Source organism: Xiphias gladius, chromosome 10 (assembly GCF_016859285.1).
Source record: "Xiphias gladius isolate SHS-SW01 ecotype Sanya breed wild chromosome 10, ASM1685928v1, whole genome shotgun sequence".
In the NCBI taxonomy this organism is placed as follows: Eukaryota; Metazoa; Chordata; class Actinopteri; order Istiophoriformes; family Xiphiidae; genus Xiphias; species Xiphias gladius.
In genome coordinates, this window is record NC_053409.1 from 8475936 (window position 1) to 8548024 (window position 72089).

Here is a 72089-nt window from a genome sequence, read left to right on the forward strand (position 1 = left end):
TAACTACGTGCTCTTAATGTTGTAATTTTATAACTGTTCACTATGTACAGTTGTATAGTACATTTTTGTGCAGTAAATAATTATGATATTATGTACTGTTGTGTACATAAGTACAGTGATTCCCAAGTACTGGCACTTCAGAGGGTACGTTTGCAGTTGCCATGGGTTATGTGCAAAGATTGTAGAATTACTCAATTAATTTGAGGAAATTACGACTCAGTTAGGAAAAAAAATCCACATATGAAGGCTGTTTTACACCTGAACACTTGGTGTTGCAGTTGAGAGTGTGTGTAAAACTAGCAAGTCAGCAAGGAACTCCTAAAACATCCATTGTCAAAACTATTACATTAACCTTGTAAATGTGATTGATAAACAGTTAGTTAGCTAAGAAATAATGGATAAATGGTGAAATAGCTAAAAATGAATGGTTAAAAATAGATGACTAAAAGTAATGAAGAAAAAATTCAATAGTTAGGTTCATGTATTGGCCAAATGTTTGAAATACTTGGCTAAAACGATCGAAATACCTAGCTAAAATATAGGATAAATTGTTGAAGTAGTTAGCTAAGAATATTGGATAACCCATGAAAAAACTAAAGTAGTAGATAAATGGGTGAAACGTCCAGCATCTGACGTGGTAGTAGTACAACTGTGAAATTGAAAAAACTGACCTGAAAATTACTAGTCCAACTGTTTGAAAAATTACTGTAACAATATATATATAACTACTATATAACATAACCAAGTGTTAAATAACATCCAATTTAACATCCATTCTCAAGAACACATTTGGAACATGACAGGTGGTCTGACAGGGCTGTGGTGGTCAGTCCAGTAATAGCAAAAGTAACGAAATGAGAGACTGAAACTGAGGCGTCTGAAGTAGAGAGAAAGATGGGGGCAGGCTGAGCGGCAGGATACACACACCCCTGCGGCAGACGTGAAAAGATGATCTTCCATCCTCACCTTGCAACAGAGCTGGCAAGATGTTCAGACCCATGATTTAACCTCCCCACTTCACACTGTTACATCCTACCAACACACACACACATGCCCGCAACACACACACACTCTCTACAGTATGTGCTACAATGGCTTAGCTGCTTTCAAGCGATCCAGAGCAATGTCACACACAACCTTTCCAGCGTTAGAAATAATCCAGTAATTAGGGAACACATAGTGAGCACTATTACTGGATCAAAAGCACATTTAACCTAAAGCCCTGTAATATTAGATGATGACAGTACTGTGTAAGCACTGACTACATTATGCTAGAAGATAGAGTCCGGATAGAGTATATTTTTAAATGGTCCCTGGCTTATCCCTAAATTGTATGGGCTACATGTAGAAGGGTCTGTTTTACATTACAACAAAAGTGAGTATTGCAGGGACAATAGATATGACAAGGAGTGCAGGGAGGAGTGTGGAGGTGACTGCTCTGAGCGTAATGTCAAGAAGATTAACAAGAATCGAGCAGCAAAGTGACACCTGAGAGACATTTGGTGAGTGCAATATGCTGCAGTGCCACACTCCACTGAACAGCAGACAGGATGGGAGGCAAGACAATAAATAGGAATTCACACACCCACGTTAACACACACACACACACACATCTCATTGTATTGTATTTGAAAGCTGCAAGAATGAGCGTGGTTGTAATGTGAAAGAATAAAAGTAGGAAGCAAAATTTTTTTAACATTTCTTTTACTGAGCTTTACACTTGTCACAGAACATCACATAAAATTATCAGAGCAGACTTGCTCTTTTGTTGTTTTTAATAACAGACAATGCAGTTTTACATGTTCTCGTCTCAGAAACAAATATTGCTTTGTCAAATTCTGTCATTTTAAAAATACCACCGATAATCACAGGGTTTAGAGAATTAAAATGAAATAGCCTGGTACTCGACTTGTCTTGTCGTAGATCCGTCACTTATGCCATAAGGGATGCAAACTGTCAGTTTTGTACATCAAAAAAAAGACAGGACGAGGCAGGAATAATTCCACCTTGCAAACCAACTGAAACCATCCAAATGACCTGTGCCTTATAGGGTAAGTCACAAAAAAAAGGACAGAAGAGAAAAAAATCACTACTGACGGATATATCTTTCCATTTTTTTTTAACAACTTTGGTTTGGGTTTGTCATCAGTGTGAGGACCCTAATCTTCAAAAGTGCCAAACAAGAGACACACCAACAAACAAGAAACCACTGATCATGCCGTCATGACAGAGAAGCTCATATACACGTAGATTAGAACTGGTGTGGAATTCTATCTGTCCTTGATTGGTTATACTTTTAATCAAGTATGTGTCTGTCAGCTCCTCCAAGGTGTGCTATATCTCACGGGTCTATTTTATTTATTTTATTTTAAAATCCCATACAGTATATCACCACTATATACCCAAACAGGCTGACAATGTTCTACAATCAATGTGATTTCACTCTGCCAAGCTCAATTCTAGACGCTTGCAATGCCCTGAACTTCAGGCAACACACACGGGTATGAATCTACAAAGGCGGGGAATACTGTGATAGTTAAGAGAATAGACCAAGATTTTTGGGAAATATGCTCATTTGCTTTCTTGCCGAGAGTTAGTTGAGAAGATCGATGTCTGTCTTTAATGTCTGTGAAGTAAGTATGAAGCTGTTAATTATTGAGCTTTAGAGGTGCTGGTAGGCAGATTTTGTTACCTCAGGTCAGAGCCAGGCTAGCTGTTTCCCTGTTTGCAGTCTTTATGCTAAGCTAAGCTAATCGTCTCCTGGCTCCAGCTTCATATTTACTGCACAGACATGAAAGGGATATTGATCTTCTCTACTAACTCTAGGCAAGATAGCAAATAAGCATATTTCCCAAAATCTTGAAATATTCCTTTTAGCATTTTGATGATCATTTTAAAAAAGGTGCTGAATTAAGCTAATTTTGGCTATTTCTGAGACAAGCCTCTCCCTATGCAACCAGGCTTTGGGTGTGATATGATGCTGATTGGGTCTCCACAAATTATTTGAGAACGGACAAACTTCAAACAATTTGTTGATTGCCAGATCGTTAGCTTCTAGTTTAATTAAAGTTCAACATTGATTCATTGAGTGTTTCTTGCTTGGTGATGAAACATTTGTTTGTTTGAATCGCTAAAACAACTGACTGGGAAGATAACAGCAAAACCGACATTGGTGTATATGTATTTACAATATTTAATTATAATGCTGACATTTAAATCTTTAAAATCAGAGTATGACGTTTGACGCTTTTAAATTCAAGTAATTTTTGGTAAATACTCATTAATGGACAGACCAACCAAATGATTACAAGCCTTTTCTGCTTGAATCGAACAAATGTAAATGAGGTTTTGAACAGACTTAGCTTTTCAAGGCTTTTGCAACTGTCCTTGAAGGTTGGCTTTACATTTGTGCATTATCAAGACAGGTAGTGCTAGAAAACATGCATTTTGAACTAAAAACAAAGAGAACACATTTTGGGTGTGGAAATTTTGTTTGAATTGAAATTTTAACCTTTTAACAACATTTGAAAGAATCCCTGCATTGAACTACATGTTGTGTTGTAGTTAAATGCAGTCATTTGGAATGCAGGATAGCTACTTAGTAACAAGAACAATTACATTAACACACAATACACATTTATCTATAAAAAACACTAAGGCACTTGAAATTGTGATTTTACATTTCCAATGTTTTTGATTGTTGTTTTTGAAGTAATTGAAGAACACACATTGTGCCGCCGTTGCAGCACAGTCACTCGCCATTGCCTGAGACAGCATGAGAATCAACAGGCACACAGAATTACGTGTAACCCATGTTTCATAATAAAAAGAACAGCTTAAAATCAAGTTTTAAAATGCTACATCATATCTTGCAAACACACACACACATACACGCACAGAAGCACACACTCGCAAATCCACATCCCTTCATTTCATAGACTTGTTTAGGGTCCTGAAACGAGACCGTTGCACCAATATAAAGCCCCATTCGAGACCTTTAGTTTTGTGCTGTGGGGCTTGAAAATGATCTTGGAGACAGTGCAATAGCAAGCTTCACTTCACCTTTGGGATTTCAGATCCCAACCCATGTGACCTTAGCCTTCATAATTGCTTGAGAAATGTATCCAGTGCCAAGAGTGGCCAAGAATTTTCTATTTTTTATCTGACCATAACACTAGCAATAGAGCCGAACTGAGTTTGTCTGTGTGTAGAGTATCTTAAAACCGTTAAAATAAAGCTGACTTGGTATTACAATAGTGTAGGTAGCTAACACCTTCATCTGAATAATCTTCAACTGATGACAGCTGTCATCATCATTATGTTTTCATTCTAACACACGCAGAATGCAAGTAATTTCTCAGAACGCACAATTATTGTCTATGAGCCCTGCGGTGCCAGAAGCTAACCTTGTGGAGCTCTCTCTCTGAGGCCCACTGACAAGGTCTCACAACCTGCTCCTCTTCCTCCTCCTCCTCTTCCTCCTCCTCTTCCTCCTCCTGCTCTCCGTCCTCCTCCTCTTCTACCCTATCTGTCATGCAGCTGTCCTCCTCTGTCCTTGTGTGTGCATGACCCAGCACGGTCCTAGTCCTACTTTTCGGGCTTGACTTGTCTTTAACAACATCAATAGAAGGCCCTGCTTGTCTTCTTTCATCATCTTCTTCCTCCTCCTCCTCTTCTCTCTCTTCTTCTTCTTCATTTTCCTCCTCCTCTTCAACATCTTCATCCTCATCATCACGCTCTTCTACAGCCACTGTCAGCCCTAACTTACTATGGCTAGCTAACTGAAAAAACGAGGAGGACTGTGGTGTGGACGGGCAGGCAGAGAGTGCTGCATCATACATGGAAAACGGGAGGTGGAGGTAGTGTCCTGCAGCAGCTGCCGCTGCGTAGATGCAGCAGCATGTCTGGGCACAGTCAGGGCGAAGATCCCCCTGTCCTCCACGGACCATTCGGAGGCGCTTGCGGAAGGGCGGTCCGGCTTGGGGTGCTAAGCAAATCCGGGTGGGTACTGCTCCGTGGAGTGCCTGGTGCGCAAGGTTAGTGCTGGGTGGGAGGACGCAAGTGCCAGTGGGGAATGCCGGGTTTGGTGGGAAGCACCAGTCAGTGCTCTGGAGCAGAATCTCAGCTCGCAGACGGCGCAGGAGGTTGTTAACAAGGACGGAGCGTCGGAGGAAGGCTTCAGGATCGTCAATGAATCTCATCTTCTCCAGGGAAAGACGCAGCACGTGAGCACGCTCCTCCAAAACTGGTGCAACCTGAAGTACAGTATCCCATTAGATCTATGCAGCCTGCTCAGTTAGTTTAAAAGAGGCAGAGGTGCTGATTCAGATTGAAGTGCGCAACCAACTTTAAGCGACCTCAGTTAGGTAAGGTAAGTTTTCATCTTTTTAACTTAGCTAATGATGCAAATCAAAATGCAAACAAGCCCTCAAAAAGACAACTGTGCAGGCGAGAAAGCGTAATGCTTAAGCTTTAAAATTCTACTACAACTAGTTACCGGTTTTAATATTGTGGGGCTGAATGGTGTTTACGTACACATATATATATGGTTAATACGGTGTATTTTACCATGTAGCATTTATATACAAGGTTCACTGTAAAGATCTGTTTGGAAATCTGATCTGATTTGAGATATTGGATAGATGTTCCTTACAATACTTGCAGGCAGCAATGATTAGACCTGTTTTAAATAGTCAAATCAACAGGCTGTTTCCAAAATCAATACCTATTTAATATATTGTACTATATTTACTGTATGAATTGATACGCTATATCAAAAAAATTCCCCAATGGAACAAAAATGTAATGTGTCATGACATGTACACTACTTACTGCTAACAGTACCACAATGCACTTTAATAGATGCCAAAATTAAAGTCCTGCGAAACTACGTGTCAGTGATGACACAGAATTACAATGAGTCATAAGTGTCTGAAATCTCAATGGCATGATGGAGCAAATTGTGGATTGTCTATTATATAGGAAATATTAGCTGAATAGTGATTTGGGACACAGTATCAGTCTTTGCAGAATTAGTTAATTGAATGCACTCTGGATTTGCATGTCTTCACTTAAAAATAACTGTTCGATGTGAAAACAGATTTTTCACATACAATTTGACCAAATTTTTTGTTTTTTTCACAACCCTCTAAATTCACAGTAGTACAGTCTAGTACAACATTCTAATAAGGTCATTTAGGATACAGCGTGTGCTATGAATTGGGAATATCAGCGAATGAATACTTACAGTCTGGCAGTATGTCCTGAAACTGAAGGAAGGCTCATCATCATCATCAACAAACTTCCTCTTGAAGTAAGCAATCCTGGACACTGAAACATGATCAGGAACACGCCTGCAGGGGGGTTCTGGAGAGAGAGAAAACACTACCATATATCAGTTTTCATAATTTACACATACGAAGATGCTTCCATTTTTGAGGCCAGTGGGCCATAGTCCAATAAATTATAGGTAGGATCCATCCCACATGTTAAGTTACTACCAGGACTGTTTGGTACAAACCTGTACAGCTAACTACTGGTCCTTGAACATCTATGCAACTACCACAGCCTGAGCTTGTTTTGTGGAACAGCATCTAATCAAATCATGCTTAAATAAATGACTGAATGAACATTTGTGTTGGTGTGTGTACCTTGTGTAAATTGCTCTTCAGAGTTGCATGGCGGGGCAGGGTTTGACAGGCAAGTCTTAGTGCAGCGCTCCGATTCCCATATGGGCTGATATGGGGAGAGTGGTGGGTCTCCTTCTGGGTCCAGGAAAGGATTCATTGACAAAACGAGGGTCATCTCTCTCTCTGATTTCGGTCTGCAAATGGAAATCAGTACGATCAAGTGAGAAAGAAAGCAGTCAAATCATTAATGAGATACTTTCGTTTACTCAGTGCATCCATCAATGTTCTGTCAATCAATATGAGTATTATTAGTAAATTCAGCACCAGTTTGTATTTATGCACATTAACAGTGAACACGTTATCCCCGTTAATCTGACAAGCATTTTTCATATGCTCTCCTAATGATGTGGTAAATGTTAACAAGATGTTTATCTATGATACTGGCAAATACGCTGGTGTCGCGTGGAGGAGTAACCAGCTTCTGTGCAAGCTGTGTGACAAATCTGAGCAACAACAATGGTGAGCACTAAAAATTGGCAGATGGCTGGCAGCTCTGTGATATGTAACAAGTGGGACACAGATGGAGAGATGACACCCACTCACACCACGAATTCCCTATTGATTAGGTGGTAGGAGAGTAAGCGAGATGTTTGACACCAATTTGTTCGGTGAAATGGATCCCGCGCATGGAAATGCACTGGGAGGCTGTGTCAACAGCGTGGTAATCTGGGATGCAGAGCTGTGCACTGTGCCGGTGTGGGTCCAGTGCATAAGACAAACAACTTGACAAAAGGTATCCAACAGGCAAAATGCCTGTTTTATTTGAATTAATGGTAATGTTCGTCAATTTCTAAATAATACAAAGATTTGAAGCCATCTCACTTGACGCAGATAAGAAGAAACATGAGGCTGAAACTTTACTTGGCAGCCAGCAATACTAACCCGCCAACTGAGCTTTTTTCAGTCTGAAAACAGAGCCCTTCTGTGAAGACACTGAGGGCCCTGAGAGCCAGAGTCTGTCTGTGATTTTCTAAATCCACGGTGAGAAGCTGTAGCGTCCTTTTGATCACAGTGAATGTCTGTCATTTGGTTCGTTGTTGTTTCCTCCTCTTCATGCAGAATGCAAAGCCAGCTGTTTGAGGCATAAACAGCTGGACTTCCTTGTCACCACCTTTCCTCCTCAAAGCTTCTCCTGCCCCTCCTCTACCTGCCCGCTTGAGTAGATGTCATCGCCCACAACCCATCTTGACAGATCAAACTGAGGCGACACCATCTCAGCCTTACCCCTGGTGGGTAGCTGATTAAAATGTCCGCTTCAATAAGCTCCCTGCTTTGCTTGGATGAACAGTTTTATTTCTGTGTGCTGCTTTTCTAGTGTTTGCTTTTAACAGACTAATCAGACACACCTAAAACCACTGAAACATCACCTCAGACTGTGATGCTCTTATCAAACCGATTTACTAGCCCCAGGGAGTAATGGATTACATAGAACATCTTTACATTTTGTATCTTTTAAGGACTTTTCACACAGGCTTTGAGATCAACAGTCAACTACAACAGCCCAGTTCTGCAGTTGAAGCACCAATCTGTCTGTTTTGTCAATTTTACGCCCCATCTTATCCTAACTCATGAACAAGAGCCCCCCTGTGAATTGCCACTTTATCGTAGTGAAGGGGTTGCATGTCCCTGTGACAATCGGCCCAGGGGAGAGACTAGCGAGATGTCTACACAAAAAGTGTTTCAGCCATGTTTTTCAGTTGCCCATCTCTCGCGCATGTGATGAAACAGTTAAGTTCCTATTTTAGTTGATCAAGCTCTCAACACAAGCCTGCGTTTTACTTGTGCCATATGCACATAAACGCAACCGGAGGCGTATTATTACGCTCTAAGTCCTTTTTCATGGTTTATGTGCATAACTACAATCATTGTGTATTGGGCTCTGAACTCTTCTGAAGCGGCCTCGCTCACTGATCTGCAACTTTGTCCATAATGGCCTGCACAAACCCATAGATGGTAAAAATGGTTTGTCATAATCTTGACCTGGAGCTCAAAATTAGAGGCTGAGTGACACTTCTACACAACAATTTGGATTTAAAACTTCTTGGTAGGAGCACAAATCTTTATTTTACTAGTGTCGCTCAGGGTAAAGGCCAGGGTGTGTTTGAATTAAACAATTCTATACAACAAGTCGCCAAAACACGTCAAGGCAAAAGTGTTATAACTGTTCCAAAAGGGATCAGCCATCATAGTGAAGCGAAAGACACAAGGTATTGTATAAATTTGGGAAAACGGCTCACACTTTTGGAAAGTCTCCCCTCAAGGGCATTCATAGTGTTGCAATACATGCAAAAAGTGATGGAAGTAGCAGTGTGAGAAAAGCCCAATTATAACACCAGAAGAGTGTGAGGGGAGGGGTTTTCAGACGCTGTTTAACGATCCAACAGGCACCTTTTCTGAAGGATACTGATACCTTTAGAGGCACTTAATGGGCATGGATATGCTCACTACTCTCCAGCTGACAACCACTGTGTTTGAATAGTAGTTTACAACGGGTCATGTACTTAGCCAGCTAAATCAGCTTATCGAAAGGAGATATATTTTTTTGGAGATGCGTACATGTCACTGGATAAGAAAGGCCTTCAAATTAAAAATTAATCTGCTCACTTTGTTTCATCTTTCATAATGTCAGTTTGCTGTAACAGTTTGACATTACCTGTTAAGAAAATCTGTATTCCTTAATTCGTTATAGAACATATTTCAAAAAATTATTTTATTATTTAGTTTGTCTCATTTTTCTCAACTTTTTTGGCCTAATTTTTATAGATGAATTAACGCTGCCAACTGACAGTGTTTGCATGTAGGGAGCCAGTTCTCTTCCCTGCAGTAATGATTGCTACTGGTTGATGGGGACCAGTGCAAAGGGAATGGGATCTATGAATGATATGCGTCGACCCATGACAGGTGAAAAGAAACAGCTGGTGACTCCATGTCTGTCAAGGGACACACAATTGTCTACGCTTGTCTCAGACCAACAGAGCGAGTTAACAGTGACAAGGACTGTAGCCCATGGATAGGGCAGATTCAAAATTTGGGGAAAAGAATGCAAAATACAGTTTACTTCCACAATTCACCATCAAATTCTGTATATGGCAGAACTAAAGGAGGAATCCAACTGGAAGAAACCTTCCCCAACTGAGAAGGTTTTCTTCCCACTGTCCGATGGAGCGTGCAACTCGACACTGTGTTACATTATGGATTATTCAGATTTTATAGCTTGTCGTCTGAGGCAAACCGTACTTGTGTGAGCTAGATCCCATTGCTGAGGGCTCCCCCACCAAGGACCACCAACTAGGGCCAATTATGTCACCGTTATTGAGTGCTAGTGCCATGGTTAATTAGCAGCCTTGGCCCTTCTCATTTCCCCCCTGAGCTGCTTTTTTACCCTCAGCTATTTTCCTCTCCATCACCTCCCCTCACTGCTGCTGTTGCTACGTTTGCTTGGGCACAAAGAAACAAGCATACCATCACTCCCTCTGCCCTCCACAGGGACTTACATCTCGACATCTCCCCCTCCCTCTTTTACCGTCTCTTTCATCCCCTAGTCTCAACCCCCCCTCCGTCTCTCTCACTGACATCCTTTCAACAGCGGTCACAGTTGACAGCTCTCTGAACCGGAGGGGGGGGTGAAAAAAAAAAACAATGAGTGAGAATACCGACAGAGCAGCTTCCCTACATGTACAGCAATACTTCTTGTTCTTCAAAGAAAAGGAGGAGGAGGAGGAGGAGGAGGAGGGGAGACTGTGAACAAGTGTGTGTGCGTCTGTGAAAGAGGAAGGGAGAAACTGGTTGAGAAATAAAAACATGGAACGAGGAGAGAAAAATCTCCTGGGGGGATATCATCCCTCTCTTTCTCTATTTCTGTCTGCAACTCGCAGGAATGTGAGTGATTGAGAGCGAGTGCGAGCTATGTGCGTGTGATCGTGTTTAACACAGAGTATATTTTGAGGAAAAAAAAGAACCTGAGTGTGTATGTAAGACACAGCTTCACCTCTGTTCAGTCACAGCTCCTCTGGCTTCATCCCTCTTATCTTCCCTCTCTCACAGCTTCCCTACCTCTGTCTGACTCTCTATCTCGCCTTCTTTTTCATTACACCCTTTGATGATGAGAAGTTAATTGCAGAGCCAGGGCACGAGACAAACCGTGGGAGGGAGACAGAGAGTGATAGAGAATAGGAGAGAATGGGGAGAGGTGGAGGGGCTGAGGGAGGGATGGATAGATGGAATGAGTCAGGGAAGGAAAGATAAGTGCTTTAGGAGCCTTGTCATGAGTGGAGACAGATCGCCCGCAGGGATGATTTCTGCTGCTGTGATTGACTCACTCCCTCCAGTGCTGAGATAGACAGGCACACACACACACACACAGACATGCACAGCTTGTAGTGTCCTTAAATATTTTGGAATGAAAGTCAACTAAGGCCATGACAGTCAACCAAGGTGCTCCAGGACCACACTACTAATGTTAGATTCTGGCTTTTCACACATATACTGTAGGTGTTATTTTAGCTGCCTAAAAACAAGGTGTTTTTGATATCCACACCCTAATAATATCCAGTGTCCTTGACAGCTTTAAAGATGTTAATTGGGGATTTGGACTCAATTTGGGTATTGTTAGTTAACAACATTCGCATTAAGATCCATTTTACTTTACAGTCTCCAAAAGAGCAGCACTCACAACCACACAACTGTATCCTTCTTCAAGAGAAAATCTGAAAAAACAGGTGTGCAGGAGTGACCTCTCTGGATGAAGACTGGTCTCTGCGAGATGTGATGCAAAACAGGGTACTATGTTTTCATCTAATTTGAATAGTTATTAGTTTTAAGAGGTAATCCTATCCTGTATTTCTCAATAAAAGTAGCAAATATGTGTGTAGCAGAAATCTCTATGCTATCTCTTCTAATCATTTTGTGACCCCTTAATATGCTAGGACTAACTAGTTTCATACTGCACTACAAGAACACAACTTCCTGTTGGACAAACTATGTAATGGCAACACTGTTTCTTAATTACCTTAAACTGAGTTTGGCATTTCTGTACTGCAATTTCCGGTTACTTGGCTGATATACACTGATACCAATATGTCTGCAATAAGCTAATATCGGCCAATATATTGGCCTCGCAGATTTACTGGTAGAAAGTGTGACTGCAACACATAAATAAAATAAATCCGGTTTCGACTTTCTCCTGTGCTTTACCATTCAACTTTATACAGTCTTCAGGTTGTCTAGGTTTGACTACGCGAATCCATTTTTATTTTTCTGTGAACACATTCCTCTGCTGCATGCCTTAGATATAAGGACTGTAGGCCAGCAGCTCTTATTTTCACATTTCAATTGCTGCACAGTATCCACAGCAGGTTTTTATGATCAAAGTGCTGTCTCTGGTCACAGGCATTTATGTTATTAAAATGGGTAAACTATGACCCCTCCGCTATGTAAGCCTCCACCTGTGTCAAATAGCAACTTGAAAAAGAAACAGGCTGACTGTAAACGGTGAAACAATATATGGAAGAGCCTTTAGCTTATCTGCCTCTTATCTTCATTCTTTCAGCTGTGGCTTTTTAAGAGCGTTTGGAACTTCGACTTACTTGTCCTCCACCTGCATTGAATAAAAAACAGTCAAAGAAAAACTGATATTTAAGCCAAACGTGGGGGAAGATTTCATTTGTACAGTGATTCTGGGGGAGTATGAAACATGCCTCTAATAAACTTTGTGCTCTCTCAAAGTAATTTTCTCTGCGGCCTCAAAAATGCTAATCGATCCAGCATGTGTTTGACAGAGTGTATGCTGTATCACTCTGTGTGTGTGTGTGTGTGTGTGTGTGTGTGTGTGTGTGTGTGTGTGTTAAGTGTTTACTCCCTGTTCTTTTGGCCAGGTTTTTAGTAAGTGTTTCCGAACCTTAGGGGAACAGATAGCAGTGAATCGAGTTCATGTCTGTGGTTTTCGCATCAAAATAGATCCCAGACGGCCCAAGAGGGTCTTCACAGCACACACAAGCATGCACTGTGTCACAATTTAACAACTGCACAGAATCAGGAAGATAAATAGTAGAACAGGGAATTCTGCGGGCGTGAGCATGTTGGTAAGATTTTGTTCTGCAATCTTCCATTACCATAAAAGACATACAGACACACCTAGTGCACCAGAACCATAAATCAAATAAAGGCGAACAAAGAACATACACACACTGACTATGAATTTATGATTAAAGAATTAGAATTTCAGAAAAATATGCAACTGATGAAACACAGGGCTGTGTTATTATTACACAGATTTATACAGCTGAAGACCATGATCACAATCATTAATCACAATTATGTGTTTATGGGCAAAATTATTTTATGAAATACTCCCTCTTTATTGCAGTAGAATTCGCAGCAGCTTCTACAAATATGCATTTGGCATCTGGTTTAAACCAGAATACTATCAAATGACTGAACTACAATTTCCTAACTCATGTTGGGCCAATTCATGTTTTCGACTTTGCTAATGAACAGTGTAACAATTCGCTACCTGATTCTCCATCTTACCATTTGTTTTGGTTAAACTGTAGCCCACTGGATATCCCAAGATTGCTACAGAGTGTGCGTAAAGGAAGTGCTGGAACACTTGAAAGCTATTAAATATGACAAAGTACATGATTAATCTTCGGCATACAGTAAAATAATATCTAATATCTATCTACATGTATTATCTGGATTAACTGTGATTATCTGTGATTACCTGTCACGTCCTAATAATACAAATACTATATTATCTATATAACAGACCAATTTAAAATGAAAATATAACTGTGACTTGATGACAATGTGCAGACGCTTAGATGGTTTTAATGCTTAACCGTAGTGTATGTTGAAGCATGTGCCATGCCTTACAGTTAATTTCACGGATGAGACTGTTAAAATGAAACGGACAATTCGAGGGAGCAAACTGGCAGGAGCGTCAACTGAAATGTACTCCACATGTACAGTATAAAGCACTGGGAAGTGCATTGACAGTAACCTTATGTATATGTACAAAGTGAGAATAATCCTTTATAAGTCACTCTTTACAATGTCACTTCTTGTCAGTGTCAGCTCATGTGTTTGTCAGTACTTATCCCTGTATAGACACAGACAGATCTGTGTATGTGTGTGTGTGTGTGTGTGTGTGTGTGTGTGTGTGTGTGTGTACAGTAACAGTTTGCGTGGTGGACCAAATCTAAGTGATACATCTCCACAGTGGGATAGAAGATAAGTGGGCGTAGCCCTGAAAGAGCTGCCTGTGGTTGCATTGACAGGAGCTTCTACAGCAGGCTTCCTCGGAGTTCTGTGATCTCACGGCACGCACTTTGAATCTCACAGGAAGAGGGAAAACTTGAATGCTGGCACTGCCTTCCCTGCTCCCCTGCATTTCTTTTTTAGTTTGATGCCTGCTGCCTCTGCTCAAACACACAGAAACCGAATGTTGATTTGTTTTGACAGGGACGGGGCCACTGAAATCTGTCACATGTGGAGTACCTGTTGTACTATATCTTTAGAGTGTTACCTGGTCACCTACAACGCTTTGATGCTTAGCTTTTTAATCCTCTTTTCTCTCTTGTATTACATGCACACGCGGCGACTGAATTGGGGGAGTGCAATGACATCAAATCTAGGTGCTATTGCAAAAGTTGCATTGGAAATTCAATCAAACATGAACTGGAACCCCTTTGCAGTTGGGCAGAATCACTTTTGGTTACACTAAGTATAAATTAAATTGGGGGCTCCATCTATAATATAACAATTATGGACACAGAAATGTAGAGACATGTACAAAATAACTAAGAAGCTCACACAAGGTCAACAAATGAGTGCAGCTGCTAGCCAACAGTGATTTCGCAGTTCGTGAGTGAATACGTCAGAAATTTGAAAAAAAATAAATTGCTAAAATTGAAAAAGTACAATGGAAACAGATCAAGTAAATAAATCCTGAAGAACATGAAGCATGGACTGTAATGTCACTCAGTAAGTTTACATGCACACTAATATTCCACTGTTATTCGGAATATGACCATAAAGGTGAGGTCAGGTTGATACAGGTCATGTAAACAGCACATTCCGTTGGATATTCCAAATTTGGCATTTGCTGATTAAGACACGTGGGTTATATATTTGATATTTTCTGCACATTCGGAATATCAACAGGATATCAACAGGTTTTTTTGGATATGCCCAGATATTACAACGTTGACCTTTTCGATACCTCCTTAGGGCAATAAAATTAGACAGGGCATAGCCATAGGATGTATGTCATGGGGTCGTTTTACGTTAATCAGAGTATGCAAAGCTGCATGTAAACAGGAATATTAGTGGAATATTCATTTTCATTAGATGCAACCAACTCTTAATATTTGCGCAGCAGTAGTGGATCGACGCATTATTTGCATTTTCATCAGTTTTCTGGAATTTCTGTTAAAATTTGGGCTACATTTGGATGGAAACTTGGCTACTGAAGGTCAAGTTCAAGATTAATGATCACAACTGCAAATCCTCAGTACCTCTTTTTTTGGTATTATAAAACACAGAGACACTGTGTTATTTATGACTACTGATCTCTTTTCTTTGTAATACTCTGTTTATAGTCATCTCTATTACCATGTGGAGTTTCCATTGAAAATATACACTTTACACTCAGTGTTTCTCATGTGATGGCCTTCTGAATGCCTTTTTAATGCTCTGAAATTTGGGTAGTGTACATCTACTTTCTGCCCTCTTCTTCTCCTCTTTCACTGGAGTACTGCTACCTTCAGTGGTACATTACAAAAAACGGTTATTAATGTAAATACTTGGATCTAGACGCTACAAGGTAAAAACTGCAGGTAAAAACCAGGCAGAAAGTGGGCTAATGACTAATAAACTGCGGGAGAGAAAGTCACCAAGATGCTGCTCATCATGCTGTAACTGAGAGTTCTACGCCAAGATACAGAATACTTCTTCTCAATATGGAGAAGCGCCATTCCGTCAATAAGCCTGTTGGCGTGGGGGCGGAGAGTGTGCAAGTGCTGGCACCAGAGAGTGAAGCACACAGCAAGACAAAACAGATAGAGAATAGATAATACGTTTCATGACAGCAAGTTCTCCTTCGGAGGAGCAACAACAAGGCACTGTATGCCATGAATCAAAATTGAGACACTCGAATCGCAAGCAATTAGCCCCCTGCTAGTAGAGTGGACCACAGTCACACAGAAAACACTGAGAATAGCCACGCTGGGCAAATTAGAGAGAAAAGCTGGAGATGCTTTGCAGAGGCATGCTCAAAAAAAGAAATCAATGCCAAAACACTGAATCAATGCTTTTTGGGCTTTCACATAAACTTTGGTGCACTGAAAACCTTGAAGGTCTTCTACTTATGTGTGACATCAGATCCTTGCATAGGAATTTGTGTAGGATTTGGGACTTAAACATTTTTTTAGTTGTTTCGTGGGACTTAAGTAGGACTCGTAAACCCCGTCATTTAGATTTAACGTTACACAGCCTGGCTCCCAACGCTTCTACAGTGGTTTAGTAAATGCGACATTTACGTCCTTGTGCACAAGTTTACTTACAATAATGTTAAGGCATCTATGCAAACTTTTGCACGTTTCAGAGAGCCAAGCAGAGTGAGTACTTAAGCCTCCTTTCTTAAATTAGACCCATTATTTTAATTTCTTCGAATCCTGCCAATACATATATATTTTTTAGCCCAAGTGCTGAGTACACAAACTGGATGTAATGTATAGTAACAATGTGTCCGTGCCATAATTTAAGTATTGATTATGAAGCCAGATGGCACTTTGTTCAGCGCATATCTCAATGCCTAATTATTATTATAATGAAGAAGACGACAACGGGCACATATTCATCATCTAAGCAAGTTTTTTTTCTGACTTTTCAAGGCCGCCCAGTTTAGAGAAATCACGTTCACACTGGATGATCACGCATACGATTTATGTCCAGCAGTGATTATGGTTCGTATTTCTACAACTTAATGTAGAAAACAAAAATGTTTACCATACTAGCATTGGGTGTAAAGAGACGGTGTCACTGAATTTAATTTAAGGTTTGTCAGCATCATTCAATATCAACATTCCTGTCTGCTGATAAGTTTGTTTTCAGGATAGCCTGATGTTGGACAAGAATAAGGGCCAGCCGAGCTGCAGCCTCCTCTGCCCTTCCACTCTTATGCTGTGTTATATTGATAATAATTTCTTCTTTTTTTTTTTTTGGTTGCATCTCAGATTGTGTTTGTGCCAGCTTGCAGCCTGTCAGGAGGCATCAGAGCAGTGTGTAAAGGGTGGAGGGCTGTCTTGGCCGCAGTGGCATGACTAAGCTGGGTTCGGGGCCCTCAGGGTTTCACCCGGCGCTCTTCTTGCTGAGTGGTGACACATGTGTTGTGACAGGGCGGCTGTACGGAGCTGCATTATGGTCTATCTGGGGATGGCTTGTTGTGGCTGTGAGGGTTAACAGGCCAGGGCTTTGTGGGTACGTCAGTGCCATGCTCCTAGAAGTGAATGCAGCACATTACAGACAGACAAGGGCATTGGCATGTGCTTATTTTTTTTTTTTTTTAAAACAACATTTTGTCACATTACAATATCCCTAAGTAATCCCTTTTACACTCCTGAACAAACAATGTTAGAGGAATTTCAGGCTATGTTCTTTATATTAGAGTAAGGTATTGGAGGACATTTTCAAAGCTAATGAAAGGGGTGTGACATCCAGCACACTCACACACATGCTACCACTTATGACAAGTGATAAACATCTTTTACTTTTTGGAATGTGAGGCATTTTGAACCAGTGTTTGCAAATGTTGCATTAAGCTTGTCTGAATAAATAAATTTTCCCGTGGAGGTCTACATTAATTACAGACACATACAGAAAATTGCTGAGAAGAATTGTTGAGAAAATATATTTTTTAGAGCGACTAAAGGATTTATCGGTGTAGGATCTCAGATTGTAAATGCAGTTTTTTCAGTGGTGAAGTCATAAGGTCTTTGCTATAAATAACGGTCACGTCACACCTTCCTCTGTTTTTACACTTTGTAGAAACAAATGTGTGCTCTCCTTTCCTCTCAAGTTGTCCACCTCAGTTGTGTGTCTCTCTGGCGTACAAAGGCATATTCATGACAGGGAAGCAGTGCCTGAGGGGAAGAAAGAAGTCTGGGGCTACACCCTGCAGTCCTCTCACACACACACACACACACACACACACACACACACACACACACACACACACACACACACACACACACACACTAAAGCAGCTCAACTTGTCTTGGCTGAAATCTTTCACACAAAACAAAGCGGCAAAAGAGAGGGACAAAGGGAACGAGATGTGAAGCCAGCCAAGTATCATCACCAGTGACTGCACTGCAATATACATTATCCAATGCACCTGCTTTATTCTGCCTTTTCTGGCAAATTACAAACCATTACAGGTTTGCGTATGAGCAACACACTTCAAGCGCTGTTAATTGTATGCTTGGCACTGCGTCTGCTGAAAGGCAGCCTTTAAAAATGTATTGAATCTCCTTCACCATACACTACATGTCTGCTGAGAGCCATGTTTTGAAATGCTGTTCCAGATGTGAGACTCTGCACCCTGCTGAGAGAGAGATGAATGTCTAGGGGGGCTGCAAGTTACCTACAGGTTCACATCCTTAATGAGCAGAAGTGTCTGCTGAGAGCTAGATATGATTGATAGCGCCGCGACAGAACTGGCAAAGGGGAATCGCAGCGAGGGCTTTTGATAAAGATGATGGGGTGGAGCGCTTTGGCAGACGGCAAAGAGAAGGAACCTGGCATCGGACTTGCCCGAGCTAGATGCCAGGAACCCGTCCACCATGCTGCAAAGCCAGAGTGCTTCCTCTTATTACAACCCCTCTTCTCTGGTCTGGGAGTTGAATCCACGCTGGATGCTCTTCCCTGTTGCGTGCCTCACGATATTCCACATAACTCACTTTTCCCTCCGAGCGAAACAAATAGCAAAGGTGGAATTCCTGGCAAGTGATTCCGGATGTTGTTGGCAGTGAGTGGAGGTGAAGCGCATCCAACCCTTTTACCACCCCACTGTGCCAGAAGCCTTTCTTTCACCAAAGCGGCAGATAAAGAAGGTTAGAGACAGAGGGGAGATAGTTTTTAATCTTAAAACAGGTTAAGTTGGAATTTTTGAAAACCCCTTCTGGGGCTAATGCCGTGTTAATAGTCCACTCTGAGTGGAGTCGGTGCCTGTGACACTAAGTCTGAGACAGCACAGAAATGACACCAAGGAGAGAATTACAACAGAAGCTCAGAATTCAGCTAAATCGCCTAAACCCTCCTCCTTTCAGAAGGCAGCAGTAATACAGGCAACCGCCACTTCAGGATTTGCAGCCAAGCGCAGTCCCCACAATATAATGAAGTGAGGCTGGACGGATGCCAGGAGGGTGGCTGGTTATGTCAGCCTGCATAATGTGTTAGCCCAGAGTCTCTTGTCATGTCATACGTGTGATCTATTGACTGCCCGGATTCCTCATTAATCCCGCCGTATTAGATCTCATCAATCTAATACAGGTTTATCCAATAGTTTGCTCAGTTCAGTGAACATTACTTTGTCTTTGACTACAGCAATTTAGCTAAAGCAACAGAGCCACCTTAAGCGTATTCGGTTTTAATGAGCTGTATCTATGTTATGTACCTGTCAAGTTTTTATTGTCGTTGCTCACGTGGCTTGACGGAGATTACGCAGAACTGCTCTGGGAAAGTACTTCACATGGCATTTCTTTTTTTCAACATAACCTTTAGAAGAAGTCTTTGTTTTCGGCTCAGGTGGCCCTAACTGAATGGCATATCAAGTGCGGGTGGCAGCGAAGGATGTGCACTCGCCAACATTGAGTCCGACTCCAGGTGGGATGCTGTGAGCTTTTGTTAATCATCGCATTGTGACAACAAAGGACACACAAATTGGAACTCGTGAGAGAGAGCGAGAGAGAGAAAAAAACCCCACAGTATGTGAGAGGGATAACTTACGGTGGCAAAGATGATATGACATACTTTTACTTCTCAGTACCAACGCCACGTTGTTGCCATTTTAAGCTGCAGGAATGTGATCTTACCTGTCTCGAATTGTTTCGACGTCGTCCTCGGCTCCACACTTGCTCGGTGGCAACGACGGAAATCCAAGGTGCGTTGGTGAAAAACGACCAAAAAAAAAAAAAAAAAAACTCCCACTGAATAAATACTACCGTGTCCTCCGCTGGCTCCGCGTTGTTCTAATTTTAGCCTGCTAGCAGACACGCGAACCACACACAGGCGGTTTAAACGCCACTTACGTAATTACTAGTTCATTAGCTACTTGTCTAAATACTAATCGTGAAGCGCGCGCGTTTCTCTCGCCAGACCCGCGCGAAGCATCCCCACGCGCTTTCCTCACTGGCACTGGTAGACGGCGGGTTTTTTTTTTTTTTTTTTTTTTTTTTTTTTTGTGTTTGTTTGTTTGTTTGTTTGTTTTTTTGGTGTTGTTTTATGTCCCCCCCCCCACCCCTCTCCTTACTGAATAGCAATAGGTGAGCTTTGACTCTTTCGGCTGTGTGCTGGCCTAGTCCATTCACGGCGGCTTCCCGTGCTGAAGGTCCCGAGCAGCTCACGTCGTCACGGCTGGGTTGACAGTTAATATGAATGTGTGGCGGAGAAAACAACACCAGCGTCGCAGCTCCATTCCCCGCAGTCAACTACTGCTGAGGAGTTCAGGTGCTGCTCGGAGTTTTCCCCACTCCCCTGTTCACCAAGTTGAAAAGGGAACAGCCAGTGACCTATTGTAACAGCTCTAGAATGACTGCTCCCGTTGTTTACGTTTGTGTTGATTATGCCGCGACTGATGATTATTTTCATTATCGATTGATTTGTCAATTGTTTTCTACATTTTTGACCCGTAGTGTTGTCCACGAAACGGCAAATAAATAAATAAACAAAACACTGAAAACGGCCCGAAACTATTTCCACAGTCCACTGTGACATCTTCAGAATGCTTGTCTCATCCAACCAACAACCTATAACCGAATGATACTTAATTTACTAACATATAAAACCAAGATAAGCTGCACATTTCACGTCTGACAAGTTGGAACCAGGACATTTTTGGCATTTTTACTCTAAAATGATTTCAATGATAAATCAATTGATCAAAATTACGGCTGCAACCAGCAGTTTTTTTTAAGTATCTCTTGATCTGCCTCATATTTTCTTGATCGACCAATTAATTAAGTGCTTAGTAAATAAATTCTGACCATCAGTCAAAACCCTAACACTAAATTCAACTAACACTAATAAAAGGCCAAGAAACATCCAATGATTACAATTTGTGCTTGAAAAATTGTCAAAATAGATGCAATAGTCGATAGTAAACATTGTCTGTTAATCAACTGATCAATCAATCGACTACTCCCTCGTCGCTTTACAATCAAAATTGTTGCTGTTTTTTTCTCATGTCAATTAACTAAATGTTTCAGCTGTTTGTAGGCTCTTATTATTACCAAGCCATCAACCCATTAACATAGCCACACATCACCAATTTTACCGTCGGCTTACTCATCAGTGTTTTTATTTACTTAGGCGTTAATTTTCCTTTAATAGTCTCATAATGTCATTTTAATACTACTTTGTTCGGGACTGTGCACTAAATTCGTAATCATCATATTTCCGACAGCACTTGAAGGCATTCCAACACTTTTTTTTTTTTTTTTTTTTAGAAGGGTTGTGTGTTGGATATCTGCTCTGCAGGGATGTGACCGACAAAGAGAGGGGAGGGAGCAAGCCCCTCTCATCTGTTATGCATTTCCCCTTTGATTCGGCAGCAGCCACTGAATCTTATTTTCCAGCATTTCTCCCCCTAAGCACTTTGTTCTGTGTTGAGCTGTGGAATGTGCTGGAGAACACAGTTAATTGTAAAAACCTTATATCTCTGATCTTGTTTTCTCGCTCTTTTCCTTTTTTTTTTTTTTTTTAAACAGCTAAAACTACGAATGAAGGTTTGTACCACGATCACACAAAGCAGGGGTGTCAGTTCAGTGAGACCTACATCTCGGCAAAGTCCCTGCGGAGTGGAACAAAAAACCGATGGCTTGAAAGTTATTATCTGTCTGTATGACAAATGTCACTAACCAGACTGGAAACACTGCTCCGAAGTGCTCCCAATATTCTTTTTTGATTGTTTTTAAGACAACAAACAACAAGATTAAATTGGTGGATGGTGGATGTTACACCTGGACATATCCACCTGGTGACATTTTGTCTTTTCAATTTCTGTACCTAAAACAAATTTATGCCATTCTCAATCTCTTTCACGTACACTACTATTCTACTGCTTCTTCTTTACTCTCAACAGCTAAGTACCTACTTCACCATGTAGAACATAAACAGTTTGTTTTCAGTGAAATGAGCCAACACTGTACAAGTCAACCACCAGAAGAGCTGCAGGCAATGAGATTCTGGAGAAGCACATTGCAGCCCTCATATAAATTCATGGTAGTTTTGAATTTGACTACGAAAGGTTAAAAGTTTAGGAAATTATTGAAGTTTAAATTTTAGTGCTTTTTTGCCACGCTGCCACGTAAGCAGTAAAATGCAATACTTGCTCCACCTGTTGGTTCTTTTGTGGCAACACGTGGCAAGCCAAATTTTGTAAACTTCAATAAATGTATTAACGCTGAGTTGCAAATATGACTCAAAACTTATCAAAACCCTCACTGTGTGGAAAGGTTCAATGCACCTCCAGATACAGAGTACAAAATTTGATGTTTGTTCATATCAGCACTAGTGTGGTTGCTTTAGGGCAAATGTCAGTATGTTTACTCACACACGAAGATATGATGAGATGTGGTTTTTTTTAAAAACTGCCCCAACACAAGGATTTTAGTTCTGTCTTGCTCTTTTTTAAACAATAATATCATCACATATAAAGTGTCTCTATCATAAATCAATTTGTAAGACATTTTACAACTCAAACTCAGCCCGAAGTACAGAAGAAAAGTACATTTACAAGTACATTAAGACACTTTTACACAAGGTAGCTGAGTGACAAACAGTAAGGCACCGATGCCCTCTGTGGCAAAGGTAGTTTCCACACTAAAAGAAAAAGAAAAAACAATCAAAACCAGCATTAAAAACTAGAAGAGTCTTCCAAATCTGTCAAGGAAATGAAAGTAAAAGAAACAATACTGCAAAGCATAAAATATATTGTTTTAAAAACCTTATTAGTGAAACACATCTTGTGAAAGACAAGCAAAACATTGACAGAGGATGTTCTACCAGGTCTCTGTGTCGGTTGGTATGGAAGCAAAGAAAGGCCGAAATGATTTGATCGTTATAAGCAGCTGAATACTTAATTTTGAAAATTAACTACTGTAATACTTAATGTTTAAATTCAAATACAACAAAATTAATACCATTTGAATACAGTATTTTAATTTTAAAACCATCTATCTGAATTTATGTGGTCTGAATTTCAAAACAAATAGAAAACACAAACGGAAAATTGAAGTGGAACTGGTGAAATTGGTTTTTCTTCTCCCTCATTTGAACTTTTCTTTCTTTGACCACATGATGACAGAGCATAACTTGACAGGACATAGGCCTGATCGGTCCTCGGCAGCCCAGATGTTTACAGTATAGTTTAATTTTTCAGCTTAAATGTAGGTGTCTCAATTACTCCAGTCCAATTTGAACGCCCTGTATTATTTTTTTTACTGTGCTTGAATTTTTAGACAACAATAACCTACTGAATTTTAGCAAACTGAGGAGAGTTTTTTTTTAATATAGGACACAGTTTTTTAATCTGAATTTGTAAACACCTAAAAACACTTACAATAAAGTTTTTGTAATTGCACAACTCACAATTATCTTACGAAAAAGCTGAAAACGCTGGAAACCTAAATCGCATATATTCAGATAGATGGTTTCAAAAATAAAATACAGCATTTAAAAGCTAAATATTTAGTGGTATTTAAATGACTACACATCTAGATATTTATTTGCTTAAATGATTGAAATCCTTTTGGCCTTTTTTTTGCCTAAATAGGTAGCAAGAACTGGTTTTAACATTCAAAAAATAAGTGGAACGTTAATCACACTAATAATAAGATGTGTGGTGCTCTAAGGAAGGTGTGAGTTTATATTTTAGAGACATTTTCAATTGATTTTCAATTACTAATCCTTTCTAGTATCATTTATTTTCAGTAAAGAGTTGGTAAAGCGCAATTTTTCACCAATGTTCACCATTCATCATCCAGGGAGAAATTAGGATGCACAGAAACCAACCTCGGCACTGATGACAATATAGTTTTAACTGTGGCACATGCCTGCCATCAGGCACCCACTGAGAAATGATCACGCTTTCAAGCTATTTCTATTCCTGTACACCTTCTGTTTTTGTAGGTTTACTAACCTAAATTTACTACAGTCAAATCTAATACGGAAGACTGAGAAAAATAACGCCAAACATGGCAAGGTCCTGTAACAGTGGAACTACAATCTTAGCTGGTTATTCTGGATGCAAATTATATGATGTGTCTCTGTGTACGATTTTTCGAACTCCCAGTCTTTCACATGGCGTGTTTCACTGTTGTGCTGTTAAAGGCTGTGCTTTTGTTTCAAGCTGTAAGAAAGCATCAAAGCAGAAAAGTCCCGACAGACTGGTTTGACATGAGCACTTCTGGTCTCCATCACATCCCGTTCTGGTTTTAGAGAAGAGAATGTAAAGAGGACCAGGGCTATAAGACATAATCGGGTTACTTTATCCTCTAAAAGATGAACTAAAATAATAAAGAGCAGCAATCCACAATAGTATTGCTCACAGAGTGGGTTAATATTTGATTCACTAATAACTGTCTTGACACAATTTCTTCCCCATTATTGTTACAAAAATAGATAAGAAAACATTTACTGTATATAAATCAATATGGCAGACAATCAAGAAATGGTTTATTTTGTTCTAAATACCAGTAATTAAAGTTAGAAATTGTCACACCCAACAAGAAAATGCAACAACTACCTATATCACGACCCCCCACCCTCCCTTTACTGTACCTCACCATTCAACACACACACACACACACACACACACACGCACGCACACACACAAACACACACATACTTCCACTTGGTAAACACTGCACAAAGCTAGCTTTCACCACAACCACAGGCACAGTAAAAAGTATACATGTATGTATTTTCTGTTGTTTGTAAATTAAATGAAGTGAGAAAGTGACCACAGCTAAAAATACAACCCATATTCCTGTAGACATTCTGCAAGTTTGTTGATACACACTGAGGCTCCTATGAAAACAGTTCTTAAAAGCCTGAATTCCCTTCAGTGAGGTCAAGTGGTGCTGTACTGTGTGTGTGCTTTCTGTAATTATGGATGCAGGTCTGTGTGCTCTAAGGGCGTGTCTGTGTCTGTTTTTGAACTGGGCTCACATAAAAAAAAATGTATGAACTTCCTAAAGCATAAGGCAGAGAATTCTGCGTGTGGGCAGCCACAGCACTTACATAGCACCAGAGCATGTAAAAGAGAGTAACAGGTACATTTTCTTTTCACCTGTTAGCTTTACTGCTGTGATGTTTTAGCAAGTTATTTTTATTCAAGAGATATCCATAAAAAGGTCTCTTAAATTTCTTTTGAAAAATTCTTTGACATTCAGTATAACTTTTGAATGGTGGATGGAAACTCAAGATCATAAAAGCACCACAGTAACTACTACATTTTTTATATATATATAAGCTATCTCAACCTGTCAGTGCTTCAGTAAACTGGTGTTTTTCAAAAATATAAGTGACATGCTTACTTCTTCTCAGGGATCACTACTGTACTTCATCTCAACACCAACCATGAAAGCGTAGCTGTCAGTGATGTCAGGTTATTTGTCATAAATTTTATTTGCTTGAAAAAAATGTCTAACATTATTTACTTGCTGTTTTGTGTACTAAAGTTGAGGCTCAGAAAATGGTGAGCTGTTTTACCTTGGCAGTGTCAACTGAGACAGGGATTCGTGAAAGTGTAGTAATTTGGACTCAACTCTTCAAATCAGTTCTCCATAAGTTCTTTTATAGGCCATCATCAACTAGGCCTCAAAAAATCCTTCAGTGTTTCCACCCTCCCCGGAGTCCTGCAACATGTTTAAATGCAGCAGATGGCAAATTAAGCTTTGGCAAAGTAATAATCAACAACATTTAAAACACGGTGAAACTTAATTGTATCTCAATTCAATTTATGGAAACTGTTTTACTTCCATGGATGGAAGAAATGGTGCATTTTATGTTTCTATACCGAAAATAATGATCTGATCGTGATTAATAAATGAGGAACAGAGTAGTTAGCATGAGCAGTGATGGTAGCTTCATGTAGCCACACCTCTGGCTTAAACAACTGACATCTGGTGAAATTCAAACTCAAGAGCTAAGTAGAAAAGTGCAGTGATACCATGGGTAATTGTTTTTTTCTCATGCAGAGCATGGCTATGGTGCTGCCCTGGTTGCTGCTGTAACAAGACAGTTGCTACAATTAGCTAGCTAGCTGGAAAAAAAATGGGAAAATATAGTTTGACATGAAAATTGCTTAAAGCCCCTAAAAACCTTGGTTTCAAAGTACTTCTCTGTGATATTAAATATGAAGTAATAAATGATGAAGCAACGGTTGAAATTAAAGTTAGTAAAATGGAAGTTATAGCATCTTTATCTTCAGTAATGTGACGCATTTCTGAGTTACATACATAATATAGATCCTAGAGGAATTTAAATCACATCCTTGATATCTGATTGGATCTCTCCAGAGTGGGCGTGGTTTGGACGAAGCTAAAGAGGAATGCGAGTTAAGGTTAGCCACTCAAACTGTGGCTGGTGCATGGAAATACATGACATACAGTGAGGAAAGCAAGGAGCAAGAGCGCAAATATAAAATCTCTGCCGTCAAAAAAGGTTTTTAGGGCCGTTTTAACAATGGTGGCGCCCAGTCCATGTAGACAGTAGTAGAGAAGTAACTAACACTTTACTGATGTGAGCAATGGCCATGTATGCCCTTTTCTGGCTTTTCCAATGGATCTCTTTCTTCCGTCAACTATTAAATTAATGAAATAAACTTGCTCTACAAATGCAGAATAAAACAAAGAGATTTACTTTAAGGGTTTTGAGGGCTTGCTCCAGAATTGTAACTGAAACCTTTATGAAAAGATTAAGAATAATCCGGACAACAGTTGTTTGATCTTGAGGTGTAGGTACACAAAATTATCAGACAAAAATCTACTCATCACTTTTATCCAGAACCTGCTTCTTGTTAGGGGTGCCATCTGCAGAAACTTAAAGGTCATTACAAGGCAATCCTTGAAAAAAAAATGACATCACATTACTAGCCAAACTACTAATCAATGGCTGTCAATGTGACTTTACATGCAGTGCAATGAAAATGCTTATGCTATGCCAAGCTGAACAACTTTGAGTGCAGATACATGGTTCTGTCACATTCCTCTGTGCAGTTACCCCTACACACTTTCTCAACTTATTCCTCTGTTGCTGTTAGGACTCCAACAAACTGTGCCAGCGGCAGACCTGCTGTCCTTTGGACTCTTTCATCTGAGTCCAGTGGGTGAGCTCCTCCTCTCCAGAGCTGTTGAGGCCCAGTGAAATCCAGCCAATCATCTCCTTACGCTTCATGCTGCGCTTGTTGTAGACAGAGAGAATGAGCGTGACGTCCGATAGCTGGAAAAGGGCTACCTGGAAGACAAACGTCTCTTTGTAGGTTGGGTTGGGCTGACCTCGACAGATGGATGTCTTACACTTGGACATCTCGTGGCCCATGGAGTTCAGTAAGGTCAGCTTAACGTATGTATCTAGATGGGAAACCGGTGAAGTAGACAATTAGATGGGAAATGATGTAAACCTTTTAAAATATTTTTAAATGTATGGTTCACAATGCTAAAACATTTAACATTTGTGCAGAATCCTTATGTCTCTCCAGTTTATTCTCTTTGAAATGAAGCATCACAGCATACTGCAACCGGTAGCAAAGTATGACACATTTTCCCAACACAGCATACATTTTTGTTAATGTCAATGCAACTGATGCATAAGATCCTGACCACATAGGATGCGGTTTTCTCCTGATCAAACACAAAGCGCAGCTGTGAGTGCTCCTGATAACAGACAGCAAGAACTCAAAGGGTTGAAGGAACATTATTTTGTTGCTATGCAACTACTGTATGTCTAACCTGAAGTAGGGGATAATGGTGAAGATAAAAATGGACTAGGAAAAGTTAGTAATATGTCTGCCTGTGCTTAGAGGATGAGGAGCCTTTTCCAGAACAAATGATGTAGCTAAAATTAATTTTGCTCATCAGGAAAGCCCTCCAGGAGCTGCTATTATTTTCTCTGACTTTAACATAATGTCAGTGTCATGACACGACATGTGCAAAGACTTTTAGAGCCCAGGGCAGTGTCCCAAAACTTGCTCTGTCCAAAACGCAAGACATATTTTTGAGGAAATGCACGTCTGCTGCAAACAAATGTTCAAATATTCATAACCATATAGTACCTGAGTAGTGCGTAATTCTAATATGTCCTGACAATGGCATTACACTTTCAGATTGGGCACAAAAAAGCTTAAGATCCTTATAATCAAAGAGAGAACATAAGCTCTGGACATGTTTAATATGAGCAGTATTCAAAAATTTAGTACAGAGCAGTTATGTTAGTGATAATCTTGGTCTGTGTGACATTTCCCACCTTTTGTTTTCCAGCTCATACCCTTCTGTTTCATTGTAAATCAGTGCACATTTCCAAAAATTCATTCCCAATAAATATCATTCATTTAACATTATCAGTTTGCCATTATCAACAGATTCAGCATTCACGGTTTCCTTATTCACTCCTCACTTCCATGCAGAAATCATGACATAAATTGAAGCCACAAATCCAGCTGAAAGTAAATGAGGCAAGACTGGCAATCCCAATGGGTCTCTGAGAGTGTTTCGCCCCTCGTCTTCAACCTTACTCTGTAATAATGCTTTGTATTATGTTCCTGTCTAAGAGGGAGTATAAGGAATGAACTGCAGAGGCTTTCATGCTGTCGAGTGCCAGCTGCCTTCCAACGCCTAGCTCACCGCCTTGAATCACACATTCAGTTGCTCTCTTTGACATAAAAGCACAGTGGAAAAAAAGCCTTGATTTCTTTTTTGACTGCTGCTGAATGGGCTGTGTAGAGCTGTGGATGTCTTAAGTGGTCAGTAGCGGTGATGCATGGCTCTTTGGTATTGTTCCTGAATGAGAGTGGCTGCGACTGATGATTAAATTGACTCGTCGGCATGGTGCTGTTTTGAAATGACAGAAAAGGAGCTTTGAAATTGCTCCGCATCTTTCACGGGGCTCCTTCCACTTTGTAAGACGCACAAAGTCAATCAAGGCCATCATGAGGATTTTGCACAAAGATTTTTTTCAGTGTTACCAGATGTGACTATTTTCTAAATGCAATATGAAGACTATACAGTATGTGGATAATCAGGAAACCACAAACAATATCAAATTCTGGCAGCTAGTCATTAGTAAAAGACATTCATGAATACAAGGAACATGGCAATTAATGGGAGGACAGCACAGTGTGTCTTTTAGATGAACATTTACGCTACTCTATCCCAAAAGTCCTGTCTGTTCATGTGCTGTGAGCAGAGCTTAAAAATGAAAAAATACACCCAAGGCATGCCAAAGTCTGCCGTTTGAATTAAGCCAGCAGTCAGCGACACACAACATATCCTTCTAGCTGGCCATCAGCCACCAAGCAAACCGGATTGAGTTAGCATGAAAAGTGTTATTTCTGAGTGAAAACATGAAAGACTTCCAGGCATCACAGGCACGAACACAAGGGAGAAATGAAACACGTAGTGGAGGGTGGTAACAGGGCTGCATGCGTAACCAGAGATACAAGTTCAGAACTGTAGGGGACAAAGGTTACAACAAGCAATAATCTTCATGGATGAGCATTACAGTTTTAAAGTTTAAGTGTGAAGGAGTAACAGTGAAAATGGAAATGTGTACTCACTGCTGCAGTGCCAGTATCCCTTACAAGTGATTGTTTTGCACCAGATTTTACTTTTGGGAAACAAGCATATTTGTTGTCTTGTCTAGGGTTAAATGGGAAGATTGATACCACTTTCGGCTCTGTATTTGTTATATAATAGGCTGAAGCCATGAGACTGCTAGTTTAGTTCAGCATAAAGCCTGCAGCTAGCTTGTCTCTGTCCAAAGGTAACAAAATTTGCCTACCAGCACCTCTAGAGCTCACTAATTTCATAGACCTCCCACACTAGCTTTTATTCATGTAAAAAATTAAGAGTAAAATTGCCGTCTTGTCTCTTCCATCTAACTTTCTGCTAGAAAATGGTTAAGCGTGTTTCCCAAAATGTCGAACTATTGATTTAATTGAAATAAACAAATCAGGGTTAAAAAAGAATGTGCCTGATACTAGTCACACACCCTCATCAGTGCCTATTGTGCTTGTAAATTTATATAACAGCAATATTCTGTTTCCTCATTAACTATTCATTTCCCCAACTATTTCTAGTGAAAACATTTTACAGATATTTATCCAGGTAAGTAAATTAAATAGTTACAAAAATTAAACTGTTCCCCAGTTAATGCCTTGTATTTTATTATCTGCACCCATGAAGATAGTACGAATAGGTCCAGGATTCAACACAGACTGCATCTCACTTTGCAGCAGTGACAGTGACTCACCTCTGATAATATAAACCTGTCCACCTATCAAGTGTTTTAGACAACAGAACAGCCCATCTGACAACAAGGGTTGGACAGCAGTAAGAAAAACAACGGACCAAGATGTCAAAAAGGCAGTAGGGTGAGAGAATTTCAGGTGCAGACATAACAGAAGATGCCAGGAAAGAGATACAGGGTCAAAAGGCCAACAACACTGCAGAAAGTTCAACAAGAGGCCGTTTTTGTTTGAACTTGCTGCTCAGATCCCTGGAAACTGACTGAGGAGGCTGATAGGGGAGGAAAACTAGGGATCAAACCAGAGGGAAACTGAAAAGCAGGTAGTACAGTTGAGATAGATTGGACTATCTCTTTTATGGAGAAGTTATAAGCTGTGCATAGTCTCTCTCTGGCTCAGTTGTATTTGAGAAAAAAGAAAGCACATAGTATATATTAATGTTATGGTATATTTATTAAACAACTTAGAAAACATATTTTTACAATACGATTCAAGATTTAAGTTGAATTATGGCTACATAAACACAAATCCCTATGCACAGGCTCAACTTGTCCTTTTCCATTCTAGTATCTGAAACAAACCCTAAAATTGTGCACTGCTCTGTTCACTGCTCTTTCCATAGCTGCTCAAATAAAATGTTTTAGGGTACTTACTGGGTGGCTTGTTGGCAGCTAGGTTTTTGAAATGGATGCCTTTGATGACCTCCACAGAGAGACGTCCTGTTGTGGCGTTGTACACCAGGCCCACAAGGATCTCTGGTGTGGACGTCTGACTTACTGACTGGAATGATGAGGCGGTTTCACTGCATGTCATATCTGAGAGGCTGACCTGGGATTCACCACCCTGAAAGTGTTTATAGACATTCTGAAAATCGTTCAGTGGTATGTATAACACTATCAATAACGTTTGCAAAACCCAGACAAATTCATTATAATTCCGATGACACTACTCAGTAACATCTAGGAATTGACCATTTGTTAAACCTCATCCCCCTTATTTAATGTTGCTACTGGTGTCAAGCTTCCTAGTCCGAAAAGCCATTTACAATAAGGACGGTGGAAGATTGCCGGTCAAAATTTTAGTCATTTCTGAAACAATGGGTCCTTGATATCAGACAGATGCAGAAAAAAAGCATGGCTTTCTCATTTTTAGCCAACGACCGTTTTATGTCTGCAAGATTTCAACAACTAGCTAGCTGTACAGTAGCTAGCTAGTTTAGCTAGCGTTAGCTCCATGAGTTGGTTAAATTGTTGACTCCAACCAATTTGTTTCCCCTCACCTTACCCTGAGCACAAATTTATCCCTATCCCCAACCAGTTATTTCTGCAACACCTAATGTAAGCCCTAACCCTAGCCATGGAAGGGAACAGAGTGGAAAATATTGTATTCAAGGGGGGAACAGGCTTTGACATAGAACCTGGCCCCACACAATGGAGAATTACTACAGTGGATGTGCTAGCCATGAACAGGTTTTTTTTTTTTTTTAGGTAACCTCTAATCCCACTAATAATTCAGTCAGCTAAGAATATACTCCTTGGATTTGGAAGTAGCGCTCGGTTACTACTGTAGGTAGTAAGGTAGTTAGCTGGACATGCTAATGTTTGCAGTTTACGTTGGAAGCTCTTTAAATGCTGAGTAGGCAATCACTCTTACTACAGCCTTTCGCAAAATCTGAGGCTTGATAGACCTGCCACGCTTAGTTATGGTTCCTAAGCTATGATTGGATAATCACTGTTTGAGAGAAGGCTTTAGCGAGTTGTAAACTGAAATGGAGAAAGAAAAAGAAAAATATTGGTTTAATTGGAAGTCTAGATCCCCGCATAATTGAAGGCCAACACACGAAAAACACTCATGTGAGAAACAATAAGGGGCAAGTAAACTAATGCATTTGTGTAAAAATGGACCACTGTGGTTTTCAAAAAAAGCTGCCGTTTTACGTTGCTTTTCCTCTCTATATCTTTGAAATGTATTTATATTGTTGTAACAACTAAATGTTAGCAAAAGGAAAACAAACCACCAAAAAAATAGATTGTTGTTTTATTCCCTGATGTAAAATGGAGGCAATCCCACCACTATCTATTCGTCAGACACATTAAACCAACAAGCAAAACAAAGCAAAAATAACTGGTTCACCAAACAAGATCTCAGTATTCTCTGAAGCTGAAAAATATAACCTAAGTCTGAAATCTTATCCAATCATATGAAAGATCAATCAACATACAGGAGCAATTAGTGAGGCATTGCTCAAGTGCTTGAAAGCCAACACCGGCTTAGATCATACTTACCGGGAGAGCACAGCATGGATCTAATATGACCGGCACAGACATTTTGCCCTGAAGGTTGAGCTTGGTGAGGTAGAACACCTTTTCCCCGAGCACCCTCTCTTTCTTCAACCGACGCATACTGTAAAGGCGGAATCGGATGGCATAATTGCTGATCATCTCTGACTCCACATGGCTGAAGCGGAAGGTCTCCGTGAATATGGGGCACGGGCCTCTCTGGATTCCCGTCTTTACCCTCTGCTTCTTGGTGGGCAGCAGCACCAGGTGGACCTGCCAGGAGATGTTGCCAGTGCGTTTGTGGGCTGGAAGGTCAGTTACTGCCATAATGGTCACTGCCAGCTGCTGCTCCTCTGAGTCGTAGTCGAAGACCACATCCAGGGTGCCATATTTTGCAACGGGATCTGGTTCATAACCTTTAGGGAGCTGTGCTGCTGATCCTCGGGCTGACATATCCTAAAGAAATAAGTGATATGTTCAATGTTCATGTCTCACCAATCAATATAAATTTCCAGTCATATATTGACATAATATCACTGCTACTTACCTCCGGGCTAAGGACGGCGGTACTGTCGCTGGGCACATCCTCCTCATAGCCCTTGTTGAGGTAACTCTCAGTCTCATGGCCGTCACTGCCCTCACTAGGACATTTGCTGAAGGACAGGTGGGGACTGCCGCTGGTATGGGATAAATCACACTTGGCATCTCCCAGGTCTGACAATGTGCAGGACATCCGTGGAGAGCCATTCTCATCCTGATAGGGCGGTGGCTGAAGTTCATCCAGTGGTGGCGTTCGTCTCATCCGCTGGATGCAGTTGACTGGTTGGGAGGATATCGGAAGAGAATTCAAGGACCACAGTAATATATAAAGAAAGCCAACTGTGGTTCTTGCTCTTTTTAGCCGCAGCAGCAACAGAGCTCTAGCAATGGCAATATCGATCAGTTGGTCGAACAGGTTATCCACTTCAGTCCAGAGTGAAATTTCTTGACAACTGTTGGACGGACTACTATAAAATTTGAGTTAAAATAGGGTAACACACACCTGTTCTCGTGAGGTTTTAACTTACAGGTAGACATAAGCAAAACAGAATGGGAAAGCCACATAATCATAACTCCAATGTTTTTATTTCACCCTGTAAAGATTGGTTTGGATTTTTTTTACTACAGAAGACTCTGAAAACAATTAAACAAACAAAACACTGATAGGGTTAAAATGAAATATAATGTAAGTTACCAGTATAGGAGACAAACAAACCTCATCACAATAAGTCAAAGGAGAGTCTCTCAATAGAAAGAGTCTTACAACAATCTTAATAGTGTTTCTGGAGACAAAAAACTTAGTCCCAATTGTTATCTTTACTTCAACCCAAACACATACTCCAATAAGATAGAAACATATATAATGTTCACGCACTGCCCATGCACTGGCCATAAATTACAGCTCAGACAGACATAGCTTGGCTTATTTCCATTTACGGTAAGGTGACAGGCTGCTCCATAGGTAGGCCCCCTGGACTCATAAAATATCTGTCTAAGGTCCCTGGGAGAGACCTTGAAACTTCTATAGGAGCATCACCAAAAGTGAATAAATGATAAATAGACTTTTCCTCCACAAGATATATGTTTCAGCAAACTGCCCTCCTGAGGGTCAGGATTCTCATTAATGCTAAAAAAAGCAATTTGCTGAAACATCAATCTGTATATGTTAAAATGAATGTATCAGAGTTATGAATGCACAGCTTTTTCATTCATTGTTGTTGTAGTGGAATGTCATACTGGCATAAACATTTAGTGCGAAGCACACATTCCCTTAATACAGCCTCACAGAGCTGCAGGTGTGGCTGCAGCTGCAGCTATTACTGTAGGCAATTTATAAAGCACATTTGTGATTTGCATGAGACATGACCACGACAACAAAAGGCTAAAAGAAAAACTAAGAGAAAGCATAACCAAAAAAGTGAAAAAATACCTATAACAATACCTTAAAGTTTAACTTAAACCAACAGCAATTGGCAATTGATTTAAAAGTAATGAGTGTTAATAAAGTGCTAAAGGTAAAGCCCTCGTTACTAAAGGCTTAAAGTTATTAATGCATATGCAGGTCTGCCTAACCTCATGTAATGTTATTCTATATTTTAATTACTGATGCTCTAAATCAGAGTAAATGTGTCAATAATTCAGGTTATTTTCTGGTAAAATATATATAATTCATGTAATTCTTTAGCATTGAGTCATACATTGCTATATTCATCACAGATTTTATTTTCACTGAAAAATAGAACATACTCTGCTAGTCCTCATGAGCATAATGTGCTCTTTGAGAGAAATCTTCTGAATGCACAACCTACATAAAACATCAGATGTGCACCCTTAATGGGCTGAACTGAATACTTCTTAAACTGCCATAGATTTCATGCCTCTAACCCTTCTAAATGATTCAGTTGCCGGCAAAGAATAAGGCTATACTAAGCATATCTTTGGCACTTATAAAGAACCTTGAAATATGTTGCTAGCTGCATTATCAAATCTTTCTCCCTTGTCCAATTTGGATTCACAAAAATTGAGCAGCCAATGCTAATACTCCCATTGGGACACTGGGGAAGAGTGCTTTATATTTCATACCCGGTCTCTTGCACAAAAAAAAAAAAAGAAATGAAACAAAACAAAAAGATAAAGAAGAACATAACTTGGAAAATATCCTCTTCTTTTGCTGTCTCCTGACTTTTGGAAAAACCCAACACTATGATGACGTAATCCACTGCGACTCATTGTTCCAGCTTTCTCCCAAGTTCTTGAAACTTTCGCTCTTAATAATGTCAGTGAGACACCACCTCAAAGTGGCACATATCAGTGGCAGGATAGAGGCAAAGGAGTCTTAACTAAGTGTCATGGAGGGCTTGATAAAAGGAGCAAATCCATTTTGAGCAGCTTTTTTCCTGCTGAGCCGGGGGCGGTTGATTTGATAGAAGCTGCTGTGTTAAAGCATTACTCTTTTCTCCAGCCTGCTAATTGGGATGGTTACCATTCCTCCTCACGTCTAACCCATCCTTCCTTCACAGAGTTTCATCCCCTCTACACTGGCAGTTGCCTTGTTTTGCTTTCTTGTACCTCTGTAAGTGGGGAAACAGTTGGAGCTCTGCGTATCTTGACTGTGAAACTGGTATAAATATCTTAGGTGACAAATGAGAGGAGCAACACTTTATAGTTCTGCCCACGGTTGGAAGAAGGGGTAGACACAGTTGACCCCTTGCTCAGTTGGAACCTTGTTGGTTTTACAGGACAGGAAGATTTCACAAAACAACAATAGCACATCAGTGCTATCAATCAGTAGTCATCAATAATGCAAGCAGTGAAGAATCCAACTCCTGTCGGCAAAAGGCCAGCATCAGTTTATGTAGTATGCTACTGTCTAATGAGTGTTTGTAAAAGAAGTATCATCACCCTGAGTCAAACAAAGCAATGTATAACAGAGGTGAATTCAAATAAGTAATATGTTATGATTCTACTGATGAACCAGGTATAGATATACTACAAATTATGTTTGTACATGGCTATACAGTAAATACGTGCTGTGAAAAAAAATTGATGTTCATATACAACTAAACTGCAACAGCAAATACGTTTCATCGTATTCACTTGTAGTGACAACAGCTCTGTTTAACTTTTTAATGGCTATGTTTAGGCTCTCAAAGCACTTTTTTAAGATTAGGGAAAGATTGTGGTCTGGTTTAATACAGAAAAAAGTTCAGTGATTTCAGACACAATGTGTTTATTTATATTAAACCCAAACCACAATCTTTCCCTCACCTTAACCAAGAAGCTTTTTTTGCCTTAACCTAACCACAGACGGGACTCTGGATGCAAACCCTGGTCTCTGCTGTGACAGTTGTGCGCTTTGTACGCAACCATCCCCCTCAACCACCTCCTGGTGCCTCCACTGCTGTTAATTAACGTAGGACTTCATTCATGCTCTACTCTGCACATTGAAAGATGATGCTAAAGGGGCACCCAGTGCATTACAAAGTGACATCAAAGGGGCCCTAACCAAGCGTCTGTATGCGACAACTTGGGGAAAAAAATGTGTTGCTGTGCAGAATTTCAGGCGACAGTGTGAGTTGCCACATACTGTTGGTGAGCACATGGTTTACTTACACTAAAAAAATTTAGTGTTGTGCTATTTCATGGCACAATTTTCAACCTTAGTATGACGCCTGCAACATCTAAGACCACTTAAAACCACAAACTGTTTTTACATGCCTTTTTCTGTACATGTTAAACAAAGGAGATAGAATGTGTTAATTAGCGAGCTTTGCAGGTATTGCTAGGCATATTTCTGAACTTTGGACAGAGCCAGGCTAGCTTTCTCCGTTTCCGATGTCTATGCTAAGCCAGGATACGCCAGGCTAACCACATCTTAGCTAGCTAGCTTCATAAACATTAGATTGGTAATGATCATTCCCTATCACTCTAAGAAAGAAAGCCGAATAAGCATTTCCTAAAAAGTCAAATAATTACTTTGAAAGGTAAAAGAGAATATAATTTTTCTATATCACTGACCACAGCTTATAAGTCATATACATGCATCGAGCCCCAGTCTTTAACAAAATGTGTGGGAGATGAAAATGAAAAAGGTTTAGCATTTTGCTACTGTATTGCAGCATATGAAGACACTGTTAGCTTGATCTCACCTAGTCTATATTCGTTTGCATGTGACAAAAGGAATATGGGAAATGTGTGAGGTTGAGTGATTTGTTGAACCTTGACTAATGACATTAAATCTGGTTGTTAAAAAGACCTCTGTGCTGCACTGTATTAAAGACCTTTTCACATTTTCAATAGCAAATGTATTGGAAAATACTATTGTTTCCTCTAACTGAGTGTCTTTGTGCCAATAAATGAATAGTGCTGACTTTTGTCACTCAAAAACAACTTGTAGCTTTTCAGAATTTTGAAATAAATGTCACTCCTCAAAAGCAGTAATAAGTTGCATCCTAAAAAGTCAGGATAAGTGAGTTTCTTCTCCTGTGAATGGCCCCATTACTCAGCTAGTTCTTCTGACTTGTACGTTCATAAGGGTGTCCTGTTAAAGTAATATTTCAGTGTTTTAGGTCATACCCTTTTTCTCTTTCTTGTGAGAGGTGAGCAATTAATACCACCCTCATGTCCATCTGTTAAAATGAAGCTAAAACCAGGAGATGTTTGGCTTATTTTAGCAACACTAGCCTGTCTCTGTCCAAAGGTTAAAAAAAAACATCTGCCTTACAAGCACCTCTTAAACTAAGTGTAAAAATATGACAAGATGTTGTTTTATGGATGGTTAGCTATGTGCAGAACTATTACTTAGCCAAGCGCAGAACCGAGCTGTTTCCCTCCGCTTCCAGTCACTATGCTAAATTAATCTTACTGCCTCCTTATTATAGCTTCATTCACAGCGCAGACTTGAAATTGGTATCGATATTCTCATCTAACCCTCAGCAAGAATCCAAACGAGCTTCGCAGACACGGTGCAATTCAATTCATCTGCAGCAGATCTGGCTAAATTTCCGCCCGCTTCTAAAATTAGTTGGGAGCGATCAGTGTGGGGCTAAAATTTGGGCCGAATCCATACAGAGTCTGCCAGGCTTAGGACATTTTCATGATGCTTTTCAATAAGCCTACTACTGACAGTTTACTGGGTCATAGCTACCTTTTCTCTGTGACTAAAAGTAGGGAGATCTGTGGTGTTACTGGACTGATTGTTAGTTGGGGAAATGGGAGTATTAGAATTTCCTTCCATCCAGAGAAAGTCAACTTTCCTACCATTTCTCATCTAAAGTAGCCTATTATACAAAAGTAATAACTCATTAAAATGAAAACAAAGTTTAAATTCAATAATCATGGTAAACACTTCCTTTTCATAAATTTGTTTTATTAAATAATTCTACTTACATTGAAATTGTTCATGATACTGTACTACTGTCTTTTGCAATGGGTAAATTAGTATTTTGACGTGTTGCTACGTAAAACTGTCCTCATCGACCGGTCATGACAGCGTGCTGACCCAAGAGAAGAGATAGGAAGCTGGACCAGACAAACTGCAGATCATTTCTTTCTAACTGCTTACTTCCTATTTTGAGAGTAGAACTATCGGGGCACCCACCCACACTGACTCTGCAGCCTCTGCACAATCTTCCTCATGTATAATACATACTGTATGTCCTGAGGATGAAACTTTCAATACTCACAGACAAACAAAAGCGGCAGTGGGAGTTGAGAGAAAACATTACAGGTGCCTCAGACCTTTTATGACAGCTTGTTTGCAATTATTGAAATGAAGTCTGCCCTGTGAGTAAATAAAAATGGCTTTCAACTATGTCATGGAAACTACCTATGTCCACATTTTTTATATTTTTCTGTTTCAGAGAGAAAGAGTGACCAGATGTCAGTACTGGAATGAGGCTGCTGCGTCATCATTGCTGATCCATGATGAGTTGGTGGGAGAGAAAACCACAGCAATCAAAGCCTTACCACAGGAACGAAATAATGAACCTCTAGTACTTTCAACCAAAGTGCAGCCATGGAGTTTTTCCCTCATTTAGTGAAGATTCGATTTGTGTGTTGTGGATTTAGAGTAACCTGATTATAATAATCTGATGATCAAAAAAAAAAAAAAAAAAAAGAAAAGAAAATTTAGAGAAAACTGCAAATATATCTTAATTTCCTTCTTTGAATATGTTTTCTTTGTGCCCTCTTTTTATTTTACAGGAAGAAATAACCTGCTTCGAACCTTGAATTTTCAATATAATCCTTCAAACCTATAAGGGTATTTGAATCACACAAATACAAACATAAGACCTTTCATAGCTGAAATGTTGTCATATAAATAAACCAAGCAAATTTCAAATTATTGCTGCCAGGCACAATGACTCAAATCCCTGCCTCTCTCTCCCTCACACAGAAGCCTCACTACATAATCTTACCGCTGCTGAAAACGAGTAGACTATGGCTTTGTCCAAAAAACAAAAATGTCTTGAATGCAGCGTGAACCGTTTCTTTGAAATACATTTATTGAAAAGCCTTTGATGTCTAGTTATAGGTCAGTAGAGATTTGTATGTAGGCCACCAATATTTTGTGGTCCCCTTAATCTTAAAAAACAGTAAATTACTTTGCGTTCGGGTTTGATAGTATTAAGACCCTGACAAACACATCATTTATTAAAAGGGGCAATCACAAGATTTTCATTTAAATAAACGTCTCTTAAGTCACTATCTATCTCCGAATGAGGTAACACAATGGTGACTGAGCCTATGGCCCACTGATGAAAGTATTACAATAGTTATATATTTGCAGTATTACGAACTGGGTGTCTGGGGTGACATTCCCTCAAAAAATGCTGTATTAAGCTACCGCTAATGCAAAAGAATATTTCCCACTGCTGCAGCTTCACATTAAAACCATGTTACTGGGGAAACTGGGGAGTTGACTTTTATTATGACGTAGTGACAGGAAATGCAGTGGGTTTTACAGGGAGCTTAGCATTTACCGCTACTGTTCATCGAGTACGTATCTACAAAACACAACAACGTTTTGGGCATTTTTGGACAGTGGACCAGTTTGCAATATTGCAGGGAGTAATGGAACAAGGAGGAGCAGCCATAGTGAGCTGTTAGATGAAAAGTCGCAAGTGACAGGGAAGTAACCAGCTGTTTTCACTGTGCCCTGCTGTTGGCAGACTCATGCCCTGTGCAGCAACCACCAGTAACTACAGGTGCTGCCTAATTAACCAGGGCTGAAATCTTTGAGATTGCCACTTTAAAAAGCCAGACAAAGGCTAAAAGTCAATAGCGAGAAATGTTCATATTGACCAATTTTTGCACTTTTACGAAAATTTCAATCTATTTATCAATAAATAATCTGAAGATGAACAAATCAGGAAAATAACAGCTAATTGACATATTATTTGTTTTTAAGGGGTCATAAGCCAAAATGGTTGCGACTCACTGTTAAATAATGGTCTCATTCAACTACATTGTTGTTTAGAAATTAATTCAGAAATTCATTCATTCTGATAAAACAGCTACCTGCGGCACCTTTAAAAGGATGATTTTTGAAAGAAATATACCATTCTATGTCAATGCAGATCCACAAGATAATACCGGCAAAATCACTGCCTGGTAAGTTAGATAAACTGAGTAAAATACTAGGAATAATTTGCAGGCAAGATGCACAAAGCTAAATGAACAATAATCTGATTTTGTTCTAACAAATTGTCCCTTTCTTGGACAGCAACTAATTAGTAATCGAGAGTGCTTGATTTCGCCCCTGTCAGAGAGCCACTTGACTGTCAGCCTAGAGTCATTCATTAGCTCTTGTCCTTAAAACCTCAAAATGTAGATTCACTGCGACTGTGAGACACTAAATGAGGCTGTTGTGTTATGTTTTTTCACATATTCTCTAAGAGAAAACTTATTACAAAAAAATTGATCATTTTCAGGAATTGCTTTGTATGCGTTCCAAAATGACCTGAAAATCTTTAAATATGTAATAATATATATATAAATATCACTGAACAGCCCTACTTTCCCCATCTGGTACCATATATCTGAACGCCGACTGAGGATGACAGAGACCATCTAGTGGTTATGAGGAGACACACAACTCAACTTCTGCAGCCCTTGCAAAACAACAACCTTGTACAGCGTGTTGCTTCTTTACTAATGGAGTCAGAAGCATGTCGTGTACTATTTATCCCTCAGCTACGAGTTCAAACATTGCTTTAAATAAATGGTCCCAGACACTCAGCCTTGGAACCCACTGTCTTATATAACACAACACTGGTTCAGACACGATTCACCAGTTGAGGACCCTGGCAAAGATTAGATTGTCTTTGAAAAACACTCTCAGACATAAACATGGCTGATTCCTGTCTGAGGATGTCGAACACAGTGTACCATATCAGCATCTTTGTATTTGTCCAAACAAAACTACAAATCATCACATCCAGGTTCCGTTTTTTATTACTTCTACATTTCTTGGAAATATTTATTGACTAATTTAATTTATTTCATATTGTTTTTTATTTTCTCTTTGTAGCAGATAAATACAACTTTTTATTCCCTTCTTTCCCCCTTTTGAAGGAATAGTTGGACACTTTTTGATGTAAGGTTTATTCATGTTCTTGCTGAGAGATGAATTGTTTAATACTGCTCTTATCTCCCTGGTAAGCATTGAGTCCCAGCCAGCAGCCAGTTAGCTTAGCTTAGCATAAAGACTGGAAGGGGGGGGGCAGCTCACCTGGCACAATGTGACGGCAAAAAGTCAGGCTACCAGCACCTCTAAAGTTCAGTGTTTAATTCATGATAACTTTTTTGTTTAATTTGTTCAAAAACCAAGTGTAAAACTGTGAAATCAACAATTTGCGGTGATGACAAGGCATCAGGAAGTTACTGCACCTGGCTAACAAATAGTGCAGCACATAGCTCCCTGTGAAAACACAACTTTTTTTTTATTCTTCAGGTGTTTGTACAAATTAAGCAAAAGCATTTAAAATGTTAGAGACCCTCAGAGGTGCTAGGCAGATTTTGGTACCTTTAGACAGTGAGGCTAGCTGTTTATGATAAGCTAACCAGCTGCTGGCAGTAGATTCGTGTTAAGTGTACAGAGCGGTATTGAACTTCTTATCTAACTCTCGGCAAGAAAGCTAATTAATGTAGCTCCCAAAATCTCAAACTTCTCCTTTAAATACCGACTTAAAAATACATTTATTTTTTCAGTCTCTCATTGGTCCAGTATAAAAAATAACTACAGTATATCATGTGATGTCAAATATGTTGCATACCTTAAATGACTGATTCACATTTAGAGTTCAGTTGCAGCTGTATGGTACTTTTATAAAGTCAAATGAATCAACAACACTCATTTCCAGTCAAGTATTCTAACAGATGAATAAAAAAAACAACCTGACTGATCCAAATAGGTCATTTCCAGTGTTCTCCTGTGCCTATGTTAAAATCAAAAAAGGAGACTTCTATCCACCACAGTAAATGCCCTGTGATGACAGAGTCTGGCAGATGGGAAAGAGAGATGCGCTAATAAAAAAAAAAAGAAAGAAAGAAAAAAGCAAAGTCTGAGGCTGTGGCTGTGCAGATTATGCAGACAGTTGACTGTTTCACAACCCTCCCACAGAGAGTGTGCTGAACGGGAGCTTCGCTTTGATCACCTCTCTGGATTAACTGACAGTGTGTATCGCTGCATACAGTATGTTGTGTTTGGTGTACTTGGTTGGCATGATGGCGGTGCAGAAGAGTCTGTGTTTCGACTCAAGGTTATTGCAGTGGTAAGAGGGAAATATCTGTACTAATCTCACTGCAACTTTTGATTTTACAGTTGAGGCATCTTTTGTGGATGTTCTTGGAAAAATAAACCAAAAATTCAAAGTGACTGTATGGAGCAATGACCTAAAAACACTTGTGTGAATACTAACAGGGAAGCATACTAGTTTTTCTAAGTAATTTCACAGTTACAGTACCTACCGTCGTCAGCTGAAGCTTCACTGCTGTAGCCGTCATAATCAGTCAGGGGGCTGTACTTCTGCCGGCTCTCCCAGCTGAAACCTCCTGCGTGTTTGACATTAGCGGCTGCCTTGGCTCCTCCCCGGAGGCCCTGGGAGCGGCTGACCGCTTCCTGATACTGACCCATCAGCTCATCCTCGCTGTCCGATGATGAGCCCTGCAGGTCGGCGTCAGAGTAGGCCTTGTCTGTTTGGGGTACAGAATGACCGTCTGGTTACTGTGGGACACGCTGTGATGCCAAAGGATTTCTTTCAAGCAAAGAGAGTCGGTTGTTGATTGAAATCAAGTAGACCGGCAGCTTCTACTGGCCCAAATTGTGCACTGTTAGAATGACACTTGCTGTGAGAGTTATACAGATCTCTAAATGCAAATGCTAATTTTGAGAATTTTGCATCAGTTGTAACATAGAAATTCTAGGATGCATGTTAAATATGAGTCGTGGAAACTTGCATGAAAAACAGGAGATAGATTAAAATGTTGACAAGGTTATCCCTGCAGGCTTCACCTCTTACAGTGTGGATTTTTGAAATACGTTTCGAGGAATTGCAATGGAATGTACCAGTTTCTCTGCCATCTACTCATCCAGAATGTCTGATATTTTTTTACAAACCAAATCATGCTATTGTTTACTGAGGAGATGTCAATGGGGAAACAATATTTTTCAGGGTTCAGTTTTTGAAACCCAGCAGATAGAGACTGCTGCATTGGATGGGATGTAATAGCAGATGTTCATATGCTCACAACCCTAAATGGACCATAGGAGATGGCAAAGCAGCTGCCAGTGATTTCAAGCCCTTCTACTCAACTGTAAGGCACATTAAACGGCACATTTTTGAGTGAGATGTCTGCAAACGACCACTCAGCTTAAACAGACAAAAAAGAAACAAACAAAAAACTCCAAGGACAGTCAAAGAGAATAACTCAGAATCATAGAGCAGAAGTAGATGGATCAAGTTTTCATAATCATATTTAGGATTTAAGTTAAGGTGAAGCATTTGCAATATCTGGACTTTAAAAGTGGCCACATATAATCACGTTACAGATACTTGAGGGTTTAATGAAGGTTTCTTGCAACAGTAATGTTGCCATGGTGCTCTGTCCTTGATCAGGCACATTACGCAACACAGCGGCTTGTTATGAAACGGAAAAATATTTATGGACATATACAAGAAATAAATATCTTCCATACAGAGAAATGTAATATATTGACATACATCTTATACAGAAATATTTGGTAATGATTGTAAATTCCAATATTTAAATTGTATCTTTTGAAATTCAAATATTCATTGTCTGTATGGTAATGTTGAGGCTATAGTTATATATTACGGTGGTCTTGATTTGGACTGCATTACACCGGGCGGTATTACTAATGTTTTGCCCACTCCCTTTTACATACATGATAGGAAAATGAAAAAAAAAAAAAAAAGGAAAATAATAACAATCACCTAAATAGGTGCCATTCGGTCGGTATATTCTTGAATAAAACTTAATATTATTGTCATGTCCTTTAATATATTCAGTATGTGAAGTTGATCCCTATATTCAAATGCATTTTTTGAAAATGCTGTTTGCCAATATGCTGTGTGCCAGAAAAACAATTACAACATAGTTGTAATTGTTGCTTTTCATCGACCAACCACTGAAACGCCAGTTGTAGCTTAATGTTTCTTCCAGCAGGGGGCAGCAGAGCTCTGAAATGGGTCTCTTGCAGCCTGAAAAACCTCTTCAAACTAACTGTACTTGCAAGGTGCATTAAGTGTCCGAGAACAAAGCATAACGAATTAAAGCCTAAGCATCTATTAAAAACAGTGTCATTCTAAAAACAAGTTTTGGCACAGACAGGACGGCAGAAAAATCTTCTCTCATTCATCATTGCATTATAATTTAACGTAATTTGTGAAAAATAAACTAAACTGTCCCTTGTTAAAAAACAGTCATTCTCTAAAAAATAAAGAAGAACAGACCTAGACACCAAGATCAATCGCCTAACCACTTTACACTGCTTCCCTTTGTTTTTAACTGAATGTTTACCAGGTGGCTTTTCAGGTTAGAGCCGACTCCCTGTGGCTCCCCGGGGCCACCAACCTTTTAAACTTCTGAAGCCCTGTGGACAGATGACAAGTAAACAGCCAAACATCTGTCAGCAACAGTAATCCCCTCATGGGTTGAGAAAAGCCAGTGCTGGTGGAAAATGTCTCTTTGCAGAGGGTCAGGCCTCATGCTGCAGTCGGTGGCATGGGTCTATAATTTTACAGAATTTTTTACCTGAGTCCAGCTGAAATAGAGCCTGGGTAAAAGGTTTAGAAGCTCTTGAAAAAAGTCATCACATCATCATAACAATCCTGAATGTTTACAAGGGTAAGTGTAGTTTAATTTACCGTACTAAATTTCTCATTTTTAGTTGTAACACGCAAAGTCCTGTTTTTTCAACCATGATTTCTCTTTTTTAAGTGCATCTACTTTTATTTGCGTACTACGATGTCCGTCCATTCCACACTAGTCATGTGAAAGGGGAACATATCTGCCAGTTCCAAACTGACATGTTTGCAAAGGAAATCTCTTTTCTCTGACCCAAACATCCCACCAGACTTCATTAGGTTTTTTCCAAGAATTCAGAACCTGCTAATGGTCTACAATCTCAAAAAACAGCGTAGGCTGAGGTATCCCAAGTGGCAACTACCATGGACGTGTGTTGAATACTGGGCATTGGATCACCCATAGAAACCACAATAAACTTGACTATAAACATAACTATATCATTTGCATGGAGCATTAGGTGTATTTGAATAAGGGAATATCCATGATTTGTGTTACATGGACAATAACACAACTGTCCGTTGGGTTCGAAGCAATTTTCCATAAGAGAAACTTTATCATAGTGATAAAACCACACGTGTCTATGAGTGCAGCCTTACCTTGCAGCTCTGTGTTTTTCCTGAAGTCGTCAAGGCACTGAAGGCTCCCTTGGTTCTCTAGTGCCAACTTGTTATTGAGGTACCAGAACAGGAGGGTCATGAGGATGATGAAGAGTCCGATGGCTGTCAGAAACCCCAGCACCTCTGGAGAGACTGAAACACAGAAATTGAACTTGAAGTTGCTGTCGTTTGGCATTTTAAATATCAACATGCTATTGTAAAAAAAAAAAAAAACAACAACAACTTTTGAGTTATTTTTTGTAGACACATGAAACCATCCTCGAGATGATTCTAGACTCTACTGCTTATGGTGTTGCTAGTGACTCTGATTTTCTCAGATTTAAAACACGTCGCTAATAAACGCTATTGCTTCCTGTCACAAAAGGATGTTTCTTCTTGTCCCTTATTTATGTCGCTAATAGATTTACTAATCGTTCAACATTTTGGGAAATTTGCTCATTTGCTTTCTTGACAAAATTTAGATAATGTTTGCATAAAACAAACTTATTTCCTCCCTGTGGAAGCTCAGTTTTCTTAGTAATGGCTCTGATATTCTTTTAATGTGAACTGGTGTTTATTAATATTAAAATGAATGCGGTTAGTTTGTGTTCAAGGGCAGCATGAAGTACTTTTATTGTACTCAAAAAAAACAAAAAGCCTGGAAGAGATGGAAAACGAGTGCATCAGAGAGAGGAGAGAAAGACAGAGGTTGTATCACTGTAGAGATGCAGCCTGTTGGTTGCCATAGCAACAGGTTCAGGGGCAGCATCACCCAAGACTCCAGACACACAGGCAAGTCAAATCTCATCAAATGCAACGCTGACTGCTGCACAGCAGCAGATTCAGTTTGGTTTGGAAATAAACAAAGCTATATGAAGACAGGATTTTCCTAAACCACAATGAACCTGCTAGTTGCAAACTATCTGAGGGAGTCTTTGACAGGTGAAAGTCATATGACCTTCCACCTCACATATGACCTTCCAACGCTTCATAGAGGGGCTAAGTCATCATCAGGTGTGGCCACAGGGGGGACTTCTTGCCTTAGCTATGTCAGCCCTTCTTCTCTCTGGTAGTGGATCACCCTCGTCATATCGAAGTGATCAAATGAGCTTAATGTCTTTGTCCTAAACTGCTGCCAGCTATAGCATTGAAGCCTTTCAAACCGAAAAAAAACCAAAATCTAATAATTTAGCAGATCGTTTTCGTTCTCTCAAAAGAGAGATATGCTGTGACCTCCTGTACCGTGTTCAGGAAATTACTTCACAATTTACACAGGCAAAGTAATGTGTTTTAATCAGGGGCACAAAATTACAGAATCCACTTTCGGTCTGTGGTACTAACAGCGCGCCTCCCGAGTATGAGTATCATACTAAAATGTCACTTTGAGGGAAATATCTGATTTATTCTCACAGAATAATGAGAACTGGAAACTGATGAGGCAACTGAGAACAACTTAGAGAGGGGTGCAAAATGATATCAGTGTCATGTGTAAATAAACATGACACTAATTTGTGTGGAAGGAGCGTAGCATCAGTGCAAGCAGCTGTCATGTAAGAGCCGCTATACACTTGTCTTATGCTGTCAGAGGAATATATTGTTCAGCAAGTAAGGACACATTTGACAAATCATTTTTATAGCTTCATAGATTAAGCACCCTGCGTAATTTAAAGAGGGAACTGCACCCATGCTATCCAGATACTGCCAAGGGCTACGAAGCCATAAACACTTTGTGTGCAATGGCAGGAAAGGGCCCTGTATTAATGCGATGATTGTGGGATGATTGTGTTATTGCAAATGAACAGAAAATGAAATAATTTCACCACATAATTACAGAAAACTTTGCAGGGAAGCAGGAAATTAGTTGCTGTTGTGACAGTTTAGTTTCTATATTTCAGAAAGTACAATGTGGCACAGGAAACAAGCAATTTCAGTGTGATGTAGTTTGGAATAAAATGGCGAATACTATGTCTTGTTTCCCAGTGTTGCAGAAGGCGTGTCTAATCAGTGTAACATGCAGGATGGACCGGGGATTTTATGTTGGAAAAGTGCACACTCCCAAACACAGCATACACACAGAAAGGCTGAGAAAGGAAACGCAAACTTGAGTTTGTGTGCACCACTCTGTATTCTCTCACAGGTTGACGGTGAGAGGGATTTGGATTGTGGAGTGCAGTGGAAAGAAAAAAGCAGACCACTGAAAAAGATGTACAATGCAATCTAACGGCTGCTGACTCCACTCCAGGCCCACTTTCACTTGACCAAATTTAGAAAATGATTAAACAAAGTTCAACTGTTTAGGGTCTAGAGTATTTAGGATTTAAAATACTGCCTTAACGAGGTACTCCATCAGTATTGCACTTCTGTAAAGGTGGGGGACTCACAAGAGACAAAACAAGAATGATAAAAAAAAAGAAACAGAGGTTGAGATATCCTGATTTTTAGTTGCCAGTATGGGTCAAGCTCCAAAAATCCTGGATCCTTTCAATTCCCACCGAGCAACCAATGGCATTATTTATTTTGAACCTCTCTACCTTATAATGTCTAAATCTTTCTAACTCCATGCTCGCAGTTTGTAATGCAGCGTTTCTGTTGTACATGTTTAAAGACTTTCTATAACTGTTTTCACAAGCCAAGTAGCACTCTGCAAACTGACCTTTATGTGTAAAATGGGCGGAGTGGCCCCTTTAAAACATCATGGGTGGACTAATTACTAATGTAATTATAGTCAATAATTACAAAATAAAAATTAAAAAATAAAAGTGTTAAAATCGAAAAACATGCCCATCGTGTCGCCGCTAACATTTTTTAGGTCTGAAAAAAGTCAGCGTATATTCCTCTTATGGTTTGCAGGTGAAGTCCAGTGTGACATCAGTGAACGTCCATTTAAGCTTTGGTAAGTGGAGTAGAAGTGAAGCAAACTCATTCTACATTTTAACGCACATACTGCACATGCTCCTTCGGACATAACTATGTACTCCGTTAAAAAAACAAGGAGCAGTCCAACTTGCTTTAACAATAAGGCTTACATACATGCTCACACCCAGACTCACTCTTTCAAACCTGAAGAACTAGAAAAGAACGTTACATAACCTATTGTGAGCTAATGTTTACAGCTCATGTTTGCCTTGACTGCTTAGCTTACAGAGATGCACAAAAGAAAAAAGAAAAAGTGTCAGATTTTGTATAAGTTATTGTTTGTTCTCTCGGTTAAATTTGCCTGGGCCGTAATGAGCCTGGATCATTGTGGAGTATCTCACAACGTTCGGTCACATGGTGACGTGGGAGCAGGAGGCGTTATCCCATGGGAATGCCTGTCTGCTCACACTGCAACAACTTCTCACTGTTGACTGAATTATTCACAGCACAGATGGAGCAGGATCCTGCTCTGTATAATTCTCCAACTGGCTGAAACAGGGCAAAGAAGATTGAATCACAGAAACCTCCAGTCAGTTTCTCTCTTTACCTTGGACTTCCTGACTTACGACAACAATATATATATATATATGTTTTTTTGTTGTTTTTTTTTAAATTCTATTAACAAACTCTGTATTCCGTCTTCGTTCCTCTCTCTTACTCCTTTCAACGTGCTTAAACACTGCACATGTTTTCTCCCAGATATCAGTGTTGCTACAGGAAACTCTGGTGCTGTAATACAGTGTAGGTGCTGCGTGGTGTAGGATATCTATCATTATTTCTCCTTTTCCTGACTTAATTCACCAAATCAACTGTGTTCCATTAAAATACTGAGAATAGCCTTTAGATAATGTGTGGGGGACCGAAAGATGACTCACAGGAAGATTAAACAATAAAAGACTCTGTTACACAAGAAGCAAAGAGAACAGTAGAGTAGGAAAGCAACTTTGTGATGCTTAGAAAGTGTAGTACACACCAGTTTCTTTAGAGTTAGTGTTTAAAGTGGATTTGAGGATAAGATGGGAACCATACACCATGTAAAAATATGAAATATTAGCATAAAAAACTCCCAGGCTTTACATTATTTCCTCATGATTATGATAATGAAGGAATGAGGGATTCATCTCCTACTTACATCTAGTAAGAATTTGCAGGTTGCAGCAGAATTCAGTTTTGATATTCAAGTGACACAACTATTGATTAGGATGAGACACTTTATTTATATTATCTGGATGAGGATGTTTACTTCACTCAGTCTCACTTAACAGATGATTCAAGATGCTGAAAACCAAGAGTAACTTGTAACTGGTAAGAGAGCTGAAAGACAGGTCTGCCAATGCTAGGCATCTTTAGCTAGAACCGCTAAAGAGCATGTCTCTGATGTCACTATTATGATCAAGAAAATCAGGGACGTGCCTTCATCTCTTATTTGAAGAGAAAGCCCTCTGACAGCTTGATTGATGAGTGACAAAGGATGAGTTGTCTGACGGTCTCAACAGTGACAGTGAGAGCCAGCGTCCTCCTCAGCTGTCACCCTTCAAACACAGGAATCTCTGATGTTGGTAAGATACAGGACACACTGGAAGAACTACATCTCCCACAGTGCCTTGGAGCACTTAGCCCCCCCCAGGAGGAACAAGAGGACGTTGCTGGGGAAAAGGACATCTGGGCTGCTCAGCTGACCCTGTTGCCATGGCAACCTGCCTCAGGTGTGTGGCTAAAAAGAATAGATGGATGGATGGCTGATGATGCTGAGCTAATGCTAGATTCCTAAAGTGGTTAGGTTTAGAGCTAAGGAGGGTAAATGATGGCACTTGCATGAATATTGAATACAATGAGGTAAACCTACTGCACATAAGTGAAAAATTAATGTAAATATACGTTGGTGTTAAGTTTTGACTGCTGAAAAATATCCTCGGTATTTATGCTTGTTCATTACTTGTCTTCCTTGTCTCTGTTGTATTCTGTCCACATAGAAACTGTTGCCATGCTGAATGTCAAAAAGCACAAAAGCATCTCAAAAACCACAAAGACACCCACACACTCCACAGGCAGCCCATAAGCACTCTCCCCAGCACTCCCCTGCACCCTCCCACACATGTTCAAAGAATGCTTTCGAAGCACAATACCTACTGTGTAGCCATGACACACACACACACACACACACACACACACGCACGCACTCCTCTGGGATCAATCTTCAACAATCACAAAAAACAAATGGGATAACTCCAATTATTAACCACACACACACACTTACACAACCAGATCATGCACTGTGATAAGCACCCTCTGAATCCACTTGAGTATTATTTTTGTTTTAAAAGAGTCCCACTTCCATCCAGAATGCCATGGCAAAGAGAGGCACTGAGCACTGAGTATGCTGAATTGTTAAAAGCTCGTTTTTATAACTCTTTGCAGTTGTAGCACCATCGTCACCTTCTATAGCTGCAGTCACATCAAAAACAAATCATGTCTGTTCACCCTTGTGACAACGAGAAGTAAAACATGTAAATGTTGCCAATTGTTCCTTTAAAATTACACAACCACACAGTCAAGTGTGGTTCATCCATTCAGTTCTTCTTACGAAAATTAACCGTTAGCTAGCTTGGATCTGCATACATGTACATGTGCTTTCACTCAGGAACAAACTTCATTGTGTACAGTAACATGTTACCTAAACATTGGTGCAGCAAATCAATAACTAAAAATTTATTAATTAATTTTAGTTCATATAATAACTTATTACTCACAGGGGGCATTTTTCTGCAGAACGAGAAATTTTACTTTTCATACTTTCATTACATTTTGCTGATAATACTTCGATACTTTTACTTAAGTAGGCTTGTTGAATGCAAGACTTTTAAGTCGTAATGGAGTATGTTTACGTAGTTGTATCGTTTACTGAAGTAAATGATCTTGCCAGTAGTTACCCAGGAGGTATTATTGGTACAACATACGTGCAAAGTATTTATAGTGTAACTTGCTAGCTGTAATCTAAAGTTTTACTATACTGGGTAATCTATAACACATACTGTATGGTGACGTGGTTAGCAAATACCTGGGATATCTAAAATACAGTGCAGACAAGCTAACAAATATATGTATATAGAAAAAATCAATCTTTCATTCCTAGACTTGTCTTATACTTGGTTTTACCTGTGAGAATGTGTCTCAAATTCAAGTCCTCTAAAGTTCCTTGAACATTTTCAATGTCATAACTAGTTCTGTATAAGCAATGGACAGAAGCAGTGAGCTCATAGAACAAAAGGAGGCCGAAACAAACAGCACAGCACAACAACAGTGGAACAGGAGAACGAGGACTAATTTTCACAATGATCGTTTTACAGTGATAAATGCCGATGAGGAAAGTGGAGTGGGAGGTGCAGTGTGGGGTCAAAGTCAGCCTCCCAGAGCTCTGACCTGCCCTACCTTTTCTGACGCAGATCAGCTCATGTACTCCACAGTTACGCTCGCCACCTGGAAAGACAATGCAGTTTCAATGAGCCACGCCGTGATGGAGGGAACGGACAAAACAAACATCATGGAAACACATTTAAATAGGTTTGGACATGTCGATGCATTTCCAAAAAAAAAAAAAAAAAGGACAAGAGCAACACTGATAGTGGAAACTGACAGACACTGGATGATGACAGTCTGATGTGGGTGTTCAGAGTACAAGCTGGTTGTACTGTCTGTTACTGTCTCATTTCTTGCAGTGCAATCATTCAATATTTATTCAAACAGCCTGCACGCGATGACTGGCTTAGAAGGCAGTGACATGGAGTTTAATTGTACATTATGTTCCGCTCTTACACACCAGCAAAGCACTAATAGACAATAAGTGAAAAGCTGTGGGAAGTTATCTGCTCTAACTGCCCGCGTCATGTTCCCAAATGTTTTAACAGCAGCTGAAGACAGGTGCCTGCACTCCAGCTTGATTTGTGCTGTTCTGTGGGCAGAGGAGCATTGCATGATTGAAGGCTGGAAACACAAAGCCATGGTTTGTTTTTGTTTTTTTAAATCCACACATATTGGGATAAGCAGTTAGTATTCTGTGCTAAAAACCTGGATGAACACAAATGAGTTTATGTTTATTAATGGGTTGCCTGTAAATCTTGTTTATTCTAACTACCTGTCACGGGCTATTTAGGTGAACATAACCTCTTTTTACCCTCTGTCTCAGTGCTTACATCTTGCTGCCTCAAACCTCTTTCTTCAACTCAACTTTAATTACATTTGTTTATATAGCACATATTCTTGTTCTTAATCTCTCCTGAATTTTTTTTACATAATGCCTTCCTCTCCCCCAGAAAAACAAACAAAAGTGACGAGCCATTAAAGAAATGGGAAATGCAGTTATTTGCTGTTCCCTCTGTTTCCAGTGTAGGAAAGTAAATAAGCATATTTCACAACATGTTAAACTACTTTCAGTTCCCCCCTGGGTTCCCCTGATTCATGACCAGCTGACCAGCTTTCATTCACTCGTCAACCCCCACTTCACCTTCCATTCATCAAACTGTCCTCAAACTTTATTTCATCCTTCCATCTCTGACACTATTTCATCCCCACATACAAAACCTCCTTACAGTAAACTCATTCATACGTGATGTGGTCTTTGTGAATTAGAACGCTGTCCTTGAAATACTAGTTGGACAAAACCAAAAATATTTAACACAATCTGAAATACGTAGCTAATTCTTATCTTTTCTCACAACAAAATAATTTTCAAGAAATCTCTTATAGGAGGCTATATTTTGGCTGCATCGCCTTTCAAAGCACAAACGTTGTGACAGTCAAATTACGGCATCTGGCATTTAGAAAACCCACAGCATGATAATATCTTGTGTCTTTGATTGTGCGTCTTTGTGTCACTGTTTGTTGATTTTGCTTATCGCTGTGAGGAGCCCTCCCCAGGCAGCAGAGATAAAGACCTGAGATGTTTTACAATACCCTCAGATGCCATTTGAATGCAACTCACTGGCTTACAGAAATGCAGATGGGAAAGGGATTGGCAGCGTGTGCTCTGCCTCTAGAATGCATTGTTTTGAAGCTGGCACAGTTCAGTGATTCTAGTCCATGAGGAAACTCTGAATGTGAAGGGTATCTTCTAATCTCAGCGCAAATCTTAGCACCACCTATGCACTCTTGTATCACTGTTTCATTTGATGATTACACAAAAGAACAATTAACATTAATAGAATTGAACAGCCTAATTACCAAATTAACCTCAGGTCTTCTTAACTCAAAGAAAATGTTGTATTTGGTGCATATTTGATGTTTGCATGCTGATTTTAAGATAGCTTATATTGGAAATGTGGGGTCAGTGAAAGTTTTTAGATGAATGTATAAATCTGCAAAACATGACATGGGTTTGGGATTTAGATTCTTTATCCTAAGTGTGCTTCTAGCAAGAAAGCACTCACCCCAGTTCTCCAAGTAAAACCTATGCACTGGGACACACTTGTACAAATCACATGAGGCACATTTAAGGTCTAAATTGGGCTTTCTGTAAATGGCCGCTCTGCCAGCAGAGCTAAGTGTTCTGTCTCATCTAAAGGGACTTTGGGAAGGAAAGGCTTCAGCTGTGTTTATTCTAACAGTCCATTTAATTTCAGTAAACTGTCCCTTTACTGGCCATAGCTTATAGTCCTTTCTTCTACTGACTATGTCTCAAATCAGCTTGACAACGGGGTGAACTTATTGGACATTAACTTTCAGTGCGAGCAAGCAGAATATCTCTTCTTACTGACAAAACACCAGCGTCTCAACAGTCTTCATATCAAACTTGTGTCACTCAACACCATGACTGTAAAGTTCACATTGGTGCTAGAGGAAAAGTCAGGGGGTCACCAAAGTCAGTAAGAGAACATGGATGCCTTTAGAAAGTTCCATGGCAATCCATCCAATAGTTGTTGAGATATATCTTTACAAAGAGCTCACCATGGCTTTCTTCACCAGACAGGCTTCCAGACTGAGTGTAATTCAGAACTATTACTCACACTTGTGAAGGCCTGTCAGTCTCTGAGCTCTGCTGCAGCCTCTGGGATCTGCCTACAGGTTGAGCTTTCAAATAGCTCTGGCTGCCTTCAACTGTGACACTTGTAAGAGTTGTGCAGTTCTGCACTAACGCTACAAAAAGCTGTCAGCAATGAAACAAATGGCGTCACTGTGGCGTGAAGGTCATGGTCGCACTGGCACCTGACCTTTGCCCCATGCCTCATTTTTCATACCAGGCTAACCTTTGAACTACATAATGCCACTTCTATAAAGGCATCAGTCCTGTGGAGCTTGAAGAAATGCATATTTTTCCTGGTCTGTTCACACAAAAACACCTGGAGTCAAACTGATCCTGATTTATCTGATAAATCCTTTATCAGGCAGAGATTTTAAATTTAATTGGCAGCAGAAAAACACAAACCCATTACAATGTCAGAAATAAAAAATGTTTTACCACGCGTGACTAAAAATGATTATACACTGTATAGAAAAAACAAAACTAAAACATTTTTGGTATTTAAATAATTGAACTGTAACCCACTGTGATGAGAATGAATATACTGCATTGTTCTTGTTGATAATTTCATCCTGTATCGATTAGTCATCAATCTTGGAAAGGTCATATCCGATATACAAATCTGCTTCTTTGATATGAGCAGGGCTTTCTTTGTCTGCTGGTTTAGGCCTCTCTGACGGTCTCCTTAAAGGCAGAAACAAGAAAACTAGAGCTGAAACAATTAGTCGAAAAATATAACTATATACTGACTAATTGAAAAAATAATCTGCAGATGAATCAGTTATGAAAATGAATATTGTAATACAGGCCTAAGGAGAAAACAACTAAAAGCTGCTACTGATGCTGCTGGGTGGGTCCAAACACAGTGACTGATAAACTGCTTTGCAGAACTTGCCGAGGTTGTGTAATGTAATGTAATGTAGTGTTTCCAGCCCTGAATAAAAACGGATTTCCTTTACCCTGACAAAATCCTTGTGTGTGCTTTTACTTTTAGTCTTTCCAATTTATTTTCTAATGAGCAGCTCAGTATTTTTTGCCTGGAAATCAGAAATTCAGTTCCAACCTTTTGGGTCCTTGGCCATGGGAAAGAGCAAGTCATTTTCATATAATACATACAGTTCAGTACATACTAAAGGACCGCCCTATTTAGATGTCACATCTATATATCTATGTCTGCGTTTACACACAACGCAGTTACTGAAAAACGTTATGAATGTAAAAGCCTGACTTTAAGCTGCCTTGTTCTTACCCTCATTAAAGACGTTTTGTGGCAAGTAAAACTTTTATTCTTTTATTCAACAACAATTAAGATAACTGACTGATCATTTAAGTCATTTGTCAAGCAAAAATGCCAAAAATTAACTAGCTATGACCTCTCAAATGTGAGGATTTGCTGCTTTTCTCTGTCTTATATGACAATGGATTGAATATTTTTGTGGTTTAGACTGTTGGTCAGACAAAAAAATGTCTGACACACATCACCTTGGCATTTTTTATTGTTTTTTTAAAAAAACATTTTAAAAAAATTAATCTGAAAACAATGAACACATGAATCAATAGTGAAAATAATTGTTAATTTCCGCCCTAAATATAACAATCACAGAAAACGTGTCAAAAGATCTCAAAGGTTAATGTAAACACAAACCTCAGAAAGGCCTAAACCAGTGCCTGTGTATGTATCTGTGTATGTAACATACCCAGTGAAGGAAGTTGTGTGTCTACAAGAAAAGACTGTCTGAAAATCTTTCCTGCCAAACAAGGAGCTGAGAGCCGAGTTTTTGCTGTTGTCCAGCAGATCGATACAGCAGCTGTGTGTGGGAGGAAGCTCCCCTTGCTCTTTCACTCCTTTTTTCACTCACCACACACCACACTTGTCAAAAATAACATTTCCTTCCATGTGTTCCTGTATAAGGTACACAGTGCTGGTTGCTCATATCAAACTACAAGCTACAAGCAATGCTCAATTTTTCTGAGTAGCTTTTATTACCAAATATACAATTCCGAGCCACTGTATTCTGTCTAAAAACAGAAAACAGTTTTTATCATCTGCTACAAATTTCATACAAAACAAGCATAATTTTCATTCCCTAGTGTCTTGCCTTAATTACCTACTATATCAAAACATATCTGCTGATGCAAATTAGAACATAAATTAAGCAATTTAATGCATTAATGTGAAAATACTTCTGCATCAATGTACTTTTTAAGAAAACATGGGAAAAACTAATGTGAACATCCTGCCAAATTATACTCATTAACAGATAATGTAGGCAAAAGTTATTTCAAAATATAAACAATTCATTCTTTGCATGGACTCCCTCCAAACATAGGAGGGAGGTAAATGTTTCACATGTAGTGTTGTCCATGACAACACACAAGGGCACATATTTTCACCTATCTTCTACCTGATTCCCATTTTCTGGATCATGAGTCAAACAACAGCAAAGGTATCCATCCAACGGAGCCATTTTCTAAACTTTTTGTCAAAATTTTAAAGATTTTTTGGTAACTTGAAATATCTGGCCTACCCTCGATGAAACAACATAAGCAAGGAAAAATTAATCACTTAAATATGCACAAGAAACAGTCCTGTATGCCACAACTTCTACACCATATGTAGTGAACAGCTTGGCATTTTCTATACGGCTGCAAAAATTACTCAATTAATCGATTAGTTGATGGAAAGGATATTAATCAGCAACTAACGGATTAATCGAGAAAATAACTTGCAGATTAACAGATAATGAAAATAATTATTAGTTGCAGCCATAACTGTTCATGACTTTATGAAACTAGAGGGCCCGATCGATCAAGCAAACTCCCCAACTTCTTGATGTCAAACAAACCGACAAAGCTGCCTTGAAGCCTCTGAAGGAAAATGGAAAAGATCAGTCTCAAAAAACTCTGCATCATACTATATGAAGGCCAAACAACACCACAAATAAATACCAGACTCAGTGTGATGAAATAATCAGACAATCACCTGCTCTCCTACTTTTGCAACACTTGAATTGTCTTTTCAACACTCAAACACAAAACAATACTTATAACTTAGTGTTCACGTGCCCTTCGTCTCTACATGTGATTCTCTTGAGAGTAAACTGACAGTATGGGCTCCTAAAAGCTTGACAGTACATGGAGAGGGTCACATGATGTCCTCTTGAGTCTGACAGAAATCAATCTGAACCACTTGTGATCAATATGTGCAGTTTCTGAGTTCTTGTTTCTCACCATTGTCCCACTAGGAGGTGTGTCTCACTTCTGCAAACTAAATCAAGGTGAAGTCTGTGGCCTCACAGTCTTCCCTCATGCAGACGTCTGGGGCCTGGCTAGCAGCATTTTTAGCGTTTGTCCCAGTTTCTTAAAGGAATCTCCTCTACTTGCCCCCTCTAATCAGGCTGCTGAGGCGAACATGTCTGGGTCCAGAGGATAAGGATGGACTGGGGTCGTGACACAGAAGGCTGGGCTGAGGAAATTGACCTGACAGGGATATTTGGTTGTTTCAGTCAGTGAGGAGAATGTGCGGGAAGACAAAGGAACTCAGGGAAACAAACTTGTGGTGTTGCCCCCATTAGGTTTCAAACTCATGCTTTATAGACAAGTTTTTTTAAATGAAAGGAGTAGTTGGGCAGTTCGGGGGAATTCACTTGTTGCAAAGAGTTAGATGGGAGGATCGATATCGCTCTCATGTTTATACCGCAAACACGTTGCTACCGCAAGCAGCTGGTTAGTTTAGCCTGGCACAGAGACTGGCAGAAACAACTGGCTGCTAAATGTTAAGATACAGCCAGCAGCCAATTAACTTAGCTTCGCTTAAAAACACACGCAGCAAACAAAAAGCAACACTGTTATTCATTGGGAGTTATGCTTCTGACCACCTGAAAAAAGTCCAATATTCACTCTGCTTTCAGCTCTGTTTTTGTCTCCACCATCTCCTGAGGAAAACATCTGTCTTTGTAGGTGCTAGCTGTTCTACCATGTTCACTAGCTAGTCACTAACTTCATCAGTGTGCTGTTTGCTGCACAGGTAGCATACAGTAGCTGTATGAGACGTTTTTCTCTGAAACAAACCACCTGCTGCTGCTGGAAACTGGGTTGATAAGACGGAATGAAAACATTAAAGTTGCGCGCAGTAAAACCAAAATAATTAGCTGAAAGACACTAAAACATTCTGTAGAGCTGAGAGCGACTTGGCAATAACTATTTGTTTGTCACTACAAGAGACCCCTTTACATTAAACATAGTCATTTGATCCATTATTAAGATAAAAATATTTATAAGTGCAGTTTTAAAATCATTGAATGCAAAATTTATTTTTACTTGACTGGACTCAGGGAACTTCAACCGAACATTCAGTGGTCCTCATCCTCATCATAAAACAATGATAGAGAGTCAGTTTGTGTTATTCTATTTATTCAGTTACTTCATATCTTCTCAACAATAGCAGTAATTGATTTATGAGGCAGATTGCTTGCCAGCGGCCATTTACATTTAAATTACTCAGCCTCTTTATTGAAACTGGCAGAGGGAAGGTTTGTGCTGCATCATGTTGTTCATGAAACATGTTTGTGTCATCATAATGAAAGGCATGAGGAGAGCGACTTCAGAATAAGCTCCAACTAAGCCAATTACCTCGTGGAGGATACAGCATGTCAGAGATTAGCCAGCCTACCTGACAGTTCAGATGTAAGTTCATAAAGCAGCAACAGTTTCCTTCACACTACATCTGTTCAACATACACTGTTGCACTTGGTTTCTTATGAGGAACCTGAGAAGCGTGTGAAGTCACAGTTAACCATTGCTCCATATTACCAGAACAATCCATTGCCCAGGGAAATTGAAACACTTTGAAAGTAGTGCAGTTGATACCTTATTTTTAGAACTGACAAAGCCACATATGCCCAATTTAGAGTCAGACTATTCATTTTTCACAAACACTGCGAAGCTGACAATCATTGAACCTGCAAACAAGGGAGGAGATGATGATAACAGAAAAAACCCACGTGGATATCAATTTTAACTTTTTTCTTTCAGCAAATCTGTTCCCAAAATGAAACTCTAACCTCGGTGTTATGTGTAACTCAAACCTTTGTCTATAGCTTTCTACTGGGATAAACTCATCAACATCACAACAAGTGTTGGATTAACATGCTATCTCACTCAAAGAAGGAAGAAATAATCTTAGTTAAGACTGTCCCTCTTTTTCTTGCAATTCAACTCTCAATCTCCCTGGCCATGTGCTAGGTGGAGATCTGATCAATAAGTAAACTGCACCCAAAAATCCTCCAAGTGCCAAAACGCTTGCCTTGTCTGAACCAGACAATAGGACCGGAGATTACAGAAAAATGTAATATACAGTGAAAACATTGTTGATGATGAGTCAGTGCAGTGGGTGTGCAAACCATCTTTGCGTGTCTGCTTTGCCCATGGGTTAGCACAGCGTGAGTGTTTGTATTTGAGTATCCAAAGTAAAGGCACATACCATAAGAACTAGGTGCTCATCAAACTCTCCACAGATCAAACCTCTGAGGTCCTAAGCGAAAAAGTCCTAGGAGTAATCCACCGAGCAACATTAATAAACAGATATAGCTACAGAGAAGAGTCTAAAGCTTCACAAAATAATGAGGTCTGTGTCCAAAATTCTACAGGACAGCAATTATACTAGTCACATAATCCTGTTCTTAACTAATCAATTTAAGAATCAGCTAGTAGCTGATTCTGTTTGCCGTTTGGTAGTCTGCAGGTAGCACAGACTGGGTAACCAGAGCTTGTTGATGAAAACATCTACCTGCTGCTGCTGGAAACAAGACGGATGAGAGCTGTGGGAGTGCAAAGAAACATTGAACTCGTAAAACCAAAACAATGATCTGAAAGATGCTAAAACGTTTTGTAGAGCTGAGGAGAACTACAGAGTTGCTTATAATATCTGGGTGCGTAACTATGAGTAATTTTCACACTACTTTTCACACTACACACAGCCATTGATCCATTGTTTAGAAATATAATGATTGTTGCAGCTTTAAAATGACTAACTAAATGCTTGTGGAAATAACTGCAGAGACAGGAGATAATTCTCTGTTGATTTGTCACTACATGCTACAACTTTAACATTGTGTAGAGTAATTTCATCCACTGTTAATATAAAAATATTGATTAGAGCAGCTTTAATTATAACAATCATAAATATTCAAGACCTTCGTTGCAAGGACTAGCAGCCTCTTCACTGCCTTTAAAATCCTATGACACTGAAATATCCTGTTTCATTAATGGGCCATGACAGGAAACGGTTTTATTTTGAAAGTAATCTGTTGCTCTATTCCAGCTGCACACTTGCATTAGCACAAATGGTCCGAAGATATATTGGCTATTATCGCCTCATATCTTGTTTCTCGCTCTGAAAGACAAACAGAGCCATGCCAGGGAGAAGGAGGGGAGAGAAGATAAAAGAGTCCTGAAGCAACAGGGTTCATGGAAAACACGCTCGTAATGTTTCAAGTAAACCATCTCTCAGATCAAACATCTGTGATCTACCAATAAGACACTTGCAAATTTCTTATTGGATTTACCTAAAGTGGTGGAAAAAGACACAAGGAAATGAGTGACCTTGCAGGAATTTAGGTGAGATTTAGAGGATACTGTCAAGATGTCAGCATGAAGAGCTTCTCTGTTGCTGTAATTTTAACACATAATATTTCCACAGCTCAACACCTCCAGGTCTGCCTACTCTGTACTTGGCTCCAGCCCAGGGCTTGACAAGGCTTCACATACCCCACACACGTTGAGAATACCAAGTGCACAAGCTGGGCTGCTTTCCATCTGCTTTCCCATTACCAGGATATGTGAAATCCATTTGGACTGGCAGTCAATCTGTCTACAGCTTGTGACAGGAGCTGATGTGCTGAGCTCAGTCCCAGGGCGGAGCAGGGGAGCCGGTCGAGATAATACTTGTACAAGAAAATCCAAATTTTTGTAAAAATCCTCCATCTTTTAAACAAACTAGTTTAAAAGACAGAGGATGCAAAAGTATGTACTTTTGCTTTTCTAAAAGTTGTTAGTGCATCAGTGAATTTTGATAAGCTTTCTTCCTTATTTTAATTTCCATTGCAGTCAATTAAAAAAAAAAAAGCTTAGTTAGTCACTCAGTGATCTTTTCACAGACAGCTTGCTGGGTATATCCAATTAACAAGCTTAATGAGCTCTGATATATTTGGTATTTATAAGCAATTGTAGTTTAAAGAGGAAGAGTCATAAATGAAGCACAATCTAAATTAACAAAAAATAAACAGACTTGTTCACATCATCAACTAAATGTCTGTAAATGTGTTAATAAAATCTCTAGATACCTGCTGAAATATGAGCTTTGAGGCATCAAGAAAGCTAAATATTGTAAGTCACACTTGAGGGTGTTGCCTAAAACTAAGAAGAAAGGTTGAAAATGTAATGGTTGAAATAACATTTGACATTTTTTACAGGTTTTTTTAAATCATTTTTACTACTTTCTCCCCCCAGTCATGTATATAAACATTTTACAAACTCTGCTTTTGACCTGAAGCAATTAGTTTGTGAACTATTTTGATAATCGATAAACTGGGCTCCAGGAAGTTACGTTGGCCATTTATTTACTGTTTCTTTATATTTTATACGTTAAAAAAATAATAAATTAATAGAAAAAATAATTGGCTTCAGTCAGTGACAGAAAACCTCACAGTTGCTAATGTACTTATTAAATTTGTGTGAACTCTAGAAAATAGCACCACAAGTAAAGACAGAAACACCAGCTTCTCATTGGTGTCGACAGCCCTGCTGCAGGTGTCAGTCAGCCCCATAGCTGCTGCATAAATCTCACCGGGCCAACTAGCTGCTGTGACATATCGCTGACAGGGGCCGCTATAATCACGGCCTTTCAGGAAACGGCACTTTGCTGACTAATGTAGTGGGAAGTTGAGGTCAGTGGGCGGGGTACAATGAGCACCTAGCTCAGGCGAGGTGTTGCTGACTGATACACTGGAAGACGTGGAGATGAGGCAGGGTGAGACTTAGCAATTCAGGGGGGAAAGAGTTGCCTCTTATGTTGTGTTTGCAAAGTTGACAGTGAGACCTGGAGAGTTCACATCACTCAGCTGGTTTCTAGAGGCCAACCCTGCTGTCCGCTATTCCTCCTTTCTCCAAAGACTGGTGAAGTCCCTGAACTTTCACAGGTTTGAAACATCCTACTGGCCTGTTATGGTTAAGACGCATAAATAAAGACATACAACTCCCTCGTAAATAAACTTTTGTGGGTTTTTACTGTGGTGGCTATTAAGAACCATATCATACAATATATAACCAAACAGTGTCGAACAAACCAAATGTAACACAGAAAATGATTTATAGACTTATATGATATTCTACTGTGGATCCATATTCCCATGTTTCACCTTATTGTCACCTTTAATCAGTGTCTTCTGCATTTAGTGTGCATTCACCACACGCAGTCAAGTGTTTCACTCTTACCACTCTGGTAAGATAACAAAATAAAAAGATGACAAAAAAAAGCAATAATAACTTTTGAAAATAAAAACGAAAGTTCTGCTTGAAGACACAAATGCTTCACGGTGGCATTTGTGTTAGAGTGAGAGCACATTTGAACACTTAAGCTACTCAGATATGTGTTTGTTATTTCACTCTTTATTTAGATTAACTATATACTGTAATATTCCCTATAAGTGGATGTTTTTCCAGAACACCGCTTTTCATTCTGACCAAAAAGGGGAAAAGGCAACCACTCTCTATTATTACAAAACAGGTCATTTATCATTAATCCATGTAATGTCCCGTTTCCAGTGGCTATTAAAGTAATGTATTCCGCTGCTGCAAGCATTATGAAATTCAAACTGATCAACTAGGCATCCAAGGCTGCTTACAACCTGTAAAATTACATAAGCAGAATGGGTGAGCAGTAAAACCACACATCTGTACACAGTGCAGCCCTCAGCTGAAGAAACGGATAGCCAGAGGGGAAATAAAAGGAATTCAGACACAGGGTAAAAACTGGTCTTGGAAACTTGATACCATATGGCACCCTGCCCTCACAACTGCGCCCACTGACTGACACCTTAAACCCCGGTCTGTCTGAGGTTAGCTCCCTTTAATCCAAGTTGTGAAGTGCCAAGATGCGGCGAGGCGACACAACGGCCATGAGCCAGCCCACTTTCACGGGAAACACATGACAGACAAAGAGTTACAGCGGCGAAAACACAACCGGGCAGCACAGAAGAACGCACACTTTCAGTCTCTCCCCGTCTAAATGAATGCCATGCAGTTTAAATAGCGGAGCTGTCCCTTCAGCACCACCGTTAGAAACACACTGAGCAAACGCCGCTTCAGGACTCCTCTGCCTCCTCCACTCTCACACACACAGCAAAGGAGAATCACCGCTTTAAAGAAATAAAAAATAAAAATACATTAAAAAAAAAAAACTTTCACTGATTCCAGGCAAAAGAAGCGCCATTCTCTTGAAATCATTTTCACTTTCCCTTGTAAAGAATTCACCTATGACATGTATTATTTCCAGCTGAAGTTAATTACAAGGAAAGGAGAAACGTTATTGGCCTACTTACCATCAATCGCCATGATGTTCTGGTTTGGCTTCAACCAAAGCGGGCGGTGAAGAAGGGGGAGCGGGCCACTACAAGGGTGAGGGAAGGGGGAGGGGGGGCTGATGGCGTGGTACAGTCCATGAGACACCGGGGAGGAAGCTGACCGTCTGAAACAAATGCTGTTAAAATATCGAATGTATAATTTACAGCTGAGAGAAAACATGCTACTCAGACTGAACATATCACTGGTTACATGTGATTTTTATAGCTCAGCAAAATATTTCTTTTCTGTGATACAGACTCTCCATCTAAAACAACTTAATAATGTAGTTAAGCAACCCAAAGGTTAATTTAATTCAGCTAAGCTACATTCTTAACTGTATTCGATGCTAAGACGACATAATAATGATGATAGCATAAATGCTAATACAGCTAAGTAATGCAATTTAGCTAACCCCAAATTTAATTTCGATCAGCTAAGCTATATTATTATTCTTTATTAGGTCATAGTGTCATGCAATACGTTATCTAATAAGCATGTTAGATAACATACTAATATGCTCATTAAATACTATCACATTTTAATAATGTAACATAGCTGACATAAATCAACTTAACAGCTACTGAATACAGGGCATCTTCCTTTATTGTCGTGAGCTTAATAATGAATTCGTGTAGCCAACCCAGATTTAATTGAGGACAGCTAAACCCAGCTGTGTTAGATGCTAACACATAAAAAGAATGATGCTAGTTAGATTCTAACTCACATAAAAATGTATAGCCAACCAAAAAGTTAAGTTAGGGCAGCCAAGCTATTAAGCTGTAGTAGATGCTAATGTAATTATTAGATGCTAATACAGTTTTAAAATGTAACTTAGCGGACCTGAATCAACTTTTGTGACATTAACTGAATACAGGGATCTTGGTTTAATGGATTTATTCTGATTAATGTTATTTATTTAACTAATTTAATTAACTATGCCAATTTAACTATGCCAGTTAGTTTAGCTAACCCTAAAAAATTATTTATGTTGGTTTAAGCTACATAATCAAACTGTAATAGATGCTAATACTGCTTAATATTGTAGATTGGCTAATCAAAATTGACGTTTGTGATACAAAATACAATATATGGCATATGGCGTCTTCCTTCACTGGACTTTATTTTGATTTGAGTTTGAAAGTAAAAGAAAAATATCCAACATAAAGTAAGTACATGCAAAGGACAAGCAAAGGAGGTTAGCTATCTGGAGAAATAATTATGTTGTATAGTTTTCTTATATTCCTGCAGGTAACTGGTCAAATATGTACTTGAGGGAGATATTCAGCTCTCTTTACCAGTGGTTCTCGGGCCCACTTCCAACAACTCAGTGCTGCTGGTTCACCCGCTGTCTCTGACCGCTGATGGCTGGAAAGGAAACCAGCAGGGCTCTGTTTCCTGGGAACCGACTGCTGCTCTGACAATCAGCTGTGTTTGTGTCTGCCCCGCAGAACCAAAGAACAAGAGCCGCTTCCTACACTCGCCTCGCTGACAGCCATCTGGCATACAGGCAGAGATCCATCACGGGAGTGGCAGATACATGTATGAATTTCAACAATGATGTTAGCCTAAATACAGCAGAGTGCTACATAGCAAGAATGTTCAGAAGTTACTTGTCAATACTTATACAGTATATCCAAACAGCAGCCTCAGCTGGAAAACAAATTGCAACACATCATCACAATGTAACTCCAAAATTTTACTAAACATCAGAGAATGATGGAATCTGGAAATGTAAAAGTGTCTGATGGTGATTTGCTTTAATGCAATGGGACTCTTAAAGGTCAGGTAACCTATTAAATACAGAACTGGAATTAAATATTCATGAAACAGGCAGCAGGCATCGTCTCTAATGAGAGTATCTGTTTGATGCTCACTGCGGTGTTTTCCATAGCAGCCCCGCTTTACGGGGAGGTGTAAATACAGTAAAAGTTGGAGAATATATTGACATATTACTTGCTTTTTACTGTGCATTCAATCCTCCAAGCAGCACACTCCTACTTGGGGAAAAAAAAGAAGCTTGGTGCGACAACTGTAGAACGGATTTTACCTTTGCCCTGCCTGAACCTGCTTTTAACATTAATGATGCAATACAAACACAACTTATAACCTGGCACGTCTTATCTTGCAGTTACTTCATTGCCTTCAGTACTCTGTATTTATTCTAGTCTGATCCAAATCACTCTCTCTGTTGCTACAGTCACCCCATTTCCCGATGGTTCATTAAACCTTCATTCATTTCTATCTAATCACATTGTAATTACGCTTATCCTGCTATACCAGTCTTTGTGAGTCCGAAAAATACTATTCCCCTGCTTATGTTAATCTCTCAACTGACTGCCTAAAATATAAACATACACTCCATTGTACAAAGTCTATCAGCGCTTTTTTTTTCAGCCTCTAAAATCATGCAGCTGTTGTGTAGATGTTAAGAAGAACCTGTTGTTGCAATAGAATTATAAAAACCCATTAAGTTCCATTTTGAGATTCAATTTATACTCCTATGCCGTCATCGGGTTGCCATGGATACATTGAGCAGCTGCTGAGCTCTATCTTGTGATACCCTGTCAAAAGCATGAGCAAATGTTACCCAGTCGAGGCATTTGCAACACACTGTCTTTGTGTCCTCATTCTATTTCCCCTCTAATTTTAGAAACCTCATTTTCAGTCAAACAGAACTGTGTGTTACAGTATCTGGCATGCATCTAAAGTGGGATGCACACAGCAGGTTGTCTAATTTGTGATACACTGAAAGATAGGTATGAAAGAAGAGACTGAGAGACGTGTACATGAGGCGCATATCTGAAAAATACTTTGTAATACAATCTGACATGAAGTTTAAATAGCATTACCATGAATGAGCTCCAATAGAAGGATGCAATGGCTGATCAAAGCTGCGCAGTGCTCAGGGAGGGCAGAGGAAATCATTACGCTTGGGCCGTATCCTGCACGGTTTTCCTCGCCTCATGAATGCAACATAAGGCGTTGATAGGGCAAGATGTCTGATGTTCGGTGCAGTTACTGACATGCTGCAAACTGGGAGACTGATCAGTTAGACTTCTAAAACTAACTATAGACACCTCTATGTGGATGACTGACAGCCATCTCAACTTTCCTATGCCTTTTTTTTTTGCTCAACTAAGGTGCATCATCCAACGCAAAGAGTGGCAATTCACTGATAATGTATAAATATAAATGCATAAATGGTTGCATAAATACAACCATTAAGACAACTCAGATTGCTTTATATTAATCATTTTTTGCTAGTGGTAAACCTATTACCATGACCTTGACATTACATTTTTTTTTAAAATCCTTGTCACTATCGTCATATGTAATACACAAATTCAAAAGGTAACAACATTATTAACAATATAAATACAAAGGATCATTTTGAAACAAATAAAATTTCCATTAAATAAATAAATTTGACTTCCGTCTTTGATGTGTAAGGACCATTTGTGAGAGCACACAGAGTCTTTCACCTGCATTGTATTTGTCTAGACTTATTAGGAGAAGAGTTTTCAGAACGATAATAGTGACTTTCTCTTATCCTGATGTGGTCAGCTTGGACCCGGTAGGGTGGTTCGCTCCCTGAAGTTGAAGATGTTATACAAAATCTCAATGGGCAGACACCCAATTAGTCAAATTGGATCAGATATTTTCCAAGAGTCTACTGTAGATATCAAGGAGTATGACTGCAGTTTTGGGTCATTGCTTCTAAAGGCCGGTGAACAAAAAGCACAGATAATTTTACCATAAAATACAAAATACAGTACATAAGGGAAAAAAAAAACTGAGGATAGCATAGGCAGTAAAACATGCATGTAAACAAATGCATGTACTTAAAGACATGAATTCCCAAACACATCAACACAGACATGCACTGTTTCCCTCTCTACCTCTTCTCCATCCATTCTTGTTTACTTGGTCCTATTTTTAGCAGCAGCTCTGCTTAAATGCCTTCTGCTGGGCTCATCAAAGCAGCTCCTTCCTGTTGTCATAGAAATGGGCTGGCACATCCATTAGCTGCCCTGTCTGCGGGCCGCCCAGATCACACTCACCAGAGGAGGGAGCACAGCTGGATTCACCTGAACAGGTAGATGATTTGAACTGCTCTTTAATCGTGTACGAACAGCGCAGATTGCTCCTGTCAACACAGGTGATCAGGTGCAATCATGTCCAGGCCATGTGTGACCTTCTAGCGTGAACCCTGCCTGTGCTCCTGGGAATGACCCAGGTCGTCAGCCTGCTGCTTTACGGTGCTGCTGGGAAAAGAGGTTATTCAGGGGAGCAGGTCTAACTATACAGTACATGTGTTTTCAAACACACATTGCAACCGAATGAGAGGTGTTTCATAATAGCAATATACTGACTTATATCACCCTGTTTACATTAATTTTATTCACTCCAAGCGAGCAAGGCCGCTTAGCAACAAGCATCTCAGAATACACTTCATGCTTTTAAAAATGTAAGTGTCAAATGAGGGCCATGACACACTCTCTCAGGCCTGTATAACTACTTTATGGAAAATATATTGATGAATATACTGTATATGAGATGATGGATTTCAAGCTCTTTATTCTTTCCTACATTCCTTGTATATAATGTAAGAGCTGAACTTGAATACCAGCTGTGTCGTTCGTCTAGGCAAACGCCTCAGGGCAGAATGGCTGATTCAATAGAAACAATGAGGTCAAAGACTTGTGTGTTTGAATCCATAAATGAGCGAGGTCTCGGTCTATGTGGCAGATTTTATAGAGTCAGATAACATCGTGAGTTATATTAGACCTTGGATCTTGTAGTGATCTTGTGACAGAGAAACACGTAATAAATAGCTGCAAGCGAGTGGTATGAGAATTATTTGTATGATGTGGTGCAAAAGTTTAATTTATTTGACTTAGCAAATATCAGTTATGAAGCTTCTGTAAATAATTCACATTCTAGTAGTTGATCCCTGACAGCTATGTATTCAGAAAGGTCAGTGAGTTGTCTGATTTAGTAAAAGATACTTTGACTACATTTTTCTTGTTTTACCTGATCAATTTGACCTCTTATTTATTGTTTATGAGGCCGTAGTTCCTGTCAATTTCACCAAAAGCCTCATAGATGTCACGGGTTGGCTGGTGTAGTGAACTTCAGAACTCTGATTAAACGCATCTAATAAGTACATTAGCATCTACTACAGCTTAATATCTTAGCTGACCTAACTTAACTTTTTGGTTGACTACACATTTTCATATGTGTTAGAATCTAACTAGCATCGTTCTTTTTATGTGTTAGCATCTAACACAGCTTGGTTTAGCTGACCTCAATTAAATCTGGGTTGGCTACACTAATTCATTATTAAGCTCACGACAATAAAGGAAGATGCCGTGTATTCAGTGGCTGTTGAGTTGATTTAGGTGAGCTATGTTACATTATTAAAATGTGATAGTATCTAATGAGCATATTTGTATGTTATCTAACATGCTTATTAGATAACATATTGCATGACACTATGACCTAATTAAGAATAATAATGTGCCTTAGCTGATCGAAATTAACTTTTGGGTTAGCTAAAAGACTTTACTTAGCTGTAATAGCATTTATGCACACATCTGATTAAACGCAATTTGTGACCCTTTTGTCAAGCGAACTTAAACTCTACGTCTTTATAAAATCCATCATAAATTTAATCAAGTCCAATATATATTCACTTTCAAACAGTCCTGGTTATTCTGAAAAAGGAAATGTTAAACTGGCCTGGGACTGAAAGTTTTAAATCACAAACACCAACAAAGATGTCAAGGCTAACACACTGAAGTGTAAGACTAATTTCCATTCTAGTCAGTGTAATGATAGAAACAGTTAGCCGTATTTTGCCCTTAGGTGTTTTTCCAGACCTTCAAACCATGAACAGATTGAGCAACTCACTCTATTAAAATTTTTTTTTCAGAGAAATAGATTTGTAGTTTATTTTATATCGTACTTCAAAAAAAATTACAAATAAATACTATTATGTTTTTGCTAAATGAGTTTGAACACAAAGCACTTACATGCTCAATGGTCTTTAGGCTCTAAGAACAGCAGCCTCTTATTCAAATCTTGTGAACCTGCTGAGTGAACATCTACATTTCACCTGTTAGCACCTGTTAAGAGTGCGACCAAAGATTTATACATAATTCGCATGGTGACAACCAAAATATCTCCATGACAACCGAGGAAACTTCACCCGCTTATGAAGCACCAATGAAACGGCAATGACCCGAAGCAGACGGCCAAGACAACGCCGGAGTGGCTTCGGGACAAGTGTCTTGACTGTCCTTGAGTGGCCCCGCCAAAGGCCAGACCTAGAACATACACACCCATTGAACATCTGTGGAGAGAGCTGAAGATGGCAGCTCACAGATGCTTCCCGTCAGGGTTAAAGAGGATTTGCCGGGAAGAATGGGATAAACTTCCCAAATCCAGGTGTGCAGAGCTTGTAGAGACCTACCCAAGACGACTCGGAGCTGTAATTGCTGTCAAAGGAGCCTCTACAAAGTACGGAATTAAGGGTCTGAATACCTTTGTAATTTAGAATTTTCTGTTTTTGATCTTTACTAACTGCAAAAATTCCTAAAAAACGTGTCTTCACTTTGCCCTTATTGGTTATCTAAGGTAGAGTTATGGACACACAAAGTGTGAAAATAGTGAAGGGGTCCATTTTGTGCTTGTACTCTAAGAGCTACCAGGCAAAGACCATCAACAGGTTGTTAAACTCAACTCTCGCCAATGATGCAGACTGAACAGCGGGGAGCTGTTTCCATAGTAACAGCTTCCTACACATAACACAGCTTGACTGGGCTACTAAATGTAATGTGTAGGTTAAAAAAAAGACGTGTAACAAACTAGTACTAAAAGTCTATTGTTTTCATTTAAAATATATTACTGCCAGGGTTGCAAATGTTTCCACAAAAAGACCAAGGAAAGACTGTAGTTTCTTTAAATGAATATGGAATGGAATGCTTTGTTATGCCTCAGTCTGTCAGTTTAGAAATAGTTTATGATTAAATCACATCAACAAATATCTGTTAAAAAGCCCCCCCCTGTCAGCTTTCTGTATGGGATTCAGACTCTGTGGATGGTCAGTGTATTTCTGAACGGTGAACTCTGACACCACCATGTGGGGAAACCTTGGAACTGAAGAATGAGAGTCACGTGAGCTCGGGGTAAAACATTTTCACACGTGGTGACTAATCCAGTCATTTATCACAGCAGAAACTGACTTTGTTTTCTGTGAAGCTAAATTGCACTTTTATATTTTATGCAACTTAGAAATAGCACTGCAGTGTCAAAGGGTGCACAACAAAAAAAAAAACTGACCAACATTACAAA

General features: G+C 39.6%; 2 protein-coding genes across 4 annotated transcripts; both read right to left on the bottom strand.

Moving 5' to 3' along the window:
• Nucleotides 1-1723: 1723 nt before the first annotated feature.
• On the bottom strand, nucleotides 1724-20326 carry sertad4 (SERTA domain containing 4). 3 transcript variants are annotated; one of them, XM_040138145.1, is made up of 4 exons: nucleotides 20221-20326; nucleotides 6651-6823; nucleotides 6248-6366; nucleotides 1724-5255 (listed from the first exon to the last, which is right to left on the bottom strand). In XM_040138145.1, exons 2-4 carry the CDS (start codon nucleotides 6802-6804, stop codon nucleotides 4371-4373), a joined length of 1158 nt encoding a protein of 385 aa, XP_039994079.1. In that variant the 5' UTR covers nucleotides 6805-6823; nucleotides 20221-20326; the 3' UTR covers nucleotides 1724-4370. The 3 variants fall into 3 exon arrangements, with proteins under 3 accessions (XP_039994079.1, XP_039994077.1, XP_039994078.1); XM_040138143.1 differs by lacking the exon at nucleotides 20221-20326 and adding an exon at nucleotides 19784-20121; XM_040138144.1 differs by lacking the exon at nucleotides 20221-20326 and having other exon boundaries at nucleotides 6651-6940.
• Nucleotides 20327-27230: 6904 nt separating this feature from the next.
• On the bottom strand, nucleotides 27231-52583 carry syt14a (synaptotagmin XIVa; the record flags this gene model as incomplete). The annotated part of the gene is made up of 8 exons (XM_040138146.1): nucleotides 27231-27544; nucleotides 30441-30497; nucleotides 31089-31278; nucleotides 32721-33170; nucleotides 33262-33533; nucleotides 43227-43451; nucleotides 46184-46336; nucleotides 52529-52583. Coding segments are annotated over 8 exons (1716 nt in total), but the record flags the coding sequence as incomplete, so codon positions are not given.
• Nucleotides 52584-72089: the final 19506 nt, after the last annotated feature.

Bases quoted from the DNA above. Each gene is read 5' to 3' on its own strand.
- sertad4 (XM_040138145.1), bottom strand. From the start codon at position 6,804: ATGACCCTCGTTTTGTCAATGAATCCTTTCCTGGACCCAGAAGGAGAC. The intron at 6,367-6,650 runs GTACACACACCA...CTCTCTCTCCAG, and splicing joins TGAAGAGCAATTTACACAAG to AACCCCCCTGCAGGCGTGTT. The intron at 5,256-6,247 runs GTAAGTATTCAT...ACTGTACTTCAG, and splicing joins TCAGGACATACTGCCAGACT to GTTGCACCAGTTTTGGAGGA.